General features: G+C 35.1%; 8 protein-coding genes, 2 long non-coding RNA genes and 1 pseudogene across 13 annotated transcripts; 5 read left to right on the top strand and 6 right to left on the bottom strand.

The window, feature by feature from the left end:
• The first annotated feature begins 1323 nt into the window (after positions 1-1323).
• LOC135119884 (uncharacterized) lies at positions 1324-2169 on the top strand. 2 transcript variants are annotated; one of them, XR_010278397.1, is made up of 3 exons: positions 1324-1843; positions 1917-2009; positions 2088-2169. It is a non-coding gene; the product is annotated as an uncharacterized LOC135119884 (long non-coding RNA). The 2 variants fall into 2 exon arrangements; XR_010278398.1 differs by having other exon boundaries at positions 1324-1835.
• Positions 2170-6243: 4074 nt separating this feature from the next.
• On the top strand, positions 6244-7617 carry LOC135119883 (uncharacterized). 2 transcript variants are annotated; one of them, XR_010278396.1, is made up of 7 exons: positions 6244-6436; positions 6489-6525; positions 6610-6690; positions 6981-7025; positions 7091-7142; positions 7201-7273; positions 7443-7617. It is a non-coding gene; the product is annotated as an uncharacterized LOC135119883 (long non-coding RNA). The 2 variants fall into 2 exon arrangements; XR_010278395.1 differs by having other exon boundaries at positions 6981-7142.
• Positions 7618-11969: 4352 nt separating this feature from the next.
• Positions 11970-16528, bottom strand: LOC135119848 (dynamin-1-like). 2 transcript variants are annotated; one of them, XM_064044229.1, is made up of 31 exons: positions 16395-16528; positions 16253-16343; positions 16164-16186; positions 16020-16081; positions 15895-15970; positions 15766-15806; positions 15633-15704; positions 15489-15579; positions 15298-15428; positions 15122-15250; positions 14948-15070; positions 14818-14898; positions 14673-14750; positions 14554-14614; positions 14375-14429; positions 14230-14320; positions 14106-14169; positions 13960-14053; positions 13846-13897; positions 13690-13788; positions 13576-13636; positions 13377-13526; positions 13250-13318; positions 13127-13200; positions 12994-13067; positions 12822-12937; positions 12588-12758; positions 12461-12529; positions 12328-12402; positions 12210-12272; positions 11970-12148 (listed from the first exon to the last, which is right to left on the bottom strand). In XM_064044229.1, exons 1-31 carry the CDS (start codon positions 16465-16467, stop codon positions 12000-12002), a joined length of 2658 nt encoding a protein of 885 aa, XP_063900299.1. In that variant the 5' UTR covers positions 16468-16528; the 3' UTR covers positions 11970-11999. The 2 variants fall into 2 exon arrangements, with proteins under 2 accessions (XP_063900299.1, XP_063900298.1); XM_064044228.1 differs by having other exon boundaries at positions 15895-15951; positions 16020-16186.
• Positions 16529-18080: 1552 nt separating this feature from the next.
• Positions 18081-20927, top strand: LOC135119863 (uncharacterized). The gene is made up of 9 exons (XM_064044245.1): positions 18081-18211; positions 18914-18997; positions 19132-19282; positions 19821-19964; positions 20038-20139; positions 20200-20307; positions 20364-20464; positions 20643-20737; positions 20800-20927. Exons 1-9 carry the CDS (start codon positions 18081-18083, stop codon positions 20925-20927), a joined length of 1044 nt encoding a protein of 347 aa, XP_063900315.1.
• Positions 20928-20969: 42 nt separating this feature from the next.
• LOC135119880 (structural maintenance of chromosomes protein 1A-like) lies at positions 20970-26819 on the bottom strand. The gene is made up of 38 exons (XM_064044263.1): positions 26731-26819; positions 26561-26676; positions 26409-26505; positions 26285-26350; positions 26092-26212; positions 25976-26043; positions 25834-25925; positions 25662-25738; positions 25556-25613; positions 25425-25502; positions 25293-25369; positions 25174-25232; positions 25027-25117; positions 24877-24972; positions 24674-24824; positions 24481-24614; positions 24361-24430; positions 24216-24302; positions 24101-24159; positions 23936-24040; positions 23805-23883; positions 23676-23745; positions 23462-23620; positions 23338-23410; positions 23155-23275; positions 22907-23043; positions 22720-22854; positions 22551-22668; positions 22392-22498; positions 22241-22324; positions 22107-22184; positions 21945-22054; positions 21789-21896; positions 21606-21735; positions 21508-21550; positions 21262-21452; positions 21170-21208; positions 20970-21113 (listed from the first exon to the last, which is right to left on the bottom strand). Exons 2-38 carry the CDS (start codon positions 26661-26663, stop codon positions 21033-21035), a joined length of 3552 nt encoding a protein of 1183 aa, XP_063900333.1. The 5' UTR covers positions 26664-26676; positions 26731-26819; the 3' UTR covers positions 20970-21032.
• Positions 26820-36124: 9305 nt separating this feature from the next.
• LOC135119871 (uncharacterized) lies at positions 36125-37541 on the bottom strand. The gene is made up of 7 exons (XM_064044252.1): positions 37511-37541; positions 37378-37441; positions 37191-37273; positions 36874-37038; positions 36684-36821; positions 36276-36338; positions 36125-36225 (listed from the first exon to the last, which is right to left on the bottom strand). Exons 1-7 carry the CDS (start codon positions 37529-37531, stop codon positions 36172-36174), a joined length of 588 nt encoding a protein of 195 aa, XP_063900322.1. The 5' UTR covers positions 37532-37541; the 3' UTR covers positions 36125-36171.
• Positions 37542-39580: 2039 nt separating this feature from the next.
• LOC135119864 (uncharacterized) lies at positions 39581-51902 on the bottom strand. Its single transcript, XM_064044246.1, has 18 exons — positions 51825-51902; positions 51401-51461; positions 50889-50961; positions 44951-45195; positions 44613-44840; positions 44339-44554; positions 44217-44279; positions 44020-44154; positions 43803-43958; positions 43554-43747; positions 43319-43506; positions 43039-43254; positions 42889-42969; positions 42541-42836; positions 42234-42481; positions 42085-42178; positions 41842-42024; positions 39581-41792 (listed from the first exon to the last, which is right to left on the bottom strand). Exons 1-18 carry the CDS (start codon positions 51900-51902, stop codon positions 41407-41409), a joined length of 3141 nt encoding a protein of 1046 aa, XP_063900316.1. The 3' UTR covers positions 39581-41406.
• A 411-nt stretch (positions 51903-52313) lies between these two features.
• Positions 52314-55452, bottom strand: LOC135119865 (spliceosome-associated protein CWC27 homolog). The gene is made up of 11 exons (XM_064044247.1): positions 55357-55452; positions 55177-55300; positions 55007-55118; positions 54832-54952; positions 54614-54765; positions 54481-54544; positions 54213-54427; positions 52905-52936; positions 52676-52808; positions 52543-52613; positions 52314-52488 (listed from the first exon to the last, which is right to left on the bottom strand). Exons 1-11 carry the CDS (start codon positions 55450-55452, stop codon positions 52352-52354), a joined length of 1257 nt encoding a protein of 418 aa, XP_063900317.1. The 3' UTR covers positions 52314-52351.
• Positions 55453-56379: 927 nt separating this feature from the next.
• On the top strand, positions 56380-57175 carry LOC135119866 (uncharacterized). Its single transcript, XM_064044248.1, has 4 exons — positions 56380-56442; positions 56504-56652; positions 56821-57085; positions 57172-57175. The coding sequence occupies exons 1-4, from the start codon at positions 56411-56413 to the stop codon at positions 57173-57175; spliced, it is 450 nt and encodes a 149-aa protein (XP_063900318.1). The 5' UTR covers positions 56380-56410.
• Positions 57176-57248: 73 nt separating this feature from the next.
• Positions 57249-66793, top strand: LOC135119853 (chromodomain-helicase-DNA-binding protein 8-like). The gene is made up of 34 exons (XM_064044236.1): positions 57249-57373; positions 57676-57754; positions 57819-57876; positions 58298-58400; positions 58599-58686; positions 58746-58810; positions 58916-59054; positions 59129-59242; positions 59439-59505; positions 59557-59650; positions 59834-60013; positions 60064-60169; positions 60320-60428; positions 60480-60536; positions 60721-60819; positions 60877-60951; positions 61024-61089; positions 61393-61576; positions 61645-61746; positions 61876-61942; positions 61994-62055; positions 62217-62349; positions 62567-62787; positions 62856-62951; positions 63018-63103; positions 63520-63911; positions 63965-64151; positions 64520-64604; positions 64842-65247; positions 65439-65504; positions 65905-66046; positions 66250-66454; positions 66508-66596; positions 66649-66793. Exons 4-29 carry the CDS (start codon positions 58303-58305, stop codon positions 64981-64983), a joined length of 3114 nt encoding a protein of 1037 aa, XP_063900306.1. The 5' UTR covers positions 57249-57373; positions 57676-57754; positions 57819-57876; positions 58298-58302; the 3' UTR covers positions 64984-65247; positions 65439-65504; positions 65905-66046; positions 66250-66454; positions 66508-66596; positions 66649-66793.
• Positions 66794-66987: 194 nt separating this feature from the next.
• Positions 66988-67373, bottom strand: part of LOC135119868 (NAD-dependent protein deacetylase sirtuin-2-like) — a 3546-nt pseudogene continuing 3160 nt past the window's right edge.

The raw sequence follows: 67373 nt of genomic DNA on the forward strand, positions 1-67373 counted from the left end.
AGAATACTTATTTTAGATTTGATGTATTATAAGATCGTATGCTATGAGTCATATAAGATTTAGTTTCGTTTTATATATTTTCATAGCCACCGTAACATAGTTCGCAAAAAAATTTTGCCCAAGCTTGCTATGTTTATTTTGTCTGGGTAACTGTTGTTTTTAAAAGATTAATGAGAGCTGCTTTATTTAAAATTTTTTGGTCTATTCGCAAGTCACTTTCTTTTGGCGCTTTAGGTTTTAGAAAAGTGTTTTGTATTATGAATTTTTTATAATATTGAATTGTTTTTTGCTTTGATATATATCTTGTTTTATTTTTTTGTTGGTATGTTAACTTATAATTAAAAATTAATGTTTACAGTGTGATAAGCGTTTTTTTGGTGTTTATGTATTACTATCATGAATTGTGGTAATTTAGTAACAAATTCACAAACGGTAATGCATGTACTAACCAAAATTTACTTCATGAATTTATGCATTGTAGTTCATGCGTGCAACTCATCGCTAATTGTCTTTTATATTTACTTCTAAACACAAAGTGTGTCAATTTTAATAATAACCTAGCTTCCAGCAGTATTAAAACAGTTACTTGGGCGTATGGTAACAAGGCGAATAAATAGGTATTTTAATTATAGTGCCTTTTACAATAGCTTTTCTTTACCCATTCCTGTAAGAAGTCACACGAACACAAAATTAATACCATTAATAACAAGGTCATTTCTTCATTTAAGGATAAAGTATTAAGCTAAATATTGCAATGCCTTCCAAAAGTGAGTTATTCCTGCTTTTTAGCTCTGTCACTGTTTGTAATGAGCGATCCCACAAAAGATTTACCATTATGCGTCCAACAATATAATTTATTCAATACTTTTCATTATATTTGAAATTTCTCAGTGGATAAATTGTCCTATTCTGAGGTCTCGGTATTTTTTCTTTGAGATTGAGATTTTGAATAGGGTGTTATTAGCCCTCATTCTATCGATCAGCAACTACATTCGCCTGTAATACACTCTAATATGGATATACCTAATGATGAATTAACATTAGCCATAAGAGCTAATGATGCCTACCTAGTTAGAGCTATTGCACAACTCTATAGGCCCGGCGTTGTTCAATACATTAGTAACCAACAAACATACGTTAAATTCGCTTCTCTCCACTACAGTAACATCTACACGGCTGAGGATTAATATACCTAGTACTGTCATAGTAAAATTGTTATTTTAATGAAAATCCAGGCTTTTTGGTTAGTTATAGCCTCTTATAGCCCTATTAATTATAATATTATTCCCTAGTAAGGAAATTTCAAAGTTATTATTAAAGTAATGGTTTAGCAAGTATATCAAAGTTTCCTTAATATATATTGGAACTAGAGGTAGTAGAGACTTTGAAAGGCGCTAGCCTCTCTTTGATCGGTACAGGTGTATTATACTTCCAGTTTCACTGGGTCAATTTCATCCAAGATTATAGTTAATGTCGTGCTGAAAACTCACGCCAGTGATTGGTCTTCTCTTGCATCTGTTTTTTATATATATGTACTGCCTTCTTTTGCTCCGAATGGGTGTCTTATCCTTAAGACCGGCACCTTGGATTTTATGGGGACTGAGCCTAAGTTATTAAAAAGTTCTGAATCTTAACAGAAGCAAGTAATTTCGGAAGAAAGTCATGGGTGTAGCCTCTATCACTGTGGTCAGAACAATAGCCAAGAATGCTAAAAAAAGCGAAGCATTGCTCCAAACAAGCGCTTCAAGTAAAAATTAACTTTAAAATGCATGGCTGTAACCACCCCGATCTACGAGACAACGTGCTCCGGAGAAGTTCAAGCCCTGATACGCATGGCGAGTCAGTACGCACTCTTAGTTCGAGTTGTGAAGTCAAAGTGAGCTCTTCTTACTTTCCCAATATTTTATTTCTTTTAGACCTAAGGAATCAATCCACCAACTTAAGGATTCTTTCAGCTCTATACAGATTGGGGTTTCCGCCAAAAATAAAACTTAACATTAATCGCGATAGTAGTTTTAATAGTATATATATTTTATAGTATATAATGTTTGAGTAACCTTGCGGTTGTTAATTCGGCACCATTTTAGATTTTTTGGTTCGAAACAATTTTATCATCTGAATTGGATCTTCATTAACTAAAGATTGAATTTCAACATGCGTCAAGATGCTGGCAAGTAGATCATCTCGTCTTCCTCTCCCTCTTAATTAAATTTTTCTTTGTAAAAGAACTCTTTTTATTTTCTCACTAAATAAACTTAGAGGAGTAGACCAACAGTAAACAATCAGCTGTGCTTTAAAAGTGTACTGATACTAGGCGAGCTCATGGTCTGACCGGTATGACGTGAGTCTAATCGTACACCGTTACTTATCGGCTATAAACCCCTAAAAGACATCTTTTCTCAAACGCTATTAAGACGCTCTGGTTCGCCAACAGAGCAACTTACACCGAAACTATATAAATGAACCCATCAAAGACCTCCTTAGGCAAGCAGCATTTTACTAACTTTAGTATAAAATTGTAGCTCACTAGCCCACCTACTACATTCCACACAGTTTTCCCATGGAAATTCATAATTATAATAATAACATTAATTATCAATAAGAATTGGTTATACTTGCAATACAAATTTACTAAGCGAATAGCAATCATTATAAAGTTTGAAATGACTCATTATATAACTTTATTACAGAGGCTTTTACATACATCCAAACAAATAAATAACAAATTCTATAATTATTAAGAACATGAGAAAAGACAACTTATTTGCTTTTACAATAAAAGGTAGTTAAAAAAACATTTGTGATTAATAAAGTACATGAAACTTTGACTGATTGGACTTGACTTTAATGTCCCATCGCAGGGAGACAACCATTTCAATTTATTTTATCCATAACGACTGAAGCACGTTGGGAAATTAAAAAAAATTTGTTAATAAACTAATTAAGAAATCAAGGGCTCAGTGCCCTAAATGGAGAGCTAGGATCCGGAGAGTCTTGGCTAGTAACAATTTATAAAAGGGCTCGGTCTTTCACCACCCTAGGCAAAATGACAGGAGTTCGTGCCCAACTCATTTCCTCTACTCTGCGGTTTTTTGAGACAATTACGATGCTACTATGGGAGAGAGAATTATTAAGGGGTATTTATGCACTAACTTTTAAATATGAGGAATACACAATTGGGGCAGGTCAAGCGAGTATAGTAAACCAGGGACAAGTGGTGCAAATAAAGTCCTTATTTTAGGAAAAACCCTTGTCACTAACCCAGACAAACTTATTAATTTATTTGTTGTCAACTCTCTTACTGGGCTTTATTGAAAGAAACTTAATACTAGACTCGTGGAACACTTTCAAAGTGTACATTTAAGTATTCAAAAACAAGAGCTTCAAGTATCTTGAACACTATATGCCTAAAATATTATATAAGGTAGCTCTAAGTCTTTAATCATTTAAGTTAGTCACATACAATGCAATTCTACTTAGCTTATCGCTTTTAACAACAAGAGAAAAAAGAAAAGTAACTATTTTGTCAATATTTAACTCGCTATAAATGACAAGCTAACCTGACTGCCCGTACAGTTTACTTAGGAAAACAAATTAAACGAATAACCGTCACATTTATCCGTAATATGCAGAAAAAACGATTTAGATATTAAAGGTAAACACTTATATTTAAAGTTATCATAGACTAATTATTGTTAGACTTAGTCTTATAACTCCGACTCTAACAGTATTAGATTACCAGTAAGAATAACTGCCAAGGCACTACACACTGCTCTAGCAAAGACCGCTAAGTGCTAAGAGGAGTGAGTGCACACCCAGCGGATAAATATAAAATTTCTTTGAGCCACAAAAGCCTAGAATATTTCTTGAACCTTATAACCGTACTATACCGTATAACAATGCTGTTATCTATAAAGATCACAATATAAATAGTAAATATAGTAAAAGTAATTCAAATAATTATTATATTAGTTTAATACTTTATAATAAATTAATAGATATACAAATAAAGATAATAACTACTAATAGGAAAAAACTTTTTTTTTATAGGAATTGTTATTAAACGAAAAGTAAGATGGATTGATTTAACTTTACAAGAAAGAGTTAACTTATGCTGTATACGGATTGACATCCAGAAGGTGCGATTAATTTATAGGGAAAACTTCTTCGGTGGAGGACAACAACTCACCATCCCTCTTTGCCTAGGGAAAATAAAGATTAAGCAGTCTATTATAATGAAACTATCTCTTGTCCTAGGGCAGTAAAATTAAATAAATTTAGTAAATAGGTGTTTTTACCCAGTATGCGGGCTGTGCCTGATTAAGTTTGGCCTTTGAACAGATAAGTTGTTAAACTTTAACCTCTAACTTAGCAGCATTGATATAACCTATATATCAACTATTTCTCTTTAACGTCCTTTGCTTTGCAAGGAGGAGAAACGGATAACTGCCTTTCGTTGACATTTTTAATGTAAGTCCCGTTAGCCCCTTCGGTCTTTCAAATACACCTCCAAATTTAATTCTTCTATAAATTATTTTCAGTTTATTTACCATTATATGACGTCACTCCTACAGACAGAACCTTAAATAATACAAAACCCAGTTCCACTTATTTTAAACTCTAAAAAATTTCTCTCGAGTTAACTATATTTTCGATGTTACCGTTAATTCTATTTTTAGACCTTAGTTTTGTTAAGAGCATTTCTTAATTAAGTTAGTCAATTACTAAATAAAGTCAGCGAGCCCTGCAGCAAAATTTATAAATATACCCTCTCTTAGTGACATCTTGAGATAATGAAACAGCCATCTCCCAGGTTCCTTAATCTTATATCGTGAAGACATCAAATTTCAAGTATATTAAGTTCTCTTCATATAATTTAAAAAAAGAGCTCTTTAAAAAAGCCTTAAATGGGCTCTACTACTCTACCATTTTATAAGAAATTATTTACTTACAAAACGTGCTTAATATTTATTTGTGATTTTTTAAGTTATGAAAGGTTGCAAATTTTTTGGAAAAAGGAAAACGGCTCATCACTTTCTCAACCTTCTTTTTTGTAAACAGCTATTCTGAAAGATATTCTAATTTCATATATTTATAAGAGGATTTTATTTTATTTTTTGAATCTAGTATTTTTAAGTGGTATCTCAGTTGTTTTTTTGGAAGTGCGATGAATTTTTACTATACATCCATCACGGCTCTCCTGCCTCTAGGTTTAGGATAACTTCTTCGAACTTTAGTTTTTAGTTAAGTAAATGCCTATTTCATTGAGTTGGGTACCTTCTTCGCCGAGTTCCCTTTTGCAACACCGAATTCCGTCCAACTAAAGTTCCAGGTATATGCTATTAAGGTTTTACAAAATTTGGTGTCAACCTTGGCTCCTCGGACTTACGAGAGGACTTAATGGAATATTAGGTAAAGATAAATCACCAGAATGTCAATTTGAGGTGGGGGAATTAGTTACAATTAATAATAAATATACTGAAACCCTTTCACCCCCGTAAAAATATTGTTGTGCCATTTTGAAAGTATGATTGCATTGCTTGCCATTTAGCCTTATCCAAGGCTTGAAAAATTCATAACGTATACCTTTTATGTTATTAATGAATGTAATAGTGCGTAAGATACAGCTTCCATAGACTAAGTATTGAGAACCTTAAACTCTTATTAAGTGAATAATTTAGATGCGTAAAATTAAATTTTTTTCTGTTATATTTTACGTTATAGTAGAAAATCTTCTAATATCTTTAAATTATTTATTACAGCCGCCTTAAAATGGCTAATAGACATAGTTTATATAATTAAATACTCTTTAAATTAGTAGTTAGTAAAATGTCTAGTACCTGCCAGAATATATCTAGGTATTTATTTCTAATTTTATTACACACGATATTGAATATTTAGTCAACATGTGCTCACTCTTAACTTAATAATTTAATACTACAAGTTGAAACATTAAAAATCAGTCCGATTTTAAATTAGTGGACAAGTACTTAAAGTAACAAATGAATAACTGGTATTCGTTTAGAAAAATTTGTCTAAAATGAGCAGATGGTTACTCTGTACACAATATACTAATTATTGAATCTAGCGCACGTGCTTTTTTAAACTTGCTTTGCTCCCATGTTGGTCTCACTGGGGTTTTTGTTTAGATCCCGCCTTTCGGTTTTATAATTTCTGTTATACTAAAAAAATATAATTGTATTTTTATCTTATTGTTTATATATTTCAATAGCTTATCTAAGATTATATGGATTGCAGTTTAAGAAAAATTTTCTGTCGCCTTAACCCTAAGTTCTTAAGCAATATGTCTTTAGGCCATTGCTCAATTAAATTGGGGCGCTAGCCGCAACAAGTGTTGTTATGTAGCAAAACTTTTTTATAAGTAAAGCTAAAAGTCCAGGAAAACATATTAGACATCTAGGCTTTAGTCTCTCTTGTAAGCAATAATTGTTATTAAAAAAAAGCACACTAACGAAAAACTTAAATAGGCCGTAAAATATTTACAGAGGATCTATCTGGCGCTGAGTTATGCATCTTTTATACATATTTATGCCTTCTGTTTTTTATTTTATCGGCTTTTGTTCATTTGATTCGAATTTTATTTTAAAGTAAGGAACAGAGAAAAGCGAAGAACTGTAAATCTAAACCTTACTTAAAAGTGAAAGCTCCTGCCAAGTGGAAAGAAGTTAGGTTCATATTTCTGTTTTCGAATTTCACTTTTTATATGTTATGGAGTATGTTTGTTGTTTAGCTTCGGAGGGGGATATTATTAGTTATTAACTTTTACTTTATACTCTATATTATTATAGGTTTTCTAAATATTTATATACTATTATAGTATGAAGCTTTTAAAAATGTTAGCGTTTTAAGGTTTTTATTTAGAGTGGGCTAACCAGAGATTAGATATTTTAAAGAATTTATATACAATACCTGTGCCGAGTTATAATGTCAGTTTACATCATTTTTATATAATATGTCAGAATTACTATGAACATCCAGCAACACGACCTTCAAGTAAAGGCAGAGTAATATTCTGAACAGTTGTTTTCTATCCTTTAAGGTGTTTTACACTTTACACAAAACTGTGCAGTAAAATGAAATTCTTTTTTGATAAGGGCCTTAAAGTTCATCTTTCTATGAAAGTATTCTTTTGTCAATTAAATTACATATTACTATAAAAATCTGTTCTTAACAACGTAGAAAGATAAAAGGGAAAGTTTTCATGATCCCAAAGTAAAGCAAGTTGTAAATAGACTCTGCGATTTGGTTAAAGGTATCCGTCATTTTCTAGACTTATTAATTTTCTTTTATCTAATAAGTAGTCACAAGTAAATAAAGTTATCGTAGACCCTTTAATAATATATTTAACAGGGAAATAGTTCTCGCGAAAGTACGACGGGAAGTTTTTATTCGATTGTCTTATGGTTTCTTATTATATGCAGATTACGGAAAGCTGGTTTCAGAACCTCAAGTTAAAGCCCCTTACAAGACTCCGGAGGGACGTCTTGTGGTGCAACAAACCATCACTTGGGACTTTCACCCTCTAGTAAAAATAAAAGAAAGGCCCTCTTGAATGGCAAGACTTTTGTTTTATAAAAAAAATGTGTTTGCATATTATTTTTAAATCTTTTATATTTTTTAATGGATAAATTTTAGTTTACGGGGAAAGAGGGGGTGGTAATTAAAGTTACTGAATTCGGGTGCTTGTCATATTCGTTGTTTTTGTCCGATAAATGCTGGACCCGTTATTATAACGCAGTTTGCGACATTTCGACATTCCGTGGGTTTAACGAGTTATAGTAGAGAAAGTTCTTTAATTTCGTTGATAATCAATAAAAAACTTCAACCTACTTAGTTTTTTGAGAATTTTCGTATGCAGTGTGGATTCCGCTTCACTGTTTTAGCTAAAATATTTGTCTTGTCAGAGACTCCACAGCTCAGTTTGTAAATTACGCGTATCGAAAGTTATTTACACTTGTAAACAAAATGAGTTGTTCACAAATCATTGCCTTTAAAAACGGTCAATCCTCACACTGCATACGAACATTGGATTGTCGGTCCTTTCAGTAACTATTAAAGCTCGATACCTCAAGTTTTTTTTTGTTCCTCAGAGGGTGTCCAAAGCTCTATATTCTGGTTTAAAGCAAGGAAAGAGGTTTATTTAAACAAATGTAGTATTTACATTAAAAAATTAAATATAAAAAAAACTTATATTAAAATGTAATGCTTGTCCACTTATCGAGGTATTAAGATGGATGCCCACTTTCATATGTGGTAATTAAATTGTTTCAATAATATGCCTTGTGTCATATGTATGTATTCCGACTTCATTTAAAGGTCTCTATAGCAAGGTTAATATATTTTTTATCTGTGCATAATAAATATACACTGAAGTATAAAAATGTTTAATATCAGTATGAGTAGATCATTAATAGGTGCAGTCATAATAAGTATATATCCATCATATAGAAGTATAATGATATTACCCTTTGCAAACGTGCGCCAAATAGATTTCCTTCTCTATTATATGTTTTGTAGTCGTGCGCATCAGCAAATGCTGTTGTGGAGCCTCACTAGTAGTGTTGAAGAGCCCAGTAACTTTATAGTACTAAGAATATTAGAATTAGTGTAGTAATTCCATGACCATCCGTTACCTCCCGGCATAACACGTGAAAACGTCCACTAACAGATTCACCATTGAAAGGGAATCCCCAACTCTTAACTCTATACTATAAAAAAACTAGGAATGAAATCCCAAAAACTAGGCACCTACACTCTAGCTAAAGACACGAAAATTAAAATATACGCAAAAATGAAGCAAGTGAAATTGTTTAGATTTTTTTATCTGTGGTAAAGCGCTTGCTGGTAATAAAATTATATAAATTATATTTTACTAAGTTTTTTATTACTAACAAAAAAAACATATAATACAATAAATATCAAAAAAATACACCATAGGAGGTAAAATAAATATTATACAAGCCAAAAGTTATTTCAAGCATACAAACTAAATAAAAATACTGGGAAAATAATTGGAACATGTTATAAGAACATATACAAATAAAAAGAAAACCTTTTAAAAATAAAATAAAACAGTATTGGTAGATATAAACCAAGTCTAGGAAATATAAATTTTACGTCAAACACATTATTTTTCTTTTTTGTAAAAAAGATAAAAACATATAAATCAAGTGAGAAATAGTTCACTAATTAATCGACTAAAAGATGGCGCTAGCGCACTAGGGGGGGCTCCCCTTTGTAAATTTATGGATTAGCGTTATGACATAGCTTATATAGCCTATTATAAAATTAGTTTTTTTTAATAAATGAAAATAATTTCCAGTAATTAAACTCATATCCCCCTTAGTTGGATTTAACCATTTATACTTGCATACTGTTTCAATAAGGTACCGCGTTATTTAATACTATGTGAATTAGACTGTTATTTTCATTAAAATATCAAAATATAATTTTACTCGGTGGTGAAACCACACTTAAAACACAAAAGACAAAAAAGGAAAGATAAAAATTATTTGTAATACATGATTATATAGGCCACTCAACCAAAATAAAAAAAGAATGGACCGCGAAAATCTGTCTTTTCGAGTAGTATAAAGCTATGGCGTCGGAAAAACTGTTTTTTAATGGTTTTTTCGTTGCTCTCTAAATAATAGTACAAATGAGCACTAGACCATTTACCTGCACTACCTCCTACCCATGCTAAAATACACACTATAACTGTTTGTGGGACTTAACGTAGCTATTTTTACTCCTAAATTAAAGCCCATGTTACTAACCTTTTAAACATTCGGGATCTTTCGTGAACGTACGATAAGGAAAATTAAGTACAGGAATTTTTAAAAGCTATTAAATAATCGTGGTTATTCAGTCTCCCTGCGAATTTTTACCCTCGTTTCGCACCTTAATCCGATGATACTGAACTTTACACGTCTTTAAAAACCCCCTCATTATTACAACAATACTTTCAACGCTACTTGCAAGCATGTGCCAACTGAAGCCGGTAAGGAGCAGGAACCCCTAATGCAGAGAAGAGCAGGGCAATCCTCACTTTAAACAGATGAACTGCACTACCCCCGCCTCTAACTAAAGGTGTCATGATCCCGTAGGCCTTTAAATAAATTACACTAGCCTCTCACTAAGTCCTACTTATGTTGATGTTTAAAATATTATTTCAATTAAGTAAATTTTAATTGGAAAATGAGAGATTAATTTTTTGTTAATTTTTTTTTACTCTCAGCTCAAGTAGTTGGGCGTCATCATTTTAATAAGCGACTAACTTAACGGTAACACGTAAAATTAGTGGCAACTAAGGCCTAAGGAGCGACCACTACCATCTGCCCTGGACGAAATGCACAATGTCCCTGCGCGACTTTTAAAAAAAAAAAAAAAAAACTATCGAGGACTGCTCTCCAGCAGCCGTAACAAAACAAACTTGTTCGAAGGACTACTGGAATGAATTGAAGTTTTCTTTATTATATGCAGCTCTTGTTAGTAGGCATATAAACCTCAGTGGGCTCAAGAACTTAAATACGAATGCTAAATAGGCGCATGCTTCCATCGGCTCCGCGATTTTCTTTAAGCACACACTTTTAGTAAACCCACACACATATATATATATGCACATATATGTATAAGATGTTTAAGACGACTTACCAAACTGAATACGGAGTACGAAATATAATCTACGTAATTAGTTTACCTAAGCAATCTGCGCTCGGTTGCTGGAGCATCTTCGAAATCATTACTAAAAAAAAATTGTGGCTGTTTGGTCTAATGTCTCCACTATTTTTGCCTTTCGGAAAAGTCATTATTCTTTAGAAAACAAGAATGCGATTGTGTTCCAGTTTCTTGAAGGTAAAGAATAGAGACTAACAGATTTGTATATAAAAAGCTGTTTTGACCAGTTTTCAGTTTGTGATTTATACCCTCTTGTATAGTTACAAAACGCAGGGGAGCCTTACCGCATTTAAGCCCGTCTCGTGATGATTATAGCCAATAACGGCTATTATAAAATGCAGATCATGCATCTTAATGCCTTATGAGTTTAGTGTACATATACTTGTATAACTGCGTTTTTTATATCACTTTTTTTATACGGATGAAGGCATAATTCAGTTTATCAAACCTGTTTCTGTTTCTTCCTTCTTCTACGTCATCAACGTGAACGCTATTTTAGTCGGTGTCTGAGGGCAAGTATCAACTCTTTACAATATGAAAAAATTATTCCATAAATGTATAATAAACCTCTCCCTCCCAAATTATAAAAATTCATTAAATTAATCTGTATCCATTTAGTGCGAGGGAATTTTTTTAATTTTTTTTCCTGTAATCTTTTTGTTAACTAACCATCTTAACTTATCATACCTTTCAAATTTTTTTCAAATTAAAAAATTTCATTTTTTATTTTTATTTTTTCGTGTTGTTGTTTTTTTTTTACTACAGATTAAGTGCTCAAGCCCTTATGGAAAAGAGGGCGGTATTCCAGCAAAATATAAATAGTACTGAGGAAGCTCTGGCTTTATTTACCACTACAAAAGTTGGCTCATTCTCTTAGAAGTATAAAATTATTTTTTTGTTCTCTTTTTATTTCGGTTTAGATAGTTCTCATAATGGAAAGTGCTGTCAGCTTTAATATATAAGTAACTTTGGCACAAACAGACTTTTCAATAGTTTAAACCAAAATTATTGATCAGTATTGAATTATAACCCAATGGCATAAATAAGCTTGTACGATTAAAATTGTAATATGCAATATATAAGAGGTAACGAGAAAAATTATTAGTACTATTGCTTGCGTTCTTCGTACTGAACCAACTCGTATTATTAAAGACCCAAAGCCCTCTATAGCGACTTTATACTACACATGAAATTATCATTCAACTTCGCAACGAAAAAGCCTACAATTTTTTAATGATACTACAATATAAATTTAAGGAGTCATAAATTTATTACTGCACTGAAAACCCTAAGTGTTTCAATCACTTTGGCCGAGGAGGAATTTTCGGGAAAGTCCCCGACACAGGTCGCAGCACTTCGGTATTGCTAACTTTTTTTTCCAAACTAGGGGAATTTTTCTGACCGAATGACTCAAATAGACAGACCCTGTCTAGTATAGCAGAACGCCCGGCTTTTAGAAAGATATTAAGTAATTAAGAAAAAATTAGCAAAGTGAATATTAATGCTATTACAGCTTGAAGCTTTCCTCGCACCCCCCCCTCCATCGCCTATAGAGGTGCTGCTTTGCATTTTTGCTATAAAAAATATATTTATAACTGTGATGCTAAGGACAACTGAAAGACAATGCACTTCTACGCATTGGCACTGTGTTAGTCAGATCGATCTCTTGCGTGGGCGTATTTTCCTTTTGCGTGAATTCAGCTTCTTTTAAAACAAGCGTTACCGTGCGACGTTATACAAAGAAACGCACACACGAACGAACCAGTCTTCTGATTAACGGAAGCCCCTGCTGAAGTCTCTCGGGGAGGATTCGGAGGTGTCCGTGGTAGCTCTGCAACGGCAAACATGCAAAACCGCCCGAACAAGAAAAGAAGATAAAGATAAAAAACCTGTTACGTTAATAGAAGAGGTCGAAGAGACTTCCGGGGGAAGCTGAGAGGGGAGAGGAGGTTTGGGGGGGGCTGGAGCAGGAGGCTTCCGAGGAGAGGCTGGCTCGGGCGGCGATTCTGAGGAGGCGCCATCGGCGGAAGAAAGTAAGTTTGTCTTCCTGGTTATCTCGGCTGTGACATTGAAATAAAGATTAAGACAAGAATGCAACTGCTCACGTGCAATTCAAATAGTACTTAAAACTTTTAAAGCGTCGGTGGCCAGCTTATACATATTTAAAGTGTCTTCCCGAAGCCGTTTTTCTTCAACGCTCTCCTCCATCAAATAGGATACAGGATGCTCGCTGACAATCCTATACTTTCCTGACTTATAAAATTTCGAATGAAAATACAAATCCAATCAAGAAACTCTGCGTAAAGCGAGTCCAGCACTCTTTTCATGGAGTTTATTAGAAAATTCATAATGAGCTTTGGGATATGGTCCTGATAGTTGAGTTAAGTGGGGTAAAAGGGCGAACAGCACACTTGACGCAAACCGACACCTTGACGCTCTTGCTTTCAATTTGTATATAGTTTTCCAGCAAGCAGCGCAAGTTGTCCAGATGAGTTTCCAACGCTAGTAAATAATGTTAATAAAAATTCAGAGGGGTTCCAAAGCGCGCTACAAGGGTCAAAAGAGTGTTCCGGGCCGTCTTCCTGGGAGTCGTCCTTTTTGTCATGCTCGTATAAGACACCTCATAGGAAGTAGACTAGTTTGTAGGAAGAAGCCTGACAAGGAACGAAAAAATATACCGATCCGAAGAAAGGCGGCCTTCCATTCGTCGAGCTGCTGCTGGGAGTGCGCCGAGAGTTGCAAGGAGAGGGCGTTATCGTACAAAGCCTTTTTGGAAGGATAATAGAGCTCGAAAGAAGGTTGTCCCTTGTACAGCTTCTTCAATAGTCCTGTTTATAGTTCAACAGCAGAGGGGCAACGCCAAAGGAAGCTAAAGACCCTTCGGGGGGTGCCGAATTTTGAGCCCTTGTGTGCTTACGGAGTGCTTCCTGTCCTGCTCCTGTTGCAAGGAAGAAGAGCCGGGGCAGGAGTAAGGTGGAGGAGAAGAAGAACCTTGTTGTCCTTAAACCACGACAGAGTGTCCACAGTCAGGACGAACCAATACTCTTTATTGGAGGATCCGAGCCCACTAGAATGAAGCAGCATGTAGCCCTGCACTTCCAAGTCAAGGGAGGAAGAAGTCTTTACGGGTCTACACATAGCGTTTACCTTACGGACTGTAGTGTTCGACTTCAAATCACTTGTTGAGGTTTTGTAAGAACTATTCGGTAACAAAAAACACAAAAATAAGACGTCGTTCCACCGAAGGTGTTTTCTTCATACCGCTTGTCCGTCAAAAATTCCGGATGGTTCACGTTAATATATGCTTTTTGGCAGTTAATGTAGTAGTTGACCTGTCCAATGGTTCTCTGGTGCTCTATCGTCGTTGTTACTCGCACACTTAATAGCATGAAGCAAGTATGACAAACCACTCTTTATGGCCTTCTTTAGACAGCTCTCAAGAGCTTCCCGGAGGCGAGGGTAAGTAGAGAGCTACTTACAAAACCGTCAGTTAGAAATATGCACGAAAAAGACAGGAAGTTGCCGTCGTGCCTTTTCAGAGGTTGAAAGAGCCAGTTCTACTAGAACGTTCATAGTCGCCTCAGCGCAGTAGAGCGACGGCGCCCTGAACCGTTCGATTTGCCTAAATAAGGAGTAAAAAAAAGCGCCGCAAAAAAACCTTCCGTCTACAGACAACCTTTCGCATATTTTGAAAAAGGCATAATCAGGAGTGGAGATGCCGGAGAGGGCCCCTATGAAGGCGTGGGCAAACGTACATGAATGCAAGTTTTAAGCTAAGCACTAAATTCTTATCCTCTATCCCTATAACTTTAAACCCCACTCTTGTGGAGGATGCAAAAAAGTCCAATTAGTAACCTCTAACGTTCAATACAAGAGTCGAAAGCTCGTTAATAACCCTTTTTTCGTCCATTTCGTACTAACGGTGTATAACAACTTAGCAGTTACTAAGAAGCAGTCGACTTGTGTAGACGCACTTTAGATATCTCGTATGGAAAAGACTCGAAGAAGATGCGATTGATCCGCGCCCCGCCGGATAGGCTCTCTAAATTGACCTATAGAAAAAAGATCCCGCAGATCAGGCGGGTAACGCGTGCCACTTCCTTTTGCAGGTAAACGTACTGAAGAGGAAGTAAAGCCGTTTATTTCGCCCCAGTACTCGTATGAAAATCTCTGAAGGATCTGCATCAACCTAGCTGCCGGCTAAAAGAGCAGGTGGGATTGAGGGCGGCAGAATGCAACGAGGCACTACCTTTTCATTGTTGGAAAGGTCATGCTGGTCAAACTCGCGCACTTGTTTCTCGAGAAGAGCTACTTCTTTCGCCAATTGAGATTTTATGTGAGGTACGGAGGCGCATATGTGTCTCTCCAATTGCTGAATGCTTGTGAATGTCCACTAAAAAGCAGTATAAAGCAAGCAAGCCACCTGATTCAGGACGCGCTGGAGTTGTATAGTGCCCATTTTTTCTGCTAAATGGCGGTATACGGGATGGTTTTCGAAGAACTGCTTCTCTTCCTTGCGAGCCTCGTCGATGCTTTTTCGTTCTTCGATGGCCTTTATAGAGTTACAAAGCGCCAAGAGCGAGTGCTTAAAGGGTAAACCTTTTGCGAACGATTGACGACTCCCACATATCCTCGCCGAAGCGGAATAAGACGGTTTTCTAGAGCATCGAGGGCGTCTGTACCCTCATCCATCAGATCCAGCTTCGTGATGACGCCTATAGTCCGGGTCCCTGTGAAAGCGAAAATTGGTCATTGAACGCTACTCGGGCGCACGATGAAAAGAAACTGACCACTCGGGTCAACCTCTCTGGCCAGTTGAAGCGCATCCGAATTGGCCAAATCCGAATTGGCCGGAGATATGGCAAGGATAAGACAGTTTGGCTAAATTAATATTCAAAAAACTTTTGGAAGGAGGATAGTGGCAGTCACTTAACTCTAACTATATACTCCATAATCATATCCCTTATTAACTTTTCGATGGCAGTCGGCTGCCCTTTAACGGCGACCTGCACAGTTTAATGTTACCCGAAAGAAAAGTTAACTGCAAGTCGTAATAAAAGCGAAAACCTTAGTTAGACCGGGTAAGTCGACCAGTGTTAAATTTAATACTACAGAGAAAAAGGTAAATTTAGTTGCGTTGAAAAAACAAATGTTGGTGATAAGAGTAGTGGCAACAATATATTAGTTGTATGGTACCGTGAGAAGAGTAGATTTTTAGGTTGATAGGAACAGAGGAAACTCCCTTTTCACCTTCTAAAGTAAACCAGGAACCCTACAGTATTTACCAAAGGTGTTTAATAAACCTTCATAAATGATAAAACCTGTGCCACGATCCATTTCAGCTTCAATTTCTTTTCGAATCTCATTGAAATCCATGAACTTTCTGTTTGTGTGAAGAAATTCGCCGTATTCAGATTGGTTCGAGTAGAGCAATTGTAAAATTAACGGTCGTCTTGTAACAATACCGCCTCCTCGAGGTAAAAAATCCCTAATTATTAGTTTTTATTTTATATTTACCTTTTTAAGAGAGTTTGGGATAAAGAAAAATATATACCTTCCTACAAAACTTTCCAACACAGAGGACTTCCCCGAACTTTGCGAGCCTACTACTGCAATTTGAGGTAAGTCCAGTGGACATAGTCTACCTATAGTTGTAGTTCTTAAGTTTAAATTACATTATAAAGCAAGAGGGGGACCAAGTGTAGAAAAAGCATCCTGAAGTTTATTAACAACGGGAATCAAGTCGTCCATTCCTCGATTACCTATCATCTCAAAACCAATTAAATGTTTTGTTTTCAAACTTAAGAATGTAAAAAAAATTAAATAAAAGCGATATGGTACCGCCTTATATAATAATAATGTAAGTATAGTAATCCCCTTAAAATGTAAGTGATTTACAGATCTGTACCCCTATCTAAGCCTGCATACCGGGGGCTAAATGATATGGAAATTCTTTGGGGGTTTAGTAGCAAAAAAAATAGGCTTTGTATTTTTTAAAGTTAATAAAGAGTAGCAACTATCAAATACATATGTAAGAGTAACGTCGCTTACCTTATGAAGATATGAATTTATTATTTGTGACAGTATAGTTACGCTGTCTGAATGACCTATTAATAAGAAGCTACAAGACAATAATTTCGGCAGATATAAAACTCGACTTCAAGATAGTAGCTACCTACAATTTTTTCAGTGTCGCATTGTGACTTTTTAAATTGTTAGCACGAAATGATGAGCTTAAATATTCTATATAACAGCACTAATTTTGAAAAAATAAAAAAACATGTCTTACTATGGCCTTTTTATTGTAGTAAGCCAAACTAAGTCAGTTCACAAAAAAACAACGTGTTGCTTAATAGAGTTTAATTAGAAACACTAAAATTGAACTGTCAAAATTTTTATGATCCATCAATTAAACTACCCGCAAAGGTAACAAAATTCTAGAGATATGATGTCTAGGAGAGGGAACGAAATCTTAAAAATCAAATAAATTATAACAGATTCTAGCAAACGCTAAAAGTTCTGTCAATAAGCTCCTACAGTAGAATGAAGTTTAATTAATGGGTGATTTAATGGTTTTCACCATGCTTTACGAGTTAGTATATGTACGACTTCAAAAGCTTAACCACTGTAAAATGATATACTCTACTACCTATAAGCAATAGTTTAATACAAAGTTATTAGAGTTATAAGATCGTTGTTTTAAAAGACGGTATAGAGTTTAAGGTATTAAGTAGAGTAAGGAGAGGTAATTATAACATAACGAGTAACAATAACACTGTTGCCTGGAGCCATTCGGACTAATTCTAACGTTTGGTAAATTAACTGAACATAAATGAATGTCGCCAGATGAGTAATTAACAGGGTTTCCTTATTTATCTTTAGCCACTAGTAAAGCACTACACCTGCAATGTGATAGCATTCACTATCTTTATTTTGTATGGTCGGATTAACTGCGACCACGGCTAATGAGTTTTCTAAATATCGCTTTACTTATTTTGCATTTTTAGCGCGTAGGTAGAGGTTTTAAAGCTTAACATCTAAAGTAAGGTTCTGATGCTCTTCCCAAATAAGGGCCTTTTCCTTATTTCTCTTACAAGTTCTCTTTCTATTATAAGCTCTTAGTTATAATTTCTCTTCTTAACCGCGCACAGCTTAGCTTTGTTGTACCATAACTCTAATCTTGTTCTAGTTGTGTCTTTACGCCTGTTAGTTTATATATTTATATTTGGTTTTTATCTCAAAAAAAGTAAGTTTACGGACGTAAGAAACACTTTGGAGCCGCCTTTCACAGGTTTTGCTATGAACTTAAGATTGTAAAGTCCTCTGAAATAATAAGCGCTGGTAATTAAACTCTTTAGAACTAAGGGGCAAAACAAATAATGATGGTTTACCTAGTGTCTGATCACAGGGTTAAAAAGGATCTAGCGAAAGAGCAGAGGGGTGCGCCACCTAGAAAAAAATCCCAAAGGAAAAAAAGTGTTGTTCTTTTTGTCTTGCAACTACGCTCGTCGAGGTAAATCATGTGAAGTAAACGGGATCGGATCCGGTGCCTACCGCCTCTACTCATGTTTCAACTTTGCTTCTAGTTTTTTAAGTTCTTAGTACTTAGCTTCTGTGTTTAGTCCGTATTCCTAATTTCTTCTAGTTAGGTGCTTTTTTAAAAAACCAAGTTATTGATGTTCTTCCATTACCGACTGTTTGTCTAATATTATTTCTCTTTTTTTTCTATTTTACTTCGCCTTACTAACAGGCATGACGTCCCCTCTGCTTATTTTTTTTAAGGTTAAGTTGTATAAAAGGGTATCTTCTAGTAACTATAAAATTTGCTAGAATAATGCTTTCGTTTCAACTTTTTTCTTCACTTAGAGCGCTTAAAGATCGGCGAGATCGAAACCAGCTTTGCGCTAAGTAGCATATATATTTACACTGATTTAGCTATTGTTTATGCGCTATTAATTTTATCCTTGAATTTCAATGCAGGCATTAAGGTTCAATTTCTGGATTACGTAATTCTATGCTAGCGGCAGTTATCTACATATAAATTTATACCTGTTAGATTTTTTACCACATTAAAAGTGAGGCCTCAGCTAGGTAATAGTCATTTCTGAAAGTCTCAAACACCATTACCTTTAATAAATTGGTTCTGTTAACCCCTGGCTAATCTTGAGCTAGAAATTTAGAATTTTTATTTAGAAGTTATACACATAAGCACCAGACCAATTAAGCGCGAGCTGGCTCCGACGGAAATCGAATCCGCACCCTTGGGATTGCGCGAAAATGCACAACCCACTGAACTATGGTGACAGCTCACATTTTCGGTCGATCGATTACGTATACAACTTTTGTTACAGAGAAACAAGACTCCTTATTTCTATTAAGCTTATTATAAGCAACAGTAATTTCGCAATTTTATAAAGGAATTTATAATGTTAGTCTTGGTGTTCTTTATAAACAAAAAGCCAGGCGAGCATATACTTTTCAGCTATACCTTCGACAACTAAGTCAACTAGTTAGATTTATCGCTAAGCTTAAACCTGTCCCTACTAGATTTTTTCTGCTAAATACAAACGGAGATTACACGATGGTAAAAACGTTGCTACGTTAACTTAAAAAAAAAATAGGAAATGAAGATAAAAGTTCTTGGAGTGTACTAACTTTTTACGCTCAAAACGACTTGTCCTAGAAAATATTTGCCTTAAATGCTAAACTTAAAATTTTGTATAAATTTCATTTAATTATGATAAACATTTAGTAAATTCCTTATAGTCTTTAAAATCTATGTCTTCCGCACGGACCACAATTTCATGACATATTATCAAGGGTTTCCTTTGTTATTTTTTGGAAGTTCGTTCGTCAAAGGTTAAACGAAAATCAAATTAAGCCTATAGAGCTACTTTAAAAAAAAAAATTTTCAGAATGATATTCGGCGCGATTGCACTTAATTGCTGAAAAGTCTACTGACATCTAAGGAATAGCTATCTGATGAAATTGACTTTCCATATAGGCGTCTTAGCAAACCATTTTTTTAAACAAACAGTAATGTCCAACACGACATGAGGGCTACTATGTCAAGCCAATACCGAAGCAGATATTAAGTTATCGCAGGCACTTTCGTGCTTAAGGAGTTAACGCAAATATTTATGGGGACTGGAGAGTTGGTACAACAAGAGGTTAAGCGCTTATCCCGCGCTAACGAAAAATTAAAAGAATGCTTAGAAGTTGCTAAAACTTCAATAACAGAAGTTTTGATAGATATCCATAAAGATGTAATATACAACTCTTTGGTATAGCTTTTTTATAATTACAAAAAGTTTTGTTTTTCTTTTATATTATAAATAGACAGAGAAACTTAAAGAAAGTATCTTAGAACTTGCGAAGGCACAAAATTTGGCTATTGCAGTAGGTAATACGCTTAGTTCTCTTACTATGGATGTACCACAGGTTTTTTGGTTTATCATAATTCCCTTGATTTTATCCTTTTTAAAAGCGCTAACTTTTGAGGTGGATTGGAGGGAGAAATATAATAAAAACCTGGCAGAAGAATATCAAAAGCAACTTGGAAGTGATATAAAGAATCACCCGTTTATAACATTTATGTCAAATAAAATTGTATTTTTTTTTAGCTACAAAAAAATTACTTTACTTTATCCTCGTAAAACGCTCAGTCCCCTGCTGAAGAGTACTACGAAGACCTAATAGTGACTCAAGAAACTGAAACTTTTCTCTGCCCCATTTCCCAAGCACCGCTTAAGGATCCTGTAAAACAGTACGCCTCCTCTTTCCCAATATTAATATTATATAACTTAAATCCATTTTTTAAGTTATGAGAATTTTAAGGTACAGCAACAGTCTTTTGTGCTATAGAATAATTTATATATTTTTTGAACTATGTATATCCCCGTGATATTATTTAGGATGTCTTTTTGCTATATATATATATATAGTGAGCTATGCGGTCATGTTTTCGAAAAGGAAGCCATAGAGCAGTTGCTAAATATTGCGAGTCTGAAGACGCGTAAAGTGAAGTGCCCACACATAGGTAAGTTTAACAGTTGTATGATTGGTGGACGGTCTTTGATCCTTGCATGGATCATCACTTAGGCTGCGGAGTCTATATCGAAAGCGCCCTTCTAAAGGAAGATTCCTGGATTAAGAAGAGACTCAAGCGGCGCCTGCAGCAGCAGTTCAGAGAAGACGCTCTCGACCAGTACCACGCCATGACCCCGTAGAGTGAAATTTTAATAAAAGCAACAAACATGAAAACGCTATAGTTATTCTACGGTGATGTCATAAGATCGCCAAGCTTTATTGACTTGGTTAGTAAGCTAGTGATCTCAGCGGCTGTCAAACCTTGTAAGATCCAGAGTTAGAGTGGAGCTCGCCCCGGCGTTGTAGACTCCGACCAGAGTGTCCGCCTGCGTTCCACTCTGTTAATGACGAATGGCCGCGCGTGTAAAGCAGAAGGAATTACCTTCGAATAGAAGACATCCTTCAGAGAGATGACCACGCACTAGGAACGCAAGAAAAGCACTCACGAATCTTGAAGGAAAACCAGTAGGGTACCTGGAAATCCAAAGAACGCAGCTTGATGTAATTCGCAACTTTTTCGACGTTCATAATGTCTAAGGCGGCGTCGATCTCGTCGAGAATAAAGAAAGGCGAAGGCATGCAGCTATGGATGGCAAACAGAAGCGCCAGAGCTGCAACGGTCTTTTCACCGCCGGACAGAAGCTCCATTTGCCTGTAGGGCTTCCCTAGACGGATAAACTTAGCAGCTGGCTTTTTATGGACGCTTAATCTTCACTGTACCTGGCGGCATGGCAGAGTACTCGATTCCGCTATTGAAGGGCTCCTGCACGCAGCCATATTAGTACATACTGAGAAGGATCTGAGCATCAAGAAGATACGGATTCGTCTTCTAATATGAGGTCGGCAATGCCGTGCTGACCGGGTTGGTCAGCGATTTCTGTGAGGCTCTTGTAGATTTCGCTGATCCTTTCGCGTACAGTATGAAAGACGTTCGTAAACTTCTCCACTCTATAAATAAACGAACCAATAAATAAGTCTAAACGAGCTCTCCGCCAAAGGACCTTTCTTTCTCCAGTTGCTCAAAAGTCTTTTTGGCGCTTTTGGCGGATTCAACTACTTGGCGGTACTCTCTATCTAGGACCCTCACCTTTTCCTTGGCGGTTTTCGCCCTTCAAAAAGCGCTAACACGAGCATCATTCCGGCATATAACAAATCACTTTTCGACGGCTTTCAAATTCGGTGTCATTTGTTCAATTTTTTCAGTGATGGCGCGCAGTTTCTTTTCATAATTTTCCCGCACGTTTTGGACATCTTCTGGTGCTTTCAACTGTTTGGAAGTTTAGTGCCTTATAATTGTGGCGTATGGTTTACGGGAGAACCCTTTTCAACTCTGTGGCTAGTCCTCTATAGTCCACAGCGGATAATTCGCAAACCTCGCCCCCTTTTGCTTTGTTTTTCTGTGAAAGCAGAAAGTAGAGGCCAGCAAGAAATACCATGAAAATACAAAGCAAACTAGCAACGGGAGTTCTATTTGGTTCAAACGGCAGTCCAAAATCAGATTACTTCGCTGCTCATTAATTCTATCCCCCTCTCTTTCCTTTTTCAATTGGTTCACAGGGAGCATCACTAGGTGGTTGGCTACACAAGCAGAGAGCGACTGGTACCAATTCGGAAAGACTGCTTAAAAGAGCGCTATGAGCGGCTTTGTGAGCGGCAAGTTCCTTTAGAATGGCCTTTGCTTCGGCGGCACTCTTCTTCAGAAGTTCGGCAGCTGAAGCCCCGTCAGCATGTGATGGGCCAAAGTAAGCAAGAGAGCAGGATACCCTCAAGATGATGCTGCTCTGCAGCGTTCAACTCGTCTCTGCACTTCAGCTGTTTGGCCGCCAGTACCTCGCAATTTTTTCGCAAAAATTTTAAAGAGTTCTCTTCTTCATCCATTTGCTAATAAAAGGGGGTGTATGCGATATAACGCTGAACACGAGCAAATAATACCTTCTGAAGCTGAAGCAAGACGGAAGCCGTATTCCTCGATCTCTCGTATTCCAGTTCAGTTTTTAATTTTGAGATAACAGTGCGAAACTGAAGTCGTTTTTCGTTGACTTCTCGTGCCTCTTTGAGAGAAGTACCCTGAAAAAAAATTTTGCATGCCCCCGAAAAATTCAGGGAGTTACTAGTGAACCTCAAACTCTCGAATGGTGGAAATGTTGAGTTTTTTACAAAAGTCGCAAAAAACGGAGTTGACTATTTCTGACTTTTTAGTCTCAAGCAACGACAAGTCGTGCGTCGCTCTGTCAACTTCCTTCAGAAGGCTCTCAACTTTTGTTGTTAGTTTACAAAAAAAGTTTATTTAAAGGCTTTACTGGCTTCATAATACTTTCAAACTAAAGGCAGCCAATAAAACGAGAACTAGGAAAGTCAGAGAACCACCTTTTAAAGTGTCCAAGTGGCGAGCGAGGCCTTGGCTCTCTTTTTGCAGTTGCCCCAGCTTCTCCTTGGCTAATAGGAGCTCCTGTTGGACAGCCCGGAGCCTTTCTGCCAGAAGCTCGACCTGGAGCAGTAATCGTAGTCGAAGTAAGAGGTCAACAGCAAGTGGTACAGAGTAAGGCAAACCTGCGCCTCCAGTTCCGCTACCTCGTGCTCAGGGGTTATTTTTTGTTTCAGCTCTTCAAGTTCGGTATGGACTCTGCGGGCCAATAAGCAAAGCGAGTTGCAGACCCTTGCACAAGCACACAACCTTACGCGCTTTGCTTTTAGCTCGTGAACTGCTTTTTGGCCCCACTGCTGGCTTTTCCCTTGCAGACTTGCCACTCCCCCTGTAATAAGACCACTCTTTTTTATAAAAGTGCCGTCGAGGGTCACGCAGTTGTAGCGCTCAGAACTCCCAAAGCAAAGCCTGCAATTCGGAGCTTCACGTGGCCCGGGAAGAAAAAAAAAGGGCCGGAAAAAACCTGGCTGCTTCCTCATAACTGTCGCACACAAGTATGTTACCGCAAACAAATTCGACGGCTCGCCCCACCGCTACAATTGGCGTATTTTTGCCCTCAGTGAATAACACGTGGCAAGCTTCAAGGGCTCACCGGGATTACAGGTGACAATGTCTGCTACCAGCTTGCAGGTGCCGCCATGTGCTCTGTGCCTCTCGCTAATAGGTTGCCCCTGGAACGAGCCAAGATCCATTAGTTAGCCAGAATAATGAGGACAAGAGGACTTCAATAGTGTCAAGGGGCAGAAATGTTGCTGTACAGAGGCGCTGCTCTTTGAGATGACGGATGCATGCTCGAGCAGTCTGGAGATCTTGTACTACAATGGCGTTCTGCATGTAATAAAAAGGGGAAAATGACCATGCGACTCTTTAAATATGAAGGCTCTCCACCATATTCTTGCCGAAGACGACTGCTAGGGCAACACTGTATTTGCTGCTGACTGGGGTACCTAAAAGTCATTAGGACAAGGCAACGTGAAAACAGGCGACATGTGGAAGAGTATACAGAGGTCCATAAGCTTTCCGTGGACGCCAGGAAACAGTCGCATAAGGCCGTCCAGTGCAAGCTGGAACTGAACCTCGCGATGACTTTCTGCAACGGTGGTCATTGCTAGAAGGCATGAAGTAGTTGCCGCAAGCAGTGCACCAACCGTGCTTGTCGGCTTTGGCCTCACGCAAGTCTGCCTCTACAAGTCTTTCCTGCTCAAAAAGACTGCTGACCTGAAGCGCGATAGTGAATCTCGGGTTGGGATCTAGGCGACTCAGTGAACCTTCATGCTAATGAGGCTGTTGTTTTCTTTGACGCGAGCAAGTTTATCGCGGGCAGCCTTCCACTCTCGAGAAGTCTTCTGCTCCTCCTCTTGCAGTTGGACCAGCCGATGTTCGTAGTGGGAAATGGTAGCTTCTGCGTATATCGGTCGTGAGCACCCGTACGCATGGACGAGATAGCAAGCTCGGCCTTACCACGCTGGCGAATGGTCACGAGTATTTCTTCTTCTCTCGTACGCTCTCTTTGCAGATCTTCTTGGAATGACTCGAGAATCTTTTTCTTTTGATTAAGTTCGGAATCAACAAAGAGCGTCTGCGCTGTGGCCTCCTCTTTGAGTCTCGTGTACTTGTTTTACTTTTCACCTGCAATTTCTATTCCGCAAAGAGTTCAATGAAACCTCCTCAAGTTGCTCCTGCTTAAGGTGGATTCCCATCGTTAAGATTTGCTTCTGCTCGAAGTCTCTCATGCTCTCCTCAACGTTAAAGAGATCAGCCTGCACAAGGAGAGATTATAGGCAAGCGCTGGCAGTTATAAAACTGCACTCAACCTCGAGTTGCTGGACGCGCAGGCTACTGGCCGTGTGAACCTTCTCTGCCTTACTATGCTGGTTTCTTAGTTTCTCGATCTTCTTTTCGCAGCTGTACGCGTTTGGTTAAAAAAATAGACCAAGAGAATACGAGCTGATGTCATGCGCCTCTGGAGTTGTTCCTTGCATTTGTTAAGTTCCGGAAAGATCTTATTCACCTCGCGTTCCTGGAGAGACGCACGCGGATCAGTGGAGCAAAGCAATTGTCTTCAACAAGTACAAGTGACCTTTGCCTTCACTTCGTCAAGTCGTAAGTGGCACGCCTTCGTTAGCTTAGCGTGCCTTTTTCTTTTGTTCTGAAGCTCTAATGTTAAAAATGTGCAAACGCCCATAACTGGCGGGCAGGAAGGGTAGGCAACCCGCGGTCGCAGCCTCCACTTGCTCCTGTTGTTCCTTTACTTGGTTTCGTAAAAGAGTACTTCTCTCAGTCACGCTTTCTATTCGCAGGTTATCGAGTTTTACTGGCAAAAATACGGCATCTCGGCCATACCAAGCTTGCGGTCCATATAAAAAAGTTTAAACAGAACGAATTCCAGTTGGAGTGAATTCTGCAAGGAGAATAAAAAGGTATGCAGCTCAGCTGAGGAGTACACTACCAGTTGCTGCTTCAATTCCTGCCAGCAGTTTGCTTCCTCTTGTTGCTCCTTATATTGTTGCCTCTCTGCAGTGGCGCCTGCGTAGTAGCCGAAAGCAGTTTTAGTAAAAGGAAAAGAAAAAGTTTCTAGCCAAGGAAATTTAAATCGAAGTCAAGATCAATAAATCTCTTGCCTTTTTTCTTTTGATAAACCTCATTTTCTTTATCTTCCGTTAATTCTTTTTCTCGTTTAGCCTTCAAGTATTTTTCCTTATCTTCCTCAGTACTAGTAGCCACCAAATAAATAAAGGGTAATAAAGTTCTCTATTCTACTACATTGAAATTTTCTCAAAAAGTTTTGTCAGCTCTTTAGGATTCTTTCCGGCTATATCCTCAACTTCCCCCTAACGTAGTGATAACAAACAAATTGGGACAGCAGAAAATATGAATACCTGAAACACGAGAAAATTTTGAATTTTGGGCAAAATCGAAATACTCTCCAAGTGTTTAAGGTAAGTTTCACGGGACACTTTTTCTTTACCAACAAAATATTCGGTGCCACCATTATTAAACCTGCCAGATAGTGCGGAAAAGTAAAAAGTACCCGAAACTTATTAGTAGGAAGAAAAGCATTATTATTGAAACCTTCTTTCAAACTGTAATTCTCCGCTTCCGTTCTTAAAGATGGCGCAAACAGAGCCGTGCGACTCGCTTTAACAAAATAAAAGTAATGCTAAAAGCACAATACTCGAATTAGAGCAAAGTCAACCCCTTGTGTAATAAATCTTGTACTTTGTTCCCTCGTAATCTGTCAGCTCTGGTGCAAGCGAAAACAAAACTTATTGCATCCATCAAATTGGACTTTCCTATATGAAGAAAAAAGAATCTAGATATAATATTTATAATTTAACTTATAAGAACCAGAGCCGTTAGGTCCTATAATGGCAGTAAACTTAGAAAAAGGCCCAATTGTTTGAAGACCTTTATAAGATTTAAAGTTGTGTAGTTCGATCCTATCAAGCATTAGTTATCACGATCTGCGATTAAAAAGGGTATGAACAGGCGGATTTTTAGTCTTTTTGTAATATTACCGTTTGAAAAATTAAGCTAAATAGTGAGTGGTCTCTCTTGTTGCTCGACAGCTGGTAAAGTAAAAATCCCTATTCTTAGCTATCAGACCTCTTCCTCCTGCTTGATTGTGCGTGGTTTCGTGGAGGCTTAACTCTGTTTAAATTCTCTTTAAGTCAAAATATTTTACGTTCCACGTTAACCAACCGGTGCAATAAAGATTGTGAAACATCTACCTGTAGTGTATAGTCCCTTGTGCTTTTCTTTGAAAGCGGTAACAACTATTAATCTAGTACCTACTGCCATAATTATAGTGATTTTTTGGTTTCAATATTTTACCACTTCTTAATAGTAGCTCAAGCCTTATAATAACTGTATGACTACAGAATGCTAGTCTTGGTAATTCCAAATATGTTAATGTTTTCATAATCTGCAGTTTTATAATTGAGCTTCGAATATAAAACACCTTTTTACGCACATATATGAAACTCATTTTTTTTAAAACTTTCAGAGTGCAAACTCTGTAAAGTGCACTTTGCTCTACAGAACTTAATAAAAATAAGAAAAGGAGGTACTATTTTAATGGTATTGTATTACCTTCATGGAATATAATTATGCGCCTCAATTTTTGCTTGCATCCGTAATCTGGCTTTACTAAATTTGTATAAACTTTTAACTATATTTCCTTACTAAATCGACTAGGATACCAAGGTTTTAATTATAAGATATTCCAGGCAAATTTTTACAATTTTCCTATAGAGTAGGGCTTTATACGTTTTTATGAATATACTTTAAGGATTAATAAAGACCTTTTTGTTAATAGAATGTACCAATTATAGAAAAGGTTAACAAATATCAAAACGCTATCATAAAGCTTTTCTCACTAGTAGGACCTAAGGTGCAATATTTAAAAAATAAAGTTTTCAACTTGGCAACAAGTCCTAGTTTAAAGTAGTGGTTACTGTGTAAGATTGAACATTAACAATAGCACTAAGGCGAAAATTATGTCAATTGTTAAAAAAAAGCTATATAAATATGAAATTGACCGTTATAAGGCCTTCTACTTATGTAAATTTTTCCATTCTTGATCTTAGAGACTATATAACAGTATTATTGACTAAATACAGCTTTAGAGGTACAACGCCAAAAGAAATTACTGTCTAGACCCCAAAAAGTTACCCCCTTCTGGTGTGGAGCATGAGCTTTATTTATTTACTCATTATTGACAGACAATTAACTAAACAGCTCATGTGCCTTATTTAGTTTCTGTCGCTTAGGTTCTAACTATGTAGCTTATATTTATTAATTGTAGTTATCTTGAGAATCTAACTATAACTTTAACGGGAAGCTTTTTCCCATCTCCTTTTCGTTAACTTTGATTACTGGTTACTATGGAATAGATAATTGAAACGCCTAATTTTAGAGTAACCTACTTTTCTTTAAAAAAACTTGTAGTTCCACTTTAATGGAACGTAATTAAATGAATAAATTTAACATATAGATTTTATAATTATTAATGTTCTTTTCTAGTTAAGTAAATTTAAAACTATTTATAATATTAGTTAGGGCTCGCATTAATAGATCTAACTATTAGTGCCTGCAAGTAATTGCCTTCGGTTAGATTTTACTTACTGTGATAACTCCACTCACTCAAATCTGTTCTCGGATGCAAACCATTCATAAACTAGTTTTCCTCTTTCCTATAAAATATCCAAGCTATAAGCGCTACAATTTAGCTATAAAGTTAAACGCAGAGAGAACTTGGATTATCACAAGTATTAATTAACGCCCGCTTATGCGAAGATAATATCCAAAACTGGTGGTTGTAAAAGGCTTAACCCTTTAATTTAGTAGAAGACAAAGAATTAACTTATTTAAAAAAAGCCGAATTCTGCACACTTTAACGCAGGTTTTTTTATTTTAGGCTATAAGTTATTATTGCTTACCTTGGCACAGTTGTGGACTAGTATTTATCAATTTAGCGTGTGTACAGTCAGGGCAGGTAGTGGTAGCGTTGTAAACTGCCGATTACAGATAAAGGCACGTGCACATATAAATCATACGGTTATTTTGTAAATGTACTAAAATTTTTAGCAAAAAAACCCAGGTTTTTCTCTCTAACCGCCGGGCTGTGATTTTGGCCTGCGCATCTAACTTCTTACTTAGAATTTGCGATATTTTTATTTAATTTAAAATTTTTAGCGATTTATTTAAAATAAACGTATGTCTTAGAACACTTAAACTACGTAATTTATTACTACTGACCTTATATTACAGACCTTATTCATATATATTTATTATTTTTCCTTCATTTCCACCTCTATTTTTTTAAAAATATATATCTTTATATTAATTATGAGTCTGCCCTCTGAAGAAAAACTTCGAGCATTCATTGTTAACTTGTTGGCTATTGAGGAAGAACTAAAACACCCAGGACAAAAATAAGTCTAAAAGGCGAAAGGAGTCTTCTCTCTTTACAACTAACAATAATTATGTATTTTCGGCCTCACAAATTCTATATTCAACCAGATGCTTCCGAAGCAGTACTGGAAGGTAGCGAGGCTCTAAAGGTTAAAAAGGCGAGTTTAGTCATGGGAAAATAGCTAATATTAAGGATAATAAAAGCAGTAGCAATAACCTTAGGACTAATAGTTCCCATACTGGCGTCATTAATAATATAATAGTTAGCAACGACACTAAGAGCAAGAGAAATATATCCAGTAAAAGAATTAGAAATATTATTAGTAAGGATAGTAGTAAGTATTCCCCCCATTAAAGGTAACGACAACCCAGAAATTCTTAGAGACTCAGAGAAGCCACAAAGGCTTTACACGACACCGTGGACGTGGAGATGGGTGGCACTTCTGACACTGTCTCTCTATTTAGTAAAACGAATATATACTTCAGAATCCCCTCTGCGAACTCATAAAGAGAAAATTCCTCCTATTACCCTCTGTGAAAAACAAAAGTGGCCCCTTCTTGTACATCTTTTGCGATGCAACGGTGCCATAACCCCGAAATCAAGAGATACGCGTTTTGGAATTAAATTATATCCGACAACACCTCAAGAATACAATGAAAGCACAGCGATAATGCGCAAGCAAGAATTACAACATTTTACCTACCGATTACCTGAAGACAAGCCGCTAAAATTTGTTATTCCTGGAGTTTATTGCGAACTCGATATCCCCACCGTCGAGGTGGATCTGCGCACGCAAGGCATTACATCCCTCCGAGTGGCACGAAGGCACACGTAGGACACTGTCATTGGCAAGCGGAAGAAGCATCCGTTACTATTAGCGCTGGTGCATATACCCAGGAGGGAGCGACTAAAGCTATTAGAGATGAAGACTATTTTTTGCGCTCCAGCACTGATGCATTAAATGTGTGAGGGTTATTTGACCGCATAGCGTGCCAAATCACGAGACTCACCTGCTAGATGACCGAACTGTGGGGAGATACACATCGCTAATTATCAAGACTGCAAATATTATCCGCGTATGCCAGCCAGTCAACCCGCAAAGTTTACTTCGTCGGCGCCAACTGCAATTAATACTGTTACCCCGGGGGTCTATTACGAGTCTTGTTTGAGGACAAAATTTCATCAAGATTTGCCCAGTACCAGTTAGGTTCTAAAGCCCCTGGCCACGCTTCTATTGCGAAAACTGAAGAGTCAAAGCCGACAATACGGCGATGTAAGCAATTTTAACAACGAATTAATCCAGCATGCTTGAAACTGTGATAGGACTGGAATCCGTTTGCAACTTTTTCTAGCCAAAGACGCGCCGCCACATTCGGCTCCTCTTCAGGGATGCAAAATGGTGTCCAGAGTAAGAAGCACGGCTTCAGGAGCTGTTACAACGAGAAAGAATTGATGTACGCGCCATTAACAAGACGCATCTCTTCCCTAACATCGTATTTAATTGTTAAACTTTGTTACGTATCGCCGAGACAGAATTGATGCACGAGGCGAGGGCGCGGTTCTCTTGGTAAAAGGAGTATTCGCCATTCGATATCTGTGCCAGTTCTACAAAGTGTCGAGGCAGTGGGTCTTTCCTATGTATGGCCGTTCAGGGGGCCGTGTCTGAAATCGCTGTCTACAACTCCCCTTATAATCTACTAACGCCCTCCGATTTAGATGCTATCCTTTGGAGTGTCCCTTCTGCTGTTTTGTGCGGGGATTAATTGCAAGCACCATACATGGAACAGCCGAGCCGATAACTCGAATGGTCACCTCCTTGATCCCTATGCTGTTTAGCACGGGCTTTGCGTACTAGGTGCCCAGCCACCAACAGCGGGCGCAGGCGCAATGAACGTACTGGATATTGCCATACTTAAAGATATACGTCTCTCTACGGCATCTGAAGTTGCTCCACGAGCTGTCCGCCGATCACCTCCCAGTTATTTATGCTGATGTATTAGAAACCCCACGATGCCGCGATGTCCGTATCCGTCCATACCTTCTACGCCCGCCCTGCTAGATGATGCTATTACCCTTTTTGAAACCGCGCCTAGCATGGCTCACACCACTGCCACGACAACTCGTGAAGTAACGTACCGCCAGACCGCCTTTCTGACGAAGACACTTATCTATTAACGCCGACGTCTCATTCGAGTAGCCATGTTACCGCAGAGTACCGAAGGCAAATTTGCGCTTAATCGGCTTCACAGATGCATTTAAAAAAAGCTAATGGCCCATTTTAACAATAAATGGGAGAGCTAACTACATAGTATACCAGAATCAGGCAGCAGCAGTCACTCCTCCTTTTGGAATATTGTTAAAAGGATCAAAAATCGGGGCTTGCACCACTACCTCCCTTGGTGAAGGAAATATAGTAACCGAGAGTGATGGAAGTAAAGCTACGTTTTTCGCCAATTTTCTTGCTATCCAAAACGTGCCGGCTGCTCACTATACTGCTAATGATGATACGTTCCCTCAGATGAGCTTACCCCTCCCCGAATGTGGACGAGGGGCAAGCCATTGTCGAAGCGCTACCAAAACGAAAAACTTCTGGCCCCAATGGCATCACTAATGAGCTGCTGAAGAAAATGCCATTAATAGGGATGGACCATCTTTTCTTCTTGAAAAATCTCCGATGCTCCTTAGCGCCTTTCCAATTCGATGGAAAACGGCAATCGTTGTGATGCTACCGAACACACTTAAACCGGAATCAGCATCTAGTAAGTACCGACCGGCAGCCTATTGTCAGTGGCTGACAAAGTGGTTGAGGCCTTCTTACTGCGCCGTCTTAAAGAAGCCGTTGGCGCTCGAAAAGCTTTACCAGAGTTTCAGTTTGGATGTTCCACAAGGGCAGTCAACGACCTAGCACCTCCTCCGCTTAACTGAATGGCCCACCCACGCTTTTAACCATACGGCAACAGGTGCTATCTTCATAGACGTTGAAAAGGCATTTGATCAAGTTTGGCTTGAAGAACTGCTGCACAAATTGAGCTCATTATCTGCCCCTTATGGCCTTTATAACTTTGCTAAAACCATATCTGAATGGTCGCGCTTTCAGTGTGCGCGTGGGCGATTCACTGTCGCCGCTTTGTCTTCTCTGACCACTTTCATTTGCAATTTACATGAGCGGCGTGCCCTTGCCATCTGACCCCCCCCCCCCCACACGAATCGCCCTTTACGCTGACGAGACGGCCGTAATTCCTCTCCGAAGTCTCCCGCCTTGCTATGCATGATTTACAGCCCTACCTTGACGCCCTTGCTGTGTGGTGCCGTGATCGGAAGGTTACTATAAAAGCGATGAAGATCAAAGCTATATTAATTTCATAAGAACGCGCCCCCAACCTTTAATGGCTTGAAGATTCCATGGTGTTTTCAAGCGAAATACTTGGGGTCATTATCTACAACAAAGTTCCAGGGGGCCTCACATGGACTATGTAGCGGAGAAGGTCAAGACAGCAATTAAGGCGCTTTATCCTTTACTTTGCGGTAAGAGTAAACTTCTTTTGCTAAACAAACGGCAAGCGTATATGTCTTACATTCAGGCAATAATGGCAATAATGGAATACGTGTCTGCTGCTTGGATCTATGACTCCACTGCGATGGCGCCGGCACTTCAACTGGGACAGAACAAATTGCTGCGTGCTCTGACAAATGTACTGTGACTTGTGCGGAATAGGCACTTCACCGGGACCTTCAGCTGGGTCCTTTTAACATTGTTTTCCAACACCATGCCGTGGTCCTTTACAACAGGCTCACCAGGCACACTAATCGCCCTGCTGGTGAGCGAACTTATTCAGGAGGCAAGGGACGGGGCACGTTATCTCCGCCCACGTGACGCGCTTAAGCTCTAGTCTTTTTTTTGTTTATGTAAAAGAATAGCGACATCCTGAATGCTATTTTGTATCTGCGAGCACCCGTGGTTAAGAGCTCGAGTATTCGAAGTTTTTAACTCGATCAAGCACCAGGAATTGTCATTAATAAATAAAATTTAATTTTTCTCAGAAGCCAGGAACAGTCTATTATGTTTGACCCTTAGGGTGAGCATGTGGACAGCGGTTCCATTTTTAGTAAGCATCTTGTTTATATCTATTTATTAATCATTATAATTTAATTTATACCACTTGTTAGGGAAAAACACAACACTTGTGGGTCAACATAAATAGAGATAGCAAGCCTCCACAAGAGAATATCAAGTTTTCCTGCTATTTGGTTTTAAGTGTAACGTGTGGTGTTAAGGAAGTAGTCTATTTACCGGATACAATATATATTACCAGACAGATATTTATACATTTGTCCCTATCGTATATATATTTATATATTTATGCTTTTTACATCCACCCACTCGATATTGCCGTCCTCCTAGGAATGACAATTAGACTCCTACGGGTATAACCTCGCAGGTTATAAAGCCCTAGAAAGATATAAAGCGCAAAATTTTGCTCGAGTAATAAAAATTATAGAGAGTAACTAATGGATAGGAGGAACTACGTTAAGCAGGGTAGCAAAGAACGTAGAAGTAGATCGTAGGAAGAGAAAACTAAACGAGGGTACTAAGGATACTAAGATAGTAGATATAGAATTAAGAACGCAGAACAAAAATCGAGAACAGAAGCATTTAAGATGCGTGAAGATAGCGCTTTAATGCAAAGAATATAGCGAAATCCGTTCTACCAAAAAGTCATTTAATTTATATACTAACAAGAGAAGAGAATATAGTTAATTGCGTACTCATTACAACTAAATAAGGTTAGTATTCAATGGTAAGCACTTATTTTTGTTAACTACATTAGAACCCTCGAATTATAATTTTAAGATAAAGGGATTAATCTAATAAGGCATTAACGAGCGGAATACGATGCTGTTGCTATACACCTATAACCCTTATCTGATTATTTATTCCCTAATTTTAATTTTTTTTTTATGAATTTTTTGAAAATGGAGGATAATTTGAACTGAAAGGTGATAGTACCACTCTAGGGACACGTTTACTGACAGCCGAAGCCTAAGTCCACGTACAATCAAATAGGCGCTACAAAATAACACGCAACCTTTAATACGCACACAGTTCGATTTGGTCTAATAGCTACTTAAAAGACGAATGTGTAGTAAATCTTTGTAAATATTGTCTTACCAACTTAAAAATTTTCTACATCTACGCAAACTTGAGGTAGTGTGTAAACCTCAAAATTCGCAAAAACCGGAAATTGTTTATTTTATAATTCCACTAAAGGAGGAGTATATACATATGATCAACTTTGTAATTCAAAGACAGTTGCAAGGATGTGCATCGTTGGTCACCCAGAGTATTTTACAATATACGTAAGGAGCCGGGATAAACGCACATAAAAATTTAAAGTTCATACCATGACGCAATTTTTTGAAGAGTTTTGGCTTTAGCGCTTGTGAATCGCGTATTCGAAAGAAATTTAAGTATAAAAACCTCAAAAGATCATTGAGATGTATAATGGAAGATGTTATAAGAGGATATGTACAACTTGTTAAAACCCCAAAACGCATCCCATTTACAAAACAGGGAAAAAGGTGTCGTTTGTAAACACGAGATATATGCCGAACATTGTTAGTGCTATTTGTTAAGATTGTACTAAAGAATGCAAATGCGTATTGTTTCATTCAATAAGCAGTTTTTGAGGTTTTATTGTTATGCTTTTTAGAAAGCAATCTTTGTTTTAAAACAAAAAAGATTTAAAATTTTCAGTTACATGATTTTTCCTATATTTTCGTATTTTGTTCCAAATCAAAATGTTTTAACATTTTCACCTAACTACTTTTTTTATGGTTCTATAAGGTTTGTTTTGACATTTACTACCATTTAAAATATCAAATATTTGAAAATCACCATAATTTTAGTAGGGCTTAATATGACTCGATGTTACTGTTTGAGTCCTACATTTCCATGTTACCATTTTAAGGTTAAGAGGAGTCTTATTAAAGTACTACTTTCCTGAAGGTATAAACACCCTTTCTCGATGAGACGGTAAATCGATCGCTCTTCTCCTTTTCTCCGTCCTAGGCCGCACTCAAGGAGTTAATTTTGCGAATATACTAATATCTAAGGTCGGTGACCTATTCGCCTTATAAAAAGTAACTACCCACCTTTATTCTCTTTTCAGAAAAAAACCGTTGATATAAGTTACACATCTTTGTTGATATTAAAAATAATTGAGTTAATAAAGGAGCAAAAAAAAAATACTTGAATTGCTCTATGCCTCCACTCGATTAAAAATTAGGGCATAGAACTTATATAAGACCTATATATTTTTAACGGTCACCTGCGAATTTTCGTAAATAAAAAGTGGAGTATGCAGTAATAATATTTGTTTTAATGGAAGGTAGTCGGTAGGCCCAAAAAATAGGGTTTTGGTAAAGTCAATCTTTCTAAGGTTGTGATTGTCAGATAATATGAGCGCAAAAAGTATAGCAGCCCCCTATGTTTTCGGTTTTTTTTCAAAATATTCTTCTATTTTTATTTGCAACAGGATTTTATAGAGTTTGCTAATTTTTGTAAAATTTAATTGCAAATAAATAAACATATTTCGCGACAAAAAATTTGAAGCGATACGTAAGTACCCGGAAAGCACACTAACAGAAAAACAAAGTTAGGTTCCATTAACTGTAATTATTGCACTACTGTATATCTGCTACTCTATTTAAAAATTATTCTGTTCTTTGGTAGTGTTCTGCATAAAAAAAAATTGTTCTCTAAATATAGAATTACTATAAGCACAAACAAAAAACTTTTCCTAACTTATTCGGTTTGTCGCCTAACCTTCAAAAATTTTATAAATTACTGTTTGCTTCTATATGACTTTTAACCTCGAGGGTAGGTGTACTAGACAACCAAAGATAGTAACGAAAAAAAGAAAAATGAATTCCTTTTTATAACTAAAAACAATAGTATAAGCTATAAAGTGCACGAGAACAACAGCCTTTTTAGATCCTATTAAATAAGTTAGTATGCGTGAACGCAAAGCGTGAGTGGCTACTAAGCGTCAGTAGCGACCGTTACAGGATGGTACAACCTAAAGTCCGCTGGGAACTAAAAAGTAATTAAGGTTTAAAGTATATAAAGAAAGAGACGGTGCAAACCTCATCTTCCGAATAAAACTTCTCAGAGAAGACGATGCGCCGCAAACGACAATTGGCATGAATCTGTAGGCATAATAAATATAATAAATATATGAACAACAAAGTAGGAAAAAAGCAAAAAGGTCTAAATCGCCAACCATGATGGTTCTTTATCATACATAAAAATAGAGATAAATAGGTATCGTTTTATTATTAAATAAAAATTTCTATCGCTCTATCAATGGGTGGACAAGTTTATATACATATGTTGCGAACTACAACCCAAAAAATGATACCTATTTAGTTAAATCCAGAAAGATAATATGAAAATATTACTATTATTTTATATAAAAGGAGGAGTGCCTTAAAAAATTTAGAGCGCTAACTACGGCCCTATTTACTGCCTTTGCATAAGAATCTATAACGTACCTGAACGCGAAGTGTTTCGGTAAAATTTGTGCCATAGCTTTTCTTGGTTAAGTCACTCAAATTAAATTGTATAAGATTCCAACCCGCATCGAGCCGTAGAGGCATCGTGCAAATACTGGGATTAACTCGGGTTGCGGTCTACAAAAGGAAAAAGATTCGTCTATAAATCAACTTTAAATAGTAAAAGGACCTGAAAATTAGACGCGCGGAACCTTCGCACAATGTTTTTATTATCTAAAATCTGAATCTCAAAAGAAAAATAGCCTTCCACATTCTTTATTATCATTGTTAAAAAAGGGAGTTTAAGCCCTAAAGTTTTGTTTGGATCTGCCGGGCAACTTATGTATGTTACTGCCTAATTAAATAAAAGCTTAGAAAATAACCCTGAAACAGACTATTGGAAAAATGAGCTTAAAAATTAAAGGTCAAAATAACAATTAAATTTATAAAGAATCTTAACAAAGTGAAAGTAAATTTATAAAGAATCTTAACAAAGTGAAAGTATACAATATTTTTTGAGTCCACAATTTCATAAACACAAGAGTCAATATCCTCGTCAACCACCTTTTTAATGTCACCACTCTCACCAGCTATTACATAAAAAAATTAGATAGCCCAAGGTAGACTCAAAAGAAGAAAAAAAAAATTCAGATAACAGTTAATTAGCAGAGTAAAGCGGTACAAATATACATACTATGTTCGCTCCATAGTTGTAAAGGCTTTGATCCTAAACTGTAAAATATTGACAGAAAACCCGCCTGTGAGTAAAATATTGTTTAACTTACGTTCGTCATAATGTGACTAGTAAACTATAGGTGCGACACTACCTGAAAGGTGTTTCTAAACATTAACTAGTAGTAGGTGATTTTAAAAAAAAAGCTAAATTCTACTGATAATATGCAAATCTCTACTAGTTTACTAGGCACCTCCACGTGCCGACAGCGCTTAGGAAAAGTGAAGAGATGTTTAATCTTTTAAACTAAATTTTTTAATAATTTTACTTGTTCACTTGATATCTTTTAAATTTAAGAGGATATCGTCTATGTAAATAATTACTTGTAAAAAATTATAATTTTTTTTTTTACTTTTTATAATATACTTTGTTCTATTTATAGATGCTGGATAAGAAATTGCAACTTTATATAAGAAAGCGCTTGATAACTACATGAACTACCTCAACGTAAAAATTACTGGAACATTTACATTTCCCAACAAATCTTATTTCCTTAACCCTAGAGGTGTTAAAAGATTTTTTTAACACAAATAAGATGGCGCCCTACCGCAATTTCTTTTTTATATTTTGTTTTGTAATGCGTTTTAAATTAACAAATAATTGCAGAGCATCAAATTTTTTTCTAAAATTTTTATATAGTATACTACAATAAAGCCTACAATGTATACTTAAGTTGTTTGCTATATTTGGTTAGTTTACTGTCCATTGTAATAAATTCGCCAACCTTCAGTTATGTAACATTAACTCGTTTAAAAAAAAACTTTTTATACGTTCAAAGTGCTTTTATGGACGATTTTTAATTTGACCTTATTAGAATGATTTAAAGGCGAGGGTATATACTCGACCCTCAAAGACAGAAAAAGAGAGCCGCGTCGTTGGTAATCAGACCCAACACCTTGAATTTGCATGCAATGATAACCGCTAGCTACGACCACAACTCTTGTCCTGATCAGATAGGTTTTACTTATTTAACCAGTTTTACCCTATGTTATAACCTGTCAAACCAAGATATTTAGCCAATCTTGGGTGCCATACACGTCCTTCAAGGACCGAAAAAGAGAGTCGCATTGGTGGGATTCGTACCCACGACCTTGAGTTTGCGCGTCGATGACCTTAACCGCTGAGCTTCGACGGTAACTCTCGATCCCGGTATGATGGCTTTAAGTATTAAACGTGTAATTTTAAGACTGCTAAAATTGTGTTCCACCGGCGTGGGTGGTTGGGGTCTAAAAGCCCCGCAATGTTAATGGTTCATTATTTTATTAGTTTGTTACTTTAAATATTATTATTACAATAGTTATTGCTATAAGCATAATTATTTAGTATTTTAAATATCATTGTTATTATTAAAGGTTTCCTTGAGAATACCTTTGGGACTTTTGCTTTTTCTGTAGTAGCTAGGATCGTAAGCTACAACTTTGGTCGAAAGTTGGTAAGAATGCGCTGAAATTTGAGAACCAACTGTTTGTTGATTGAAAAAGGGTCTTTGAAAAATTCACTTTTACACAGCCCCTGTGTAAGTCACAAATGCGGCCGAACTGGCGCTCTGGCTAGTTCAAAAGAAAATTGTTCTATAGGATTCGAAGTCTTTAATAATGACACCTATATAGGACCACGCAATTGACTCGTAAGTTTCAGTCTTACCAGAGATTTAGAAAGCATTAATTTTTTTTGAGGTTAAGTTTACTTTTTTGGCACATAGTGGCTAAGGAGTGTTTTTAAAGCCTTCGCTTTATAATAACATAGGTGGTGTGGACATGCCAATCTAGTTTGGAGTTGTTTGTTATGCAGAGGTATTTAACGTAATCGCTCAGGGGATCTCCGGAGAGCCCTACTTTTTGCGGTTTTAATTGTAACTTGCCATTGGTCAAAATATTTTTAAAGTATTTAAGAGCAGAAGTTGCCCTATTGCTAAGGGGGCTGAACCGGAACTTCTGTAAACTGTGGGTATATCATAAAAGTTAGATGAAAAAAAAAGTGGTGAAAGAAGATGCTCTTGAGGAATCCCTTTAGTTAGTTTACTTTTAGAAGATTTCTTTGTAATAATATTGGTAGAAAAAGCAAGCAGAAAGGATTTGATTTATAAGTGTGAGGTTTTTGGGAAAGTTACGTTTAATTATTTTAAAAAAATTGCCGTAGTGCCAGAACTTATTAAATGCTTTTTTGTCTTCTAAGAATATCGCTCCTGTTAACTTTCTTTGAGAAAGTCATAAATTCTGTTGAGTTGTTGAATGATTGCATCTAAACCCAAATTGGCAATTTGCTACTATATGTTTATCTTTAGCAAAGGTTTCTAGTCTTATTAGTATTACTGCTCTGGGTGCTTTACCTAGGCACAAGAGTAGACAAAGTGGGGTGACTTGGCTGATATTACTAAGTGTGCGTGTTTTGTGGCATGTCAGCGTTTTTCTATTCTTCAGGGAATAAGACTTGAGTATAATTGAATTGAATGGATTAGTAAAAAGGTGGTTCTGTTGTCATTAGATGTTAGAGCATCTTATTAGTGATACCGCGAAGCCTGTTGCCCTCTCTAGTATAGAGTGATGGATTATAGCTTCAAGCTCTTTCTTTCGTGCAAGGGTTTTGTAATCCAGAATTTTCTCCGTTGAACGCAGTGTCTATACATTTTTCTGCGTATTCTACATATTCGCTATGATATTTTTTTTAGTAGTTAAAGGATTAAAAGAGCAAATGCTCAGCAAGTAAAGAGGCATTTTTAGCCGCAGAGTAAGCAATCTTTTTGTGTATTCCAAGGATTGACATGATATATAAAAAAAGATTCTCTTTTTAGATTGAACATATAACATTGAACAACTTGCCTTAATATAGTTAACTTCCTTGTTTGTGCCTTCTTGACTCTTGTTTAGCGCGATGTTACAATAACTTTACATTGTCGAAAACTTTAGTTCGCTCTTTCCCCCTGCATATATCTCCTCTGCATCATTATCCGTTCCGAAACCTTTTTTCAGCCATTACTTTGTTTAGCAAATTCTCCACCACTTGCGTGTAGCTCCTCACTTTACTTAATTCCATGTATTCAGTTTTCCAGGTCAATTTTTGGACTTCCACTAATGCGACCTATTGCAATGAATTACCCAAACGCATTTGGGTATAATGCAAATAGATATTGTCATCTCCGATATCCTTTACATATAGTTAGGTTTATTTATTTCTTCCTAGAACTCTTTTGGTCATCAAGAAGTTGTCAAGCATATATTTTCCTAGTAATGTAGTGGTTTACGTGATACAGGTTTTTAAAATAATTATTATTTACGAAGGTTCTTACAAGTTTATAGTATTCAGCATTACAGTCTTTTTGTGGGGGGTTGGTAGCGGTAACTTTACTCTGGAAGATCTAAGAATGGCTTCAAATCTCAATTGTCGTATATTACTACCCATTTTTATTTCAATATCTCAACCAGCTTTTTAATATAGCCCCAGAAGCGTTTGTGATTCTAGAATCATGTTATCATTAACTTAGACACCAGTAATTGCTTCAAAAATTATGTAAAATATGCACTCATCTATATCGCTTTAATTGTGGCTTAGAGCTTTATGGAAAAAACAAACCGGTCTTTAAAGTAACTCTTTTAGTTATAAAGACATCCGCCCAAAGTGGTGACCAGAACAGTTTTGCCTACACGCCTTAAAAATAAATGAAAAGGGAATTTTACAGTTAATATGTTTTTCTGATTGTGTCCAAGGAGGCTCAATGTTTATATGAACACGCGGCATTGAACACCGACTTTAACAACAGTATGCAAACTACTGCGATATGATTTACGGCCGAATACTAATAGTGAGCAAAAAACTCTGCAAAAAACTCTACATAACGCCAAACACTGCATTTTTGCCCTGAAAAATAGTTTTTTGCCACATGTTTGCATAACGCGAAACCCACATGGCATTGTGTTCCTCGATGGATCCAGTAAAGCACCGCTAATGAAAACGAACACCCGTCAAGTAAAGTTACTTTATTCATGAATTGGCTCACACGAAGAACATGTAAGACGGAATTTTGGAATTTCTAATGTAATTTTCCAACACCTCGGGTTTTTTGGGATCATTAAGTTCTTGCCCTCGAAACGCAGCCAAGTGGGCAAGGCGGGTGGCGGACGGGTGCGAAATGGCGGTAGTAGAGCGAGGGAAGTTATAGCACTCCGTGTAGACAAACAGCCTCAGCAAGTCCGAGGAAAGGCCGATTTCGTCGCACAAGAGGGCATAGTGAACGGGCTTGGAGGTCCCTGTGCGCAATACCGAAAAAAAAACGACTCGAAGGCAGAATGAACGAGACGCAAACCTTGTAAAGCCACGTGGGAATTTAAAAAAAAAGTTATGAATATCCGGGCGAGGAAGGAGATCGTTAATAAGGAGCCCTAAAGAAAAGCTACCAATCAAGGGCACGCCACTTTTGTACTCAATGACCTGGAACAGGATTGCCAATCACCCGGTTTCCCCCGTCCTCCATAAATAGCCGGACGCGATTTCTCTTCTGTATGGATATGAGGGCTAGCTTGGGCAACTCGCGGGCATAGTGAGTGGAAAGAGCCTTCCGAAAGTGTTGGAGCTCCTGGTCGACTACCTGCTCAAACTGGCTGTCAGACACACCTGTAAGGACGCTGGCGGTCAGTGCACTGCGTAGGGGCGAGGCGAGTAGAATGCTCCTACCGTCACGAAATATTATGATGCGGCGAGGAAACTGCTTGTTGTGCTGCGAGGCATAGGCGGGGAGTAGCTTGTCGAGGGCATCGTGGATCCCCTCCTATCAAGCCAACGCGTGTAAGGGCGGAAAGGAGCGCCACAGAATTTAACAAGACCTCTGAAAGTAGCTCGGCTTTGTTTTTATACTGCGTAAATATGTGGCTGGCATAGATGGTGTTCGTCTCGTTGATACTCCCAACAATGGCCGCCACGGATGAAACAGTTTCACTCGAACCGGTTCCACTTGGGTGAGTAACATCAATTCCTATAAGCATAGTGTGGCCGTCTCGCAGGAACCAGGGGCGTTCCACAGCAGGTTGGCCCCGAGAACTAGTTTTGACCCCAGCAAAGTGAGACGTTCCACCTTAATACAGACAAGTGATTAGTTAAAAGACACGTGCATCATTGATGAGCACGATCAACCCAGTTTAGCGTTAAATTTCAAGGCCAGGTTAGTAAAAAGCATGCCGGAAGTTCGTTTCAAAGTGCTTGACTTGCAGCATTGTGTAACAACTTTCTTTTCAAACTCCATGAGCTTGATCTTCTTCCTCAAATCGGTGCTACTTGCCTTCTCCGACACCCCTCTCTCCTTGGTCTCAGGAATAATGAAAAATAACATGTCTGGCCTTTCTCGAAAGGCGTTGCACACGCGTTTGAGAAAGGCGTCGGCGCTCTCCCCACGGTCAATCTCTATGACCAGCGGTTCGGAGACCACCAAACTATACCACGAATGAGCCGAGCTAACGAAGAAAGCAAGAGGACACCACATACCCGTGGCCGATCAAGCCGGACCGGAAACCTCTAGCAAAGTTTTGGGTGTCCGGAAAGAAATGGTCCATGTTGGCCACACACCTACAACCGGCAGCAACAGCCACTTTAGCCGGAGCACTTTCACGGTTGAACGCGGCTCAATAGACATACCAAAGGCGGGAGCGGGAGGGAACCACAAACTTGGAAGCACGCCATTTTCCGTCCAGCTTGGGATCAACAACCTCCCCGTAAAATTGCAGTACGGGGGCGGGAATAATTCCCACTTCGGAGGGGGCCAGCGGCTCGGTGTCCATAGTGAGTTTCAGAAGTTTGGACATGGGATTCTTCTCAATGCTTTCTATGAATAAATCGCAGCCTTCCTGAATTCTTGTGAAATCGAAGCCACCGGATATTATAAAATAAGAAGGAAAAAAGAAACAAAAGAGGAAACCTGTTATAGCGCTCCGCAGCAGGGACCACCGCCTTCCTTTGGATGGCAGCCGTTTGTTCAGAAGACAAACGTTTTCTGGTTTGTCCGGGGATGACAAAGCAGACTTCGGGAGGAAACATTCTAGGCTTCGATTCCGTGCCCACTTGGAGGCAGTTAACGTCGGGAAACTTGAGACTAATACGATACATCTGCAACAGAATGAAACGCAAGCCGCGCTTTTAAGCAGAGTGGTCACCTCTTTGAAGTATGTCACAACATTGCCCGTGCGCGCGCCATGAGGAGAATCCCACTTGAACTCGTGATTGGCAGAAGTAGAGTGGGAAAGGGTTTTAATTTTATATTTTCTGGAGTAGCCCAAATGCCTCGTTTCAAAAGAGAGACCTTTAACAGCTTCAAGAAGCCGGTCCCAGTAACGGAGCCTGTTACGAACTGCAACCAAAGGCAAGAAAAAGTTGACTCGTGCAAGAGACCGACGGGAACATACGAAATTCTTCGGGGGTTCTCGCATTGGCAACAAGCAGCATATAATCGAGCAGTGGACCCGGCTTTACTGCGGCACTGACGACTGAGTCCACGCAGAGGGCATGCCCCAGTTCAAAGGGGCGTAACGACGAGGAATACCCCAAGAGTGCATAAAAACCTGTAAAGCAGGCAATAAACGAGCATGTTCTGCTCGAGCGGAGAAAATGACAGCGCGGAACCTCCAGGAATCCTCATATAATCGGAAAAGTCCTGCCTCAGTACAGAATATCCGGACATTACCAATTTAGGGTCGCCACTGGATCTGCTCGCCATGGCCAGCGAGTTGATACACCCCCGGATAATCACAGACATCGCTAGAGACACGCAGAAAAACAAATACATACTCGCGCTAAGAAAGCGAGCGAAGGCCTCCAACCTTGTCCCTCTGACGCAATGACGGCGCTGGAGAAAGTAAGCTTAACTAACACCGGGCATTTGCCTACAGTTGAAAAAAGATAGCGGAAGGAACAGGAAACCGCAAACAAGAAGGGGCTATACCAGCCCTTCTGTTTGGATGGTCAACTTCCTTAATAAGCTCCTTATTCAAAGGTTTGACCACATACAAAAGGGAGCGGCCGTCGTAGGCATAAGGAATATTTTTAAGCTCGGAAGAGGAGCTCCAAACTTTAGCAATAATCATCCGGTTTAATTCCATATCACCTTCGATAGCAAGATTTACGCCCAAAACCTTCTTTTCTCTATTAGATGGGTCTTCTGTGAAAAAAGTTCAAGTAAATAAAGCGAAAATTACCCACTAAAAGTTACCAGTAACCTTTATAAAGATGAACATGCACAGGGACTTGGTATAGTTTGGTGGAAGGAGATTTATTTAAAGAAAACATATTTGATTTAACCCTGAAACCGCGAAGGACTTCGCCCAGCGGAAGCATAATGCCACATGGGGCCTTGCGATACTGGCCATTATTAGGACTAAAAACTTCATTAATCACTCTTCTAAGTGCAGCTTGATATGAACTGCCTCCCAGAGAATTTCTTAAACCTTTAATATAGACATAGAGGCTCGGGTATGTATAAAGGCAAAACTTTATAAACGCCAAATGCGATCACGTAAGACCAACAAGCTGCCTAGTTAGCCTAAAAAGGTGTTACCTTGGTATGCCTGCTCTCTGATTCCTTTATCAACACCACCGCCACGCCCGCCTCCATGGGCTCCTCTGTCTCCTCTATCACCACCACCCCGACCGCCCCTTCCACGACCTCCGCGGTCTCCTCTATCACCGCCATACCCATCTCTTCCTCCCCCTTCATAACCCCCTCTACCGCCGCTGTACTCTCCCCGTCCCCTACCAGGTGGCTTTCCTGGGTCAGATCTTCTAGACATTAAACTTGAATAACTATAAAAAAAAATGTTTACACAAGTAATCAATTGCTTAAACATAATAGTTTTGTAGTTCAAAAATTTAAAGTCGAGCTTTAGATGTTAGAATGATAATTAAAATAAAAGCAAGTTTTAATATTCAGTTTAAAGTAAGAAAACAAGGTAATAATAATTTATGTTAACTAAACTTTAAAACAATTTTTTTTAAAAATTTAAAAAGGAAAGAAAAAAGTTTAAAATATTTTCAGCTGTAGATAATCAGTTAAAACTAAAATTTTTGTAACTAAAAAGTGTGCACAAAAAAAAATAAATGAAACTTTTGGGAGGGATAAGAATAACGAAAAACCGAATTTGAAAAAAGGACGAACTAAAAGAGGGAGCAGAAGAACCAGCAAGCCTTTCGACATGAGCAGGCTTTACTCTCCTTAAATTCGAAAAGCTGTTTTTACCGGCCAATTAACAATAAGAATGGTACAATTAGTATGCGGTTAAAACTTAGTAAGGGCCAATATAAGAATACATGTATGGAAAACTGTTCGATGGCAGCTTTGGATTAGCACTACCTATTTCTTTACTGGTTAAGACGTTTTTGAGTCAATTGCTTCCTAAAGCAATTAGATTTTTTTTATTTGCAACGCGATTACTAATTCGCTTCAAGACAAAGTCCTAAAGTTATTTAGCTCAATATTGGAAGCTTTCTTTATCAAATCATTCTTAGCTAAAGCTTGCTGGTAGAGTTAACTCAAGCATACATTTAATCATACTCAAAAACCCCTTTCTCCCGACAACATTATATGTATATTAAATTACTGCTTATAAAAAAACCAACTTTTACGAAAAGAAAAAATACCATTATAAAAGATTGTAAATTAGTTTATAAAAGTATAATTTCGAAATTTAAAACTAAAAGGCTAAAATTTACTGAATTCTATGCCTCATTTCTTCAATATATCAGCTTCTATAATAATTTCTTTCTTTGTTAAAAAACTATTCATCTTCCGACAAAATACTTCTAGTCCGCTAAAGTTTTAGATATTGCACCCTATAGAAGAATTGTATTTAGTGCCCTAAAAATCAATCGTCTCCTACCCAATCCCTCTACATCCCCAATGTCCTCACTAGCAATACCATATCCCGTCCGACACTTTCCTATGAAAAGAGCGTCGAATATTAGTAATTTAGGAAAAAATAGTGAAAACGAAAGAATTACTATAGAAAAGAAGTCAATTCAATATAATATGTTTGTTTGGACTTATTCCGATTGCAAACAATTATAGCTGGAAAGTTATCCTTACTTTCTTCCATTATAATTTGTGACGACATCAGATATCGCTCTACCTATAGGAACAGAGTTATCAAGCACATATTAATGTCTAATTTCGTTTTTAAATTATCTAATAGCAAGTTTACCTCATTAGTTTTTTTTAGCGAAATGTGTTAGCTATAAAACCCGGGTCTATTCCCCCTAGGTTATGCTTCCTCGTAGCTCTTAAAGCAGCGCACGTTATTTGTTAGCCATTCTTGAGAAACCCAAAATCGTGGCTAACTTAATAGTACGGGTGTCTCTTTTTTGCTACGAAATTCTATTCCCGTCTTTTATTCTCGTATGATCTGTTTTGTTCTGTTCTAGAGACCCTGTTTGATCTGTTTGTGTTTTCTCTAGTCTTTCCGTCTTGTTTGTCCCTTTTATTAATCTAATGGAGCTGAAGACGTTCAATTATCTATTGACTATTATTTTCATACACAATCCCATTCACCATCATAGAAGTGAATTTACCTTTTGGTACGTTACACTAGCAGTGCCCTTTTTTATCCTCTCTTTTACGTTGTTCTATATACTATAATAACGTCGCCTCCATACTATCAAACTTATGGATAGAATAATAATATCATTGTAATCTAAAAGTACTTATCCATCAGTTTTGTTTTCATTATAGAAAGTAGTAAAGGAATAGACTTTAAAGTCGATGTTATAATACCACATCACTACTATCAGATTGAGAAGTGGTATACCTTTAAATAATTCTCTTTCATTGGATATAGGATTAGATAGTCACAAAAACAATATCGATAGCTTCACCTTACTCGGTAACCGCTCTCATTACTAACAACGCACCTTTTTCGCTAAAAGAGTGTTCTTCGAACCGTAAAATACAGTTATTATTTATACTAAACGTAAATGAGTTGAAATTTTTTGAAAATTTTTATAGTATTCGTTCAAATAAATTTTTATATCCGGCTAAGCTTTTTAATGGCAGCTGGGTTTACAAAACCACTGAATTTTTATTTTGGTCTAAAGTCATGCCATTTACTATATTTATAAATTGCAGGTTATATATAATACTTTTTGTAGTAGCTGGGAGTACTATTAGTTGCATCACAACGTACGCTGCGAAAGAATAATTACATGGAGATCCTGTTTTCAGTACATGGTCACTGAATATCTAGCTGATACCACTATCTTTACTAAATTCCACAGAAAATAATGACTTGGCCTCCTCACATAAATCCATTGGCTCTAATGTTTCACCTCTGTCTCAGTAATTCAGCAGGAAGTCATTTTTTTTCTATTGTTCTACAGGACAAATTGATATCATTTAGAGTATACAACGGAGATGTATTTTGTTTCTAGGGCTTCTCATTAAATTTGACTGTAATATTTCCTTTATTACATTCTTACATTCTTTGCTTTTTAAAATGGAAACATTAAAATTTTAAAAGGAATCCCTGTTGATAACAAATAAAAATAAATAAATAAATAATAAAGCAAGTTGTATTAAACCAGTAACTATCGGAAATGCTACCAAGTATATCTTGAATAAAGCTAAGCAATGTCAAAGAAGTGTTTAAATGATCTGATACCACTTAGCAAATATTAATATTGGATGAAAAAATGACGTCTTCAAGCTATATTTCATTAATATCAGAGGTGCTACTCAGTTAAGTTACATTTTTTACTACTCAGTTTTGTAGTTACTAAATTATCGTATTTTAGTATTTGATCAGTCTCAGCTTTTACTCGTTCAATATTTTAATTTCTCATTTGTTTACTCTATAGAGTATTATATTCATAGTTTGCTCATTATATATACTTTATTTTGAGTATTCTCTAACCTATTACACAGTATTAATTGTCTTTAAGTCATCACAACTGATGGCCTCATGATGCCTTAAAATCAGGATAGTTTAAGAAACATATAGGGAGAAATAAGTTATGAAGCTAATAAAACCTTTTAATATCAATGTGATTACTTTTCAACTTTACTAAGATTAGTGTTTAAAATTTCCTTCTAAGCTTTAGTCTCCTTTAATAATACATACGCTCTCTAGTCGTCAAGCTCCCAATAAACTATCCTGTAGACAGTTACTAACAACACTTTGTTCGACCCTATAGACCACAACAATATATTAAACTTGCTCTAGATAATAATCCTAAAACTCTTTTACAGCCCTACAGACTGAAAAGATACCAAAAAAGGGAAGATCGAATATTGTTTTAATTGAATGAATATGAATATATATAAACAATTTTCAAATAATCCTGATAGATTAAATCAACTAGGTAAAATTAATATAAATTCAAAGAGCATATCTCAGTTGTGGGGAATCTACCCTTTTTTTTTAACTGTACCCTGTAATTGGGTCATATAATTAACAAGTAGAGTCAACTTTTTAATTTAATTGTAATAACATAACCTTGTTTTAAATAATTACTAGATTTTTATCTATTTGTTCTTGTCGGTAATTCTAACCTTACTGACTTATAAAACTTTTTTCAGTCTTAAGTCGTGTTAAATATAATAATAGATTTTTTTAATTAACAAAACTGTACGAGTTTATTTCTCGGCCCAAAATCTTCAAGTACCACGGCCTAACGAAAAGATTGAATGTTGGCATCCTCATATAAAATATATGAGAAATAACCTATTTCTCTTGATTAATAAACTAAGTAAACTTTATTCTTCTCTTGATAGTGTAAGGTAAAAGGCCATATAAACTCAATACTTTTTTAAAATAATCTATGGGAAGGGAATAATCTAGGTAATTTTTCTAGCTTATTTTATTTTAATATATAATTTTAAGTCAATAAAGCGTATTATAACTTTTCCTTCTAAAGTGGCCTTTGTACTTTGAATCATTTTGAGGCTACAACATACCTACTACCTGTATTTACTCTTTTTTTAGTAATACTTCCTTAAAGAGTACCTAACTTATTCATTTAATATCAGAATTTGTAAGGTTACATATCCTTACATTTTATCTTTTTAAAAAATACTTAGTTTTTTTTTTAGAGGATATGCGAGTTAAAAAATAGCAAATTCATACTAGTAGACTAAAAAGTAAAGACCAATGCATTAATTTTCGTTGGTTTCAAATCTTGTTAGCATACTAGAAGTATTATGGGGTTTAATACAGGGGATTTCCACGCGAACTGCATGCTTTAAGTAAATGCGTATGCTCGTAGGGGAGTTTAAACTAATTAAACAAAATTTAGAAGTGTAGCAAATTTCAAATTTTACATATTATATTACATTAAAATTATAATGTATATTCACTTCGTTAACAATATATATATTTCTTAGTCCTCGAACCTTCAAACCTGTAAAATTAACATCCCCGAAAACTTTGTTCACGAGTTATGTAATAAAATAGCTTTTCATGGTAAGTTTTCCAATTTATTTTTAAATAAAAAACGAATACGAAAATAGATACACAAAATAACGAGATTAAAACTCTTTCATTTAAAACATGACAATGATTTAAACACAAATATGTAATATTAAAATAATCAACGTCGTGTTTCAAATTGCAATAAACGAATATAACCTAATTATTAATGCAATAAAAAATATACAAAAAATCTCACAAGGTGCCGCTCATATTTGTATATACTAGTAACTAACACAATTAATATAGTATAATTACTATATACTAATATACTATTATGTGAGAAGCAAGCACTTTACAATAGCCACAACTATGTACGCCAGTACTACGAGAGCGCATTCCATAATTGTGTAATAGGCATCCAGATACGATGCGAATAGTAACATTCGATAAAGTGAAACCAATGTTTGTATTAACTTAAGCTAATGATTGTACATTGTCTTATAGTCTTAGATACAAAGGAAATGTAGTCTTTACCTGACCCGAAGGGCGGCGCTGCCGTCCGGGGGGATAACCGCTGGAGTGGAAATTTACTCCCATGTTCCCGGGGTGGGATGACGTAGCCCCTTCGGACTTACCGAAGCACCCGGTGAATACAGGATTTTACCTTATTTGTTTCCTTATTTTCCATTCTACTTTGGTAGAACAAGCTAATTACATTTCTAGAGTGTTATTTTGTTTTGTTCTACCTAAGCAGAACCTTTGTGAGTAAGGAACTAACAATTTCCCAAACTAACTCTATAGTTTCATGCCTTCTAATTTTCTTGCATAACAGTAGGAAGGTTAATACATGTACTAATTTTAAGACGAAGAGTACTTCAACAATGGCAGATAGACAAATGACGAAAGTCAGATCATCTAACAGGGAATACAAGCAAGGAAGACACTGACAACCTTTCTTTTTTAGCTAAGATACTTCTATGCGTTTATGCGCTAAAACACAGCTAGGTAGGCTGAAGCTATCCTGGAAAGATCAAGTCTACTGTGTTGGTTGTGTCTAGTCAGCGGCAGCGTTCAACGTGAACTAATAATTGAACTTACCCCTCAACTTTTAACTTAAACTTTGTTAGTCTAACAATCATAGAAGTAGACTTCAGTTCCTTTGTAGCTAAGGCTATAAGACAATGCACAATTATTAGCTTGAGTTGATACAATCATTTGACTTCACTTTATTGAATATCGCCGAAGCTAAAAGGAATAATTTATATTAAAGCTTAGGTGAATTATCGGTTTGCTTCCCTCGATTCTAAGTTGGTAAATAATTTTTTTTTACCTGTCTCTGAATTAAAATTAGAAAGAGATGAGAAACAAATCTTAAGAGAGGGACTTAGTATGAAAAGAACAGTCCAGAGCTAGCAATTTAGGCTACTACTAACTACCTTAAGTTATGTATATCGGTATGCATGCATATTGATGTGACTAACCCAAGAGAAGTAGCATTCAGTTAAGTACTGTAAAGGAAAGTTTGCAATAGAACCCCAAGGAGCGAAACAGGACATGTAACCTAATTTGCTCAGGCGTAGAGACTACAAAGTTTAGCTTTAAAAATTTACCACTTGATGATTCATGCACCATGACTTTTTCTACCTGGCTAGCTTTAAAATGGTCGAAGAACTAAGATTTGGCGACCTGTACCGGCGGTCAGGTAAAGCGTTATTGTTCCATGCCATTGTAGTGCTAAGTATTATCTTAAAGTACTTAGCTATGAAAGTTACTTGTATTTTAGTAAGCTAGTTATAATTTCTAGTGACCTTTAAAAAACTTGGAAGACCACTTAATAGTAGTCATAAACTAGTAAATTGGATTTATTAGCCAGGTAGCAATATTATTATACATGAATAAACCAGTTTTAAAATATCTGTATATACACTAAGAAGCAATACTTTTTTTGAAAATAAGCTCTACAAAAAACCGTTATAAGAGTTAAGCAAGTAGATAGCGCGATGCTCTTTTTTTTGAGCATGTCCTGTGCGCAACCTTTGCATCTTTGTATCTTAATGCGAGAGGCAACTCGAACTTTGGCAAATGCGTAGGTTGGGTCATTGGTGGTAGCATTTTGACTGTAGGCAAAAGCCCAGTGTTAGTTAAGATTACATTAGAAATTCCAAAATTCCGTCTTACATGTTCTTCGTGTGAGCCAATTCATGAATAAGGTAACTTTACTTGACGGGTGTTCGTTTTCATTAGCGGTGCTTTACTGGATCCATCGAGGAACACAATGCCATGTGGGTTTCGCGTTATGCAAACATGTGGCAAAAAACTATTTTTCAGGGCAAAAATGCAGTGTTTGGCGTTATGTAGAGTTTTTTGCAGAGTTTTTTGCTCACTATTAGTATTCGGCCGTAAATCATATCGCAGTAGTTTGCATACTGTTGTTAAAGTCGGTGTTCAATGCCGCGTGTTCATATAAACATTGAGCCTCCTTAGACACAATCAGAAAAACATATTAACTGTAAAATTCCCTTTTCATTTATTTTTAAGGCGTGTAGGCAAAACTGTTCTGGTCACCACTTTGGGCGGATGTCTTTATTACTAAAAGAGTTATGCTTGAAGAGCTCCATCTTTTTCTTGCTGTTTTCGCGTCTTCTTCTGTTTAAAGGGTGCCTTGGGTCGTGCAAATCATATCTTTCTTCGATTTTGTCTTGTGTCCCAATTATCGTCAACCAAAATAAAAGGGGATTCGGAAAAACCGTACCAATGCTGGGATCCATAGGAAGAGTGGTGTTTTCTTCTTCTACAAATTCGAGTTTATGGGTCAACCAGGTCCTTAGTTTAATAAATAAGCGTTAAATTAAAAGAAACGAAGTGCGAGAAAAAGGAACTAGTACGGCTCTTGACTGCTTAGCTTGTTTCTAAAGTCCTCCAGCATCGCTTCAGCCTTCTTATTTTGTTCGTATTTTGCATTTTTCCCGCAGGAATATTTCACTTTTTGTTGGGACAAATAATCGCTCCCGCTGGTGTCTTAGAGAAAATTAAAAATTACTAAATTTCCTTCACAACGTAAATATAAGTGTATGTAATTAATTATTTGGATTAAAAGGCACAAAGATAATAAACCTTTGATCACGACTTCTTTTTTCTTTTTAGATCTACATTTATACAATTATACAAAAAATAAATATTAGATTTGGTAGGATATTAGATTTATTATAAGTGTAATTAAAAGAAATATTTAAAAAAGAATAATAAATTTTACTTTGCATAATTAATATTATTTGAGAAAAAGTAGTTTAGTTTATTTAATATACAATAATTAAAACTATAAAATTCATAAAAAAGTGTTAAGCATTGCTAGTGGAGTCTAAGAAAAAAATTTGAGAGAATTTTAAGACCATAATCAAATAAATTAAATTTTTTGCGTATCTGGCGTTGTCTTAATAACTTTAACTAAATATCACAAAGAAATCTTTTCAAGGAAAATATAAAAGAACCAAAACTGCAAAACTCTTTTACAATACATTTAAACTTTACAACCTTTTTTAAAAATTAACAGAAATCAAACACTCTTCGAAACTAAAAAAAGTAATTTATTATCTTTTAGTCCTTAATTTATTACTTTTTAAACAAATGATAGGGCAGTTTACACCTTTCGGCTTTTTTTAAATTAAATTCAAAATTAAATATACTCTCATAATTAATAATAGATTTTTTCTGTTAATAATTATATAAAACTTTTTTATTAATCAATTAGCATGAACTTGTATAATTATTATTAAGTTTTATAAAAATTCGGAGGTGTTGAAAAAAGTCCAGAGTTGTAAAGAATTTAAATATAACTATAGATAATCAAGTAAACTATTGTAAGGTTTATTATTCTTTTCTGATAAAATGTATTAAACTAAGTACAATCTATAAACAGAAATTAAAGATGGAAACAGTATTTCTGCGGGTTAATAAAATTTATATATAGTAATAAATTTCTAACCATTTAAAATATTGCGTGCGCTAGTGCACTTACTATAATATTTATAGTAAAATACAAGATGGTAAATTAAATTGTAAAGCTGTAAAACTTACAAAATGTAAATAAATTTTGAAAATCCCAATAAACAGAAAAAAATAACAATTTTTTTTTAATAACTATTATAAAATTTAAAATGCATTAAAAAGTAAAAGTGGAACAAGTAATGAATGTATATAAATTTTTTTTTAATATCTATGTATATAATAGTAAAATAAGTTATAAATATATATACAAACTTACTTATAAATCTTATTATAGAGATAAATTAAGTTATATTATATGCGTAACTATAAACAAATTTTTTTCCTAAATAAAAATGGCACAATGAAGTGCACTTTAAAAATTTTTTAAAAAACTTATTTAGGATAGTATAGATATTTACAAAAACTATTTATAATTACGAAGAAACTTTAGGAGGAATAGATGGTGCGGAAGCACCAGGAAATTCGTTTTGCTCTTTGTCATCTTTGCTTTCTTCTTTCTCTAGAGATCCCGAGGATGGCACAATCAAGGGAACTTCGTTGACTAGTTGATCAAATTCCTTGAAACTAGAAAGTTGAATAGGCTCTTTGCTTAGAGTACTGTCTTCTAATAATTCATGACTGCTTTTTATTTTCTATTAAAAATTAAAACATTTCCCCCATCTAAATTAAAGAAAAAATCATAAACTTTTGAAACTAAAATCAAAGTTTCGTCTTCTGGTTCTTCTCCAAATGATAAAAGGTTCTTATCTCTACAAATTTTAGAAAAAAAAAATCAATAATTCAAAATTTTATATTTTTTTCTTAAAGTTTTTATATACTTTATTTTGTTTAAAGATTGCCGTTTTTGTTGGCTTTCTTTATTTTCACCGGTTCTAAATTTTGTTTTTACCACGCGAGGAGCAATATCTTCAAAAGGATCATATAATACTTCAATAGATTTTATAACTACATCAACTATAGGACGATCATCCTAAAGATATATAGTAATATACAAGTGGAACCATAAATTTTGAAGACTATGTCATAATATAAACACCTTATCAGTTTCAACCTCTCCGATGCTCACAAGGTTATATATAGTATCACCCGTAACTTTCCCAAAAATAGTGTTCTTTTTATTTAGAGAGTCGCACCGATCAAGGGTTATAAAAAATTGGCTTTTATTTAATAATAGTAAAAAAAAAACCGAAGAAAAGCTAGTATAAAAATACCTACGGTTATCGTTTGGCCCGCTATTAGCCATAGCCAAAAGGCCCCTCCGAGTAAATTTCAATCTCTGGTGAAACTCATCTTTGAAAGGGGTCTCGTAGATGGATTCACCACCTTAATTAGATTTCTTAACACAAACAGGTTTAAGGAGTAAACTAAAGATGAAAATTACCAAGGCCAGTGTTAGTGGGATCTCCGGTTTGAACAATGAATCCCTTTATTACTCTGTGAAATATGCAACCATCAAAATAGCCGTCGATGGCATGTTGTAGAAAGTTCCTACAGGCTAAAGGAGCCTTAAGGTTGAGAATTAAACGGAGCCTTAGAAAGCAAGCGCAAATAAGTAATATACTTCTTTACTCCAAAGCTCGACATCCAAGTCGCCATAGTTGGTAACCAAAACCGCTTTCCCTCTAGTAGTCGGCTCTGAAATGTATATGTTGCTCATTTGTAAGGGAAATATATAGCCACTATGGATACAATGTAAAGTGTAGTACTAACATTTGAAGTGGTAGATGAACACGCTCAAGCCAGTGATGCTAAGGGTGGTTGACCTTGGTGTTTACTGAAACCAAAATCCCTAAACTATATTTTAGTTACATGGCTTTTTTTAATAAACCCTTTTGTATTTTTTAGGTGTTCTACTAGATAATAAGTAAAATCACACTTTTTTTTTAAAGCAGCTTTCGACTACGCTTATAATTTTTATAAGAATACAATTATCTCTGTCACGATTCGTAAAACACAAATCCATAGCTTGCATGCAAGACAGCTATACTTATTGCGCATTTCGCCTCATTTGGTATAAATCACTATATACACGTATATAACCCAAAGTATTAAAATCTTAAAGTTCATAGTTAAAGCACATTTTTCTAAAAGATATAAAGTTTTGTTAAAAAAATACTAAGCAGTAACTATTTTTAAGGTTTTTCTGAGGGTATGTTCAGGGCTCACTACATTTTCCGTACGTCATAAGCCATTTCAAACGGAAACTCTGAATGAGCCAAAAAGTACTTAATATCATATAATGATGCAGAAATTAAATAAATTCGTTGTTTTTTAAATATCTCGTTAAGCACATAACAAAAGGTTCTTAACTTTTTTTTTTTTTTAATTATATTTATTACAAAATATACTGTCCTATAAAAACGTGATGTCTAGACTGTAAACACTAACTTCTTCCGTTAAGAATTTGCTAATTTTTGTTCAACATAAATTTGTATTAAGGTTCGAATTAGATAAACTTTCCAGAAAAAAAAGAAGAGTTTTTGAGTGAATTAAAAATAATTTAAAAGATCTAACTGTATAGTCTTCCTTTTTTTTTTTTTTTTTTGCTTTCTTTAAAGTTAAATATTGATATTGATATTATAGTAGCCATTTACAATTTGTTTACACATTCCTAAATGGATAAAAATATAAAAACTAGTTTTCAAAGGTAAGTTCAATAGTGTCGGAATAAATTTTAGAGAGGTATGTTATATTTTTATCTTTTACAGGAAAAAACAAGGAAACTTTTTAAGCGATAAAGAAGTTACCATAGACGATGAAGCAAAGTTACGTCGTGAGAGACGTTCTTTACGTCATAACGTCGTTGTATCATACAAAGATCCTAGCGACCATAGTGACTTCGATACTTCCAGCGAAGGTGAATTCTTAAAGGTGTCACGTAGTACATGCTACGAAGTGAACCTTTATGAAACACTTTGTTTATATGTTTTTCATCTATAGATTTTTTTTTTTTTAAAAAAATTTACTGGTTGTTTTATTGACTCAAGTCATATTCATTTATTATTTCAAACTCTGCCATTCATAGAAAGCAGTTTTAAACGATTTTCTGGAAGTGAACATAGAATTCAAGAAATTAAAAAGGAACGGAAAAGCACTAAATTTATAATAGACAACACCGAAGATGAGAGCACTTCCGAGGAGTTGCCGGTTTTTGAAGATTTTTATAATAAAAAAGTTAGCATTAACGGTGCAGAAAAAGAAAAGCAAGTTCATAACAAGTCCAATAAAACTATAGAGGAAGATCGCTATACTGGTTTTTCCAGTGATACAAACAGCGATTCAGATTACGAGTTAATAGGAAAAAGTTTAGTCAATGATAAATTTTTAAATTCACATAGTAATCCTGCGAAACTTGAAAATTATTTTACTTATCCAGTTGATGAAAGTAGAGATTTTTCGAAAAAAATGATAAGTAAAGATACTAATAAAAAGGATATAATAAAACACATAAGCAAGTATAGTTTTAATAAATATGGAAAAAATACTGAATATATAGACACAAAACCACAAGAGAGACTCAGCTTGGATGTAAAAATTAAGTCCGGAGTTGCGGAAAAACGGTATGGCTTCTCACAAAGGTAACTGTAAAGCAAATATAATTACAGTCTACTGCTATAAGTTTTTTAATTTAAGGAACTTATTTTAAATTTATATATATAAAAAAAATTATTTTGAAATAACGGAGCAATTTAGCTTTTTTGCTAGAGTTTACGTTAAATCTATTGTTAAAGTCACGGTGATATTACTTTTTCAAAGATGTTATTTACTATGTAGTTAAGTTTGCATCTCGGCATTAGTTTTTCTTTTTATTATGCTAAAATATAAAAACTTAAGTAATTAATTAAATTATCTTGACGGAATTAAGAGTTTTTAAAAATAGCTCGTCTTCAGTTTATTATGAATTAGAAGAAAAGGAATCCATTAAGGAGGCAGACGAAGTTTTTCGTTACTTCGAAAAAGTATTTAGTTTTCTTTTATAATTTTTTTTTTGGAAATTTCAAAGATATAATTTATAAATTAAAGCCACCAAAACAAATAAAATTCAAAGTTGATCGAGTTTTAAAAGTGCGAGGAGAAAAAGGTTTTCCTTTTTTTTCCTCATTTAATTTTTATTTTTATTACTACCGTTGATTTTCTTTTTGGAAACTTTTAAAAACTTCTCGCTTAATTTCAACTTTTTAATAAATATATATTTATAAAGATTTAATCTGTAAAGAGTGCCACAGTTAAAGTTGACTGCTTTTATTCTATATCAATTTATTAACAAAAAGGAAAAAACATTTTTTAAGTGTTCCCTGTGTATCAAATTTTTTTATAAAATCTGAAATTAATTTTTACTTTTAAAATTTGTTAAGTCTTTTGTTTTAATATTCTTGCTTATGACACAATAAATTTATATTGTAATTTACATTAATTCTAACCTTAACCTAAGCCCTTGAAGATTATTTTTCTGCCAATATTATAACATGTATTTTTTATAATACTTCTATTAATTAACAAAGAAAAGATGGAGGTGCTCGTGAAATGGCAATTCCGATCTTACCACGATCTTGAATGGATCAGCAAGAATAAGCTAGACGATAAAGCAAGTCAGAAACTAAATAAGTTTGTTTTTTTTATATATTTATTATATTGTTATTATTATTAGCTTTTAAGAACTTCCAGATCTAAATGTTTTTTTAAAATTTTTATAAAGTATATTTTTTATATATAATATTCCCTTTAAAGGCAAATTACCCACAAATAAGACGCATAATAATTTTTCATTGTGCTTTCTTTTAACTATTTATAACCCTGTTAAAGGTTTTTGGAAAAAAATAAGGACGCCCCAAAACTCGACGAGCGGCCTCCTTTCGACCCGGAATACTTGAAAGTGGAGCAAATTGTTAAAGTATTTGAACCATCCAATCACGTATTATATTTTAGTACTATATGTTCTGCCAATCACAGAGATACTTGACTTCCACGCGGAATTACTATTTGGTCAAATGGTGCCAACTTCCCTTTTCTGAGTGGTTCTTTTTAATTGAAAGAATTTTTAAATCTTTTACAAAAATTTTTTAATGAAAAGTGTTTCATAAAATATATACCCGTAAGCGAAACATTTTTTATTAAATTAGCACGTGGGAGGTTGAAAATTTCAATGTACTCTCATCGAAGGATATTGAACGTTTCAACAAAAATGACGTCTTTCCACCTTCCCGCCAACTCACGCCATTTTCTTATTATAACTTGAAAGCGCAGTGGTCCGCTGTTACGGTATAAATATTTACTGTAATTTTTTTACTGAATACAAATTTTTTGTCGAAATTTTCATGAATTTGTTATTGTAGAAGTCTCCCGAATATGCCAATGAAGGCACTCTTCTAGAGCATCAAGTCGAAGGCCTTAATTGGCTACTTTTTAACTTTGTGCAAAGAAAAGGCTGCATTTTAGCCGATGAAATGGTGTCCTTTTCGCCTCTGATGCTCTTATTTTAGTTTTTTAACATGTGCTTAATAATAATTTATCATTATATTATTTGAAGTTGTTAATATCTGCGTTATATTACTTTTTAGTGAACAATATATATTATTCATTTATAAATTTCTTTACTTTTTTAAGTTTTTTAAAGAAATTATAATAAAATTATAAAAATTTTAGGGACTCGGTAAAACAATACAATCCGTTTCTTTTGTCCATCAACTTTTTAACAAGTATAACATCAGAGGTTTATTATTATCATTATTATTGTAATCATTATTATTATTGTTATTTAAAGGCCCTTACATGGTTGTCGCTCCTCTCTCCACACTTAGTCATTGGTTTCGCGAATTTAGTACGTGGACTTCTATGAACGCATTTGTTTATCACGGGTTCAATATATTTTATGAAATCTGTTATTATAATTATTTTTATCTTCAGAGAACCATTATTTTTGAAGAAAACCGTAACATAACACTTTTTTGTGTAAATAATATATATAGTGATAAGCGAAGCTTAATTATCACAACTTCACTAGTGTACATCTCTTCTATAAATATATTCTGAACCAATAGAACCGAAAGAGACAGGAAGTTAATGCGCGAAAATTTATTTTTCTTCGAAAATAGTGAAAGTTTGGAAAAAAATATTCCAAAGTTTCACGTTCTCATTACAACTTATGAAATCCTTATTCGCGATAAGCAAACGTTGAACAGTTTTCATTGGGTCTCTTGTATATTTGATGAAGCTCATAGGTTCTTATATTAGGATTATTATAAATTTACTATTATTATTACGAATAAAGATTAAAAAATAAAAACTCCAAAGTGAACTGCGCTATTCGTGAGTTTCCAAAAATACAACATTTTCTTCTTCTTACTGGCACGCCTATACAAAATAACGTTTCGGAGGTAAGTTAGGCTATTGGCTGTTGAGTATGTTGGGGAAAAAGTTCATAATATATTCATTTTCATTAAAAAAAAAATTTATTAATACAACTTTCGAGCTTTACTATTAGTGCTTACTTTAACACTCTATTAATAAACTCCAATGCGTATCAGATTTGGACGTTACTAAATATTATTGATCCAAATAATTTTGATGGTCACCAATCATTTATTGAGAAATACGGCTCTCCGGAGACTACTGAACAAGTTTCAGCCTTACAGAGTTTTTATATATCATAATAATAATTATTATAATAATAATACGACCAATAAGAGTTGCTTCGGCCTTATCTCTTAAGAAGAACTAAAGAAGATGTTTTAAAAAATATTGGTTTTCTATTTATTTTTCAGTACATTTTCAGCTTTGCTTCTTGTTTTTACTTCATCCTTTTTTTCCTGTATTGCTTATACACTAGTAGCATGAATAAAATAAAAATATTATCCTAAACTGCGTATCACCCGATATTATTTTAATATGAAGAAGTTGTTATACTTTAACACGACTTTTTTTTTAGCCGCGAAGGAGGAGACAATCGTCCAGATAGAACTTACAGCCATCCAAAAACAGTTCTACCGAGCCATTTTGGAGCAAAACTTCAAGCATCTAAACTCTGGTTGGCCCCTTTTTTCCCCTTTTATAGTGAGAAGCTTAAAGTCACCAATGGATTTAGGGAAAAGTTTTGGGAATTTAAGAAATATCGCTATGGAGTTACGAAAGTGCTGCAGTCATCCTTATTTGATAAGAGGTTTCTTTACTTTTTTTGATGTTTTTTACTACTACTTCGTTATAATATAAATATTCCTTATATTTATAAAAGGAGCAGAAGAGCACATCAGCACGCTTAACGCTCAAGCTCCGCTCACGCAACTAATTGAGTCTTCAGGTTCACTATTACTATTGAAAACTTTGGAAAGAAATTTTTTTTAACGTCTGCTAGTGCTAACTATCCAGTCTAGTTTGTTTTATTAATACTAAAAGCTTTTTTTATTTTTATTGTTAATATTATATCAAATCAATATTCCATTATAAAATATTATATTTATAGCAAAAGTGTTGCTTGTATTCTTATTATAACAAACAAATAGTAGCGTGAATGTTTTTGCTACTAATATTGAAAAGCTCAATATTTTACTGGAACTTTTGTTTATTCTATAATTAATATAAATTTTATAACCGTTATCTACAGGAAAAATGGTTTTTCTTAACAAACTGTTGCCCAAACTAAGAGAAAACGGCTCGAAAGTTTTAGTATTTTCCCAAATGGCAAAATGTTTGGATATTATTGAAGATTTCTTGCGGGACACTCACCAGCGCTACGAAAGAATCGATGGCACCGTGTCCGGCTTGGAACGGCAGCGCTCTATTGATAGGTGGGTTTTTCTTACATTTTTATGATAATATTTTTTCTACCTATTATGCTGAATTTTTATTTTTTTAGGTTTTCTCAGGAAAAAGATATATCTGTTTTCCTTTTAACGACCCGCGCAGGAGGTTTCGGTATTAACCTTGCAGCTGCCGACGTGGTGGTGATATTTGATAGGTCCTTTTTTCCTATATTCGTTTTATTATTTTCATTATTATTCATATCTCGTGAAACACTTTTTTGCTATTATTTCAATGACTACTTTTACATTTTATTGCTTATATATATTCGTTTGACTTTATATAGCGACTGGAACCCACAGAATGACTTACAAGCACAGTCACGGTGTCACAGGATTGGCCAAACGCAACAGGTAGACTGTGGATTGCTCTTTTACTTTATATATTCACTAATTTTTTTTAAGGTCAAAGTTTACAGGTTAATCACAAGAGGAACGTACGAGGAAGAAATGTTTAACCGCGCAAGGTAACTATTAGCCAATAATATAAATAGTTTCAAAATAATTTTTTTAGGCTGTTTATAATAATGAAATATACGCTTCACTAAAATTTATCTCCCCAAATAAACATATACATATTTTTTTATTACTTATAAAAGTAATCAGCATATTTATAATCGTTAATAAGCCGCAAACTTGGACTAGAGAAGGCCATTATCGGTGGTATTTGTGGGAAGAGTAAGTCTTTTTATGAAAGTATGTCTAAAGCAGAAGTAGAAAATCTATTGAGACGCGGTGCATATGGCCTCCTTAGTGATGAGGTTACCAATAAAAAATAAGAAAAAGTTTTATTATGAGAATAAAATAGATATATTATTAATATTCATTTTTTAATGAAAAACTAGCAATAATAAGAGAGAAACAATAGGAATCACAATGGTAAGAAGCGCGATATTACTATAGTAATAGTGAAAGAATACAAGCAAAACTTTTTTTATGTTGAATAATACTAATAAATAATGGGCGTATATATATTAGGCGGACACAGCGGCTCGCCAATTTTGTGAAGCAAATATTGAAGAAATTTTAGAGACAAGAACTCGCACTCTCATTGGCGAGCCCCTTGCAATGACGAATCGCTCGTCTACTTTTTCAAAGGCGTTCTTTAATGTTAATGATGCTGGCCAGGAATTGGACGTCAACGATCCTTCTTTCTGGGAAAAATGGGCGAAAAAGTCAAGCATCAACGTAAAAAAAAAGTACACGTGTAGATCAATATAATCAGCTTCCGTTACATTTTTTATATTTATGTTGTTACTGACTTCAGTGCGCAAGTAGAAGACCACGTGGAACTTGGAAAAAGAAGAAAAGCGAGGAATCAGATTTATAGAAAAACCGCGTCTGCCTCTGAAAGTGATTCGAGGTTTTGTCATTATTACTACGTTCTTCGCAAATCTTTTTAGTGAATTTTTACTTTTTAATTATGAAGCAGTTGTGCTGGTGAGGATGACGATAATAGCGAATCCGACAACAGTAAAGTTGATGCCCAGCAAGCCGCCCTTTTTCTAGAAAACCGTGAAGTTTTTTTTCATAACAAAACACGACAACTTTAGAAACTTTTTTAGTGATGCGAAACTTTTTGCTTAGTACAAATGTTTTTAAGTGTAGAAATTTTAGCGGTGACAACCGACTTTAAAGTGTTTTGTTTGGTGCAGATTAACTTTTATAAGTTTTTTTAACCAAACCAATCAAGTTGTTTAAGAAGTAATTAATCAAAAGAACTATACTTTTCGTGAAGAGCCATAATAGCAGCACTATTATGAACTAAACAACTATTTGTGTTTATTTTATATTAATATAAATATAATTATCATTACTGCTTTTGTTAAGCTTTACCTTATAATAATTTGGTTTAAAAAATTAACAGGAAATGGTCTATAAATAGTTACATAAATCGAACTTTAATAGTATAGTAATTTTTTTTATTAAAGATCTTCTTAATTTTGGTTTGGACTGCTGGAAAAATATTGATGCCCAAGAAAACGGGGTCCATTTTGATTGGATGAAGAGGAAAAAAGTTTTCCATACCACACAAAAGCTTGAAAATTTTACTTCTTTTGCTATCCATTTCTGGTTACGCCACTCAAAAAAAACAAGAGATTCTCAACACGTGGTGAATATCATTGCTAACAAAAATATGATCCCTACAGAAGACCACGTTTTTGAGGGAATGGTGCTGAACGAAATTGAAAAGTCTATATTATCTATATTTAAGCAAAAGTTTGAACGTAACGAGCCGAAGTGTACGAAAAATGTTCTACGCGTTGCCTTATTGGATTTCTTCATCAATACTATGCTTGGCGGTTGGCCAGTTATCGATGAAGTAAGTAATTTACTTAACATTCTAAAAAACTATTGGTTGTTATCTTTCATAAGATTTTGCGTAGTGAATCGCCTTGCAGTATAGAGAAAGTCCAAGAAGCATTTCCGGCCGCACCTGCTGTTGTTGTGGCGCTGGTGAGGGGCGGGTACAGCTTGGGAAACAAAGGCGTGAAGTATGCTGCGAAATTTGCAGAGTCTCCCGATAAAAAGTTGTTCGGGAAAAAAGTTTTCTTATTTAAAAGTAAAATTCATAATAATAATTATATTCAAAATATTTTAAAAAATGTTAGAAAAATATTATATATGTGGTTTTTATTAGAATTATTTTTATCAAAAAAGTTATTAAGAAAATGTGAGGAAGACCATCCATAATTTTTATTCTTTATTATTTTGCCTAAACTGTGAGCGAAATATTTTTTAGTACAAAAGTTAGTTATTTCACAAATAGTTGTTATTAATATAAGGGAATAACTAAAAACTCGTTGGAAACAGAAGTATTTTGGCCTTGTTTTTAGCAACTTTTCTGGTAGTAAAGTTGTTTATTTAATAGAATCCTTTATAAAATGCAATGGTATTTAAATTTTTCGCTGTTATTTTTTTATGATAAAGAACACTTGAGAGTGTGCTATACGAAGAGCCTTCGGGAAGGAGAAAGTTTGAAAGCAAAAATATTAAACGGGCCCACTTGCCCTAAGTTTCATATATTTATGAAAATATTATTTTTATTATTATTATAAAGTAAACTTTTTTAAATGACTATATTTTTTTAGAAGAAAATAACTAATTATAATTATTAATTTTATTAAATACTTTTATGATTATTACCATTTATATAAAAATATATTTTTCTTTTCGTATATTTACTTTAAACAAATTTTATGCAATAAAACCAAATTTTTTGAAGGCACGATAATATTATATAAATATATAGATTTAACCAGCGGGAGCATAAAGCCATTTGGGATACTTTGGCCAACCACGGACTATTTATTAGTGATGACGGCAAGATTTGTGATTGGGAATTATCTCTTTTTACTATATTCGTGTTTATTTTATTTTTTGTGTCTCACTGATTTGTTTTGTTGACTTTTATATAAAGTTTATTAATTGTTTGCAGGGAAAAGTTTTGTCAAAAAGCAGAAATTCAGAAAAGTAGTGAAATTATGGACGAGTATTATCTCGAGTTTCTTATGATGCTGAAGAGCAGTAAAGAATGGGGGACGGGAATACTGCAGCACTGCGATTATATGTTGCATCGTTTTAGAGAATTGTCATTAAATTCTGCGAAAAACGGAACCATCAAAAAGTTCCGCATTCCATCGAAAACACCAGAGCGGGTAGAATTTTTATTATTTATTCATTATTCATAATTATTAGTGTCTGTTATGTATTAGCTATTTCTACTCCCAATTTTTATTATTAGATTATTTTTTTCTATTAGTTTTTACCTTTTTTTAATTTACATAAAGTTTTCTCAATTTCATTACTTTTGATTCATTATTAATATTAACTTTATATTCTTTTCAAGTGTATTAAAATTTTGCAAAGATTGGAAATGTTTGCTATTATCCGCCGAAGTTTATTAACAAAAGATGTATACAACTTTTTTTATACTAAACAATTTTTAATCTTCATCAAATTAAAACCGAAAAGATTTTTACAGTAAAAGTATATTAATAATATAAAATAAATCATAAGCTCTATTTCATTTATCTTTTAATATAAATGGAAAAGGAAGTTACTATCATTTATAGTAACAATAATAGTATAAATGCTAAAGACTATTCTTTTTGCTAATAGTAATAAAAACGAAACGAAAGTACGCTTGTTTTGCTTATAAATCTGCTCTATTTTTATTTTTCTAATAAACTTACCGCTATAATTATAAAAATTCGTTATTTTTTATTAAGTTTTTATAATATCTTATTAATAATATTAACTTGCACAAAACTATAGAGTCGTTTACACTTAAATTATTATATATATAAAAAAAGTGGGAATCTTTTAGAACAATGGCACCGCTATATAAGTCAAGAAGTCAATTCCCTGATTGGTGGATTTCGGGAGAGCATGACATCGCATTGGTTACGGCTATTGAAAAATATGGCCTGAACCGGCCAGACTTGTTCTTTTCTGGTATTGAAGTTGTTGGTTTTTCAATGACTTTTAAGTACTAAATAATGCATAAAATTTTACTGAAAAAGTTATAAAGAAAAAAGTTTTTAGCATTCTTTTTTTTTATTACAAAATAAAAACCTGATAAACATGTTTGTAAATTAATTAATTTTCTTTATAGTTTGTTACTATTTTTTTAATAAAAATCTTAATAATTAATGCAGATAAAGAATTGCCTTTTTATAGGCAACTTGGAAACCTCCAAAAAGAAATAAATAAAAATAACACCAGTAAAGGAAATGATAATCAAAAAATCCATTTGGATTTATTTGAGCCGAGCAGTTTCGACGAGCTTGACTCCCCCCAACTAAAGAAAAGCGATATTGTCAAAGCGATGCGATGGCCCAGCGAAACTATAATAGTTTCAAGGTTATTATTATTATTATCCTTGTGAGTACTACTAATAAGAGTATCCTTTTTAGAATTTTTAAACTTTATAATGATCTGCAGAATCAAATAAGCAAGCCCCCTTCACGCACTTTAGAAAGTAATAACAGTAAATCAGTTGAAGGTTTAAAATATATAACAATAGTGCAATTAACAAAACTAATAAATGTTTAAAGTAATCATAGAATCCAAGAAAGCACAAAAGCAACAATCTTTACTCGCTTTGCTCAATCCGCCAATAGAATCAGAAAAAGACAAATAACTACTGAATTTACTACTTTTTTTTAAAAAAATTGCTTAAAAATTTCTATTTTGTTATCCAACAAAAAGCACCAATGACAATAATTAAATTTAATAAATTTGCGGAAAAAAATTTAAATTATTGTATTGTTTTTTTCTGCACCAGTTGCATTAATTTTACTTTTACAATAAGTGCAAACGTAATTAAGTACGTGAGTTAATATAATCAAATAAGTATAACACCACAAATATTTTATTCACAAAAATTAAATCCTTTATTTACTTTCCTCATCATTAAGATCTTTGAACCGTTTTATCTCTAATATTTCCTTCTGACTTTCGTTCTCCAATCGCTCAATAAACTCTTTTACGGTGATATGCCCTTCAGTGTTTGTAGTTATAATAAACAAAGAAATAAAAATGGGAGATATTTTTTTTTGAAGAAACCTTCAGAACATGATGAGCTCCTTGAAGTTTTTGTTTTTTCTATACTGTTTCTTTTTTTATCGAGTTCCGAGTGAGAATTCTCGTATAAATCTAGAAGATTTTTCTAATAACAGTAAAAAAAAATTATTATAATTCATATCAATATTACTATATATTTTTCTTACTAAAAATACACTAGTAAAAAATTTACCTGTTTATAATAAAAAAAGTTTCA

This window comes from Zophobas morio, unplaced genomic scaffold (assembly GCF_036711695.1).
Source record: "Zophobas morio isolate AGI-343-1 ecotype UQ-CSIRO unplaced genomic scaffold, CSIRO_AGI_Zmor_V1 ptg000311l, whole genome shotgun sequence".
Taxonomy (NCBI): domain Eukaryota; kingdom Metazoa; phylum Arthropoda; class Insecta; order Coleoptera; family Tenebrionidae; genus Zophobas; species Zophobas morio.

Coding starts and splice junctions, on each gene's coding strand:
- LOC135119848 (XM_064044228.1), bottom strand. CDS start 16,467: ATGATAGGTAATCGAGGAATGGACGACTTGATTCCCGTTGTTAATAAA. Junction 15,705..15,765: donor ACTTACCCGGTCTAACTAAG/GTTTTCGCTTTT, acceptor TAAACTGTGCAG/GTCGCCGTTAAAGGGCAGCC. Junction 13,319..13,376: donor GGCCGCCTTTCTTCGGATCG/GTATATTTTTTC, acceptor ACTTCCTATGAG/GTGTCTTATACGAGCATGAC.
- LOC135119863 (XM_064044245.1), top strand. CDS start 18,081: ATGGTTTACCTAGTGTCTGATCACAGGGTTAAAAAGGATCTAGCGAAA. Junction 19,965..20,037: donor TGATAGATATCCATAAAGAT/GTAATATACAAC, acceptor TATTATAAATAG/ACAGAGAAACTTAAAGAAAG. Junction 20,465..20,642: donor CTTAAGGATCCTGTAAAACA/GTACGCCTCCTC, acceptor ATATATATATAG/TGAGCTATGCGGTCATGTTT.
- LOC135119880 (XM_064044263.1), bottom strand. CDS start 26,663: ATGCTTGATAGGATCGAACTACACAACTTTAAATCTTATAAAGGTCTT. Junction 23,411..23,461: donor CTAAAAGCAAAGCGCGTAAG/GTTGTGTGCTTG, acceptor ATTGGCCCGCAG/AGTCCATACCGAACTTGAAG. Junction 22,055..22,106: donor TAGCCACAGAGTTGAAAAGG/GTTCTCCCGTAA, acceptor ACTTCCAAACAG/TTGAAAGCACCAGAAGATGT.
- LOC135119871 (XM_064044252.1), bottom strand. CDS start 37,531: ATGTTTAGAAACACCTTTCAG. Junction 37,274..37,377: donor ACAACTATGGAGCGAACATA/GTATGTATATTT, acceptor TTTATGTAATAG/CTGGTGAGAGTGGTGACATT. Junction 37,039..37,190: donor TTGTGGACTCAAAAAATATT/GTATACTTTCAC, acceptor TTATTTAATTAG/GCAGTAACATACATAAGTTG.
- LOC135119864 (XM_064044246.1), bottom strand. CDS start 51,902: ATGCTACCACCAATGACCCAACCTACGCATTTGCCAAAGTTCGAGTTG. Junction 42,837..42,888: donor TCCGGCTTGATCGGCCACGG/GTATGTGGTGTC, acceptor TTCGTGGTATAG/TTTGGTGGTCTCCGAACCGC. Junction 41,793..41,841: donor GATTGGCAATCCTGTTCCAG/GTCATTGAGTAC, acceptor GCTTTTCTTTAG/GGCTCCTTATTAACGATCTC.
- LOC135119865 (XM_064044247.1), bottom strand. CDS start 55,452: ATGAGCAACATATACATTTCAGAGCCGACTACTAGAGGGAAAGCGGTT. Junction 54,766..54,831: donor GAGAGGTTGAAACTGATAAG/GTGTTTATATTA, acceptor ATATATCTTTAG/GATGATCGTCCTATAGTTGA. Junction 54,428..54,480: donor CTTTGATTTTAGTTTCAAAA/GTTTATGATTTT, acceptor AATTTTTAATAG/AAAATAAAAAGCAGTCATGA.
- LOC135119866 (XM_064044248.1), top strand. CDS start 56,411: ATGGATAAAAATATAAAAACTAGTTTTCAAAG. Junction 56,443..56,503: donor ATAAAAACTAGTTTTCAAAG/GTAAGTTCAATA, acceptor TATCTTTTACAG/GAAAAAACAAGGAAACTTTT. Junction 56,653..56,820: donor CTTCGATACTTCCAGCGAAG/GTGAATTCTTAA, acceptor TGCCATTCATAG/AAAGCAGTTTTAAACGATTT.
- LOC135119853 (XM_064044236.1), top strand. CDS start 58,303: ATGGAGGTGCTCGTGAAATGGCAATTCCGATCTTACCACGATCTTGAA. Junction 60,952..61,023: donor TCATCCTTATTTGATAAGAG/GTTTCTTTACTT, acceptor TATTTATAAAAG/GAGCAGAAGAGCACATCAGC. Junction 61,943..61,993: donor GGATTGGCCAAACGCAACAG/GTAGACTGTGGA, acceptor ATTTTTTTTAAG/GTCAAAGTTTACAGGTTAAT.